The 60,948-nt window shown below is 39.8% G+C and overlaps 1 pseudogene; it reads right to left on the bottom strand.

Moving 5' to 3' along the window:
- Positions 1 to 249: 249 nt before the first annotated feature.
- LOC103016386 (ferritin light chain-like) lies at positions 250 to 49,385 on the bottom strand (annotated as a pseudogene).
- Positions 49,386 to 60,948: the final 11,563 nt, after the last annotated feature.

The raw sequence follows: 60,948 nt of genomic DNA, 5'->3' as shown, positions 1-60,948 counted from the left end.
GTGGCCCCCACTTGCCGCAACTAGAGAAAGCCCTCGCACAGAAACGAAGACCCAACACAGCCATAAATAATAAATAAATAATTTTTTTTTAAAAAAAGGAAATTTTATAAAACATTTATAAAGGAAATCTACTTTTTTCTTTACTAGGTACCTTTCTGAAATTGATAAATGACTTTTTAATATTTTATTATGGAAAAGTTTAAACAGGTAGACTATACGCATCCTCTAGTTTCAAACACGTGAATTTTTTTTAAGGATTTTTTTTTTCCTGTAAAAAGCTTTATTGTTTCCATTTGGGCCAAGGGTTGGGAGAGGCTCCAGCGTGTTAAAAAGGTGCCTACTTGCTGCCGAGAGCTGCTTCAGGCAGCAGCCCTGACACTAGAGGGGCTCCTCAAAGGCCCCTGGACTTTGGAGGCTCCTCGTCGTGCTTGAGGATGAGCCTTTCGAAGAGATACTGGCCCAGCCCAGCCTGGGGGCCAGCCAGCCTGCAGAGCTCAGTCAGGTGGTCGCCCATCTTCTGGATGAGTTTCACCTGCTCATCTAGGACGCGGCCCTCCCGGAAGTCACAGAGGCGGGGCTGTGCGCGGGCAGAACCCAGGGCACGCAGGTCCATGAGGGCCTGATTCAGGTTCTTCTCCATGAACACAGCGGCTTCAGCAGCGTCCTGGGTTTTATGCCACTCCTCTTGGGACGGCTTCTGCACGTCCTGGAAGAGGGCCAGGTGGCTGCACTGGTTTTGCATTTTCAAGGGTCGCTCGGCGCCCTCACGCTGCTCCTCGGCCGATTCGCGGGAAAAGTGGCCCACGCGCTCCAGAGGCACAACGCTTCGTTGGAAATAGAAGCCCAGAGAGAGGTAGGTGTAGGAGGCCTGCGGGTGCATGTTGACCAGGCGGTGGAGGACAGCCTCCACCTGGGTGGAGTCATTCTGAGGAGTCCTGGAGCTCCCGGTTGATGGGTTAATAAGGAGTTAAGCTCAAAAAATGGTGTTGGCCGGGCCTGGTGGCCGAGGGTAGCTGAGTGGCTGATTCCAAAAGTTAAGACTGGAAAAAAGGTTGGAGGGTGGTCAGAGGCTGGGACGAGGGGCGTCCCTGGGTCTATTCCGTCCAAACACGGTTGAAGCAAGAGACAGATCCTCGGGACCACCGAGCACACTGCCTAAGGATTGTTTTTAGGCTTACTACACTGTGGTATTTTTAACTAATGTGGGGAAGACCTGGTGGGAAGTTGAGTAGTAAAATTAATGAAATATTTTTCATACATAATTTCAGTTGAAGGTCATAAAGAATTTGTAGTTTTTCATTTGTGGGTAAATCTACTTCACTTTGGAAACGATAGTGATTATGGAGTGTTTTCAAAGCCATGATACAGTTTAACAATGATTTCATAAGGATTATTTTAAGCTCATCTTGAGCCCATACATTTATTTCAACTTAATTTATATACCCTCTTTTGTAGAGTCTTAAATTTTGTAAAGCAATACAAGGAGTATTGTAGTAGGTAGTATGCAGTAATCAAGGACGGTGTGATACTGGCGTAAGGATCAACAAATAACTCAGTGGGATAGAAGAGAGCCTAGAAACAAATCTACATTTATATGGTCACTTGATTTTTGACAGAGGTAGCAAAGCAATCCAACAGAGAAGGGAAATCTTTTCAACAAATGGAGCCGGAACAGCTAAATATCTCCATGGAAAAAAATGAACCATGATCCCCTACTTCACTAAAATGAATTTGAGATGGATCACAGACCTAAATGTTATAGCTAAAATACAAAGGTTTTTAGAGGAAACAGAGGTGAATATCTTAGGTGACAGAAAACAACCATAAAAGATCAAAATTAGTGTTCATGAAAATTAAAAACTTGTCATTGAAAGATGCTTTTAATAAAAATAGCTAGTATCAAGTGACATTTAAAAATTAACTTTATTCTGGAAAAGGCAAGGCAAGGGGTTTTCCCCTAGAGCCTCTGGAAAGAAACATAGCCCTGCTGACATCTTAGTTTTGGCTCAGTGAGACTCATTTTGGACTCTGACCTCCAAAACTGTAAGAGAATAAATTTATGTTGTTTTAGGCCAAAAAGTAAATAAATAAATATTAGCTTTATAAAATCACTGAGTTAATAGATATAAGGATATTTTCTTATTAATCTAATTCTTATAAAATTCCTTGATAGGTGTTTCCATAGCTTAAGAATGGTTTATTTTATCTGCTTCCTTGATTGCAAATGCATTGTGACCCTTCATGATAATTTCTGCCAGTGAATAAAGAAGTATGACTTATCCTTTTCTGCGTCCTAAGTCATGAAGCTAGTGGGTAGAGAAAATGGAGGAATAAAGAGCAATTCAGAAATACATAAATGTTAGTTATGTGGGAAAAAAATTTTTTTAAAGAAATGTTTAAAAGAAAGTCTGATTTGCTCATTTCACTTTTGCCCTTTCTTTTCTGAAATCTCATGTAATGATTGGGTAGGTGAAGGCACTTCCATTCTGTTTTATGCCTTTTAAAATAGCCAATTCTAAGGGATATACTTCTGCTGTTTTAAACAAAGAAAGCTCACCAACAGCTGCGGTACTGGCTAGTCTCAATTTCATATGTTTAGTTCCCAAGATAGCTGCCCTTTTTCTAGCAGAGAGCAGTCAGCTTGACTGTGTCACTAGAATAGACAAATATTTGTTCTGAGATCATGAACCATGAGGACTTGCTCCTCTGCTTACACTATGATACATACTCCTGTGTGTGCTACAGTGTTACATGCAGATTAATACCTTTAGTTACTAATCCTAGTTGCCTAAAACATTTCAGGATACATTCAGAAATTGCTCTTTTCCTGCAAGAGGATTCTGTTTTTGTTTCAGAAAAAAACATGGCTTTTAAGGTTTTCCCTTAAAAAAAAAAAAAGCAAACTTAAAGATAAGCAAAATAAAATTGAAATTACCCATAGTTCTACCACCAGAGATGACTACATTAACATGTTAGTGTACTTAGTGATCCTTTTTCCCCACATGTTTTTGTATGTTAGTCTCACATGCCCTCTCCACATTCTGAAATAGATTTGTGTAGTATACATTATTTTTAAAGTTGATGACACACAATTTATATTTTTTGTATCATTGACGACTTACTTGCAGGAAACAAACCACTCTAGCTATTTTAAGAGGAATGGGAATTAATATGAGGAATTTTGAAACTACTTAGTTCCTTACAAAATCATTGGAAGGTATGGAGAAATGGGCTCAAGTTTGGGTCCCCAGAAAAGACTCCAGCAAAACATACGCAACTGCTACTACTGCAGCGGCCAAGGGGTTCGCCAGTGGGGTTTCTGACGTTAGAACAGGCTGCAGACGTGGTGTTCTGGGAGTGTGGACCTGCCACACTGTCTGCAGGCACCCAGTGACCAGACACGGGAAAGCAGAAAACTGCCACCTCTCCCCGGCTGCACATGCCGTGGAGATGGCTTCTGCCTTACTTGTCACTTCCAAGTCTTACGTTAGGTTTTCTGCAAAGGAAGTCTGGGAAATTGTTTTTTTTTCTTTTTTAACATCTTTATTAGAGTATAAATGCTTTACATTGGTGTGTTAGTTTCTGCTTTATAACAAAGTGAATCAGTTATACATATACATGTATCCCCATATCCCCTCCCTCTTGCGTCTCCCTCCCATCCTCCCTATCCCAGCCCTCTAGGTGGTCACAAAGCACAGAGCTGATCTCCCTGTGCTATGCGGCTGCTTCCCACTAGCGATCCATTTTACGTTTGGTAGCGTATGGAAATTGGTTTTTAACTCTTCAGTCTGCAGAGTAGGAAGGCACTCCAAGGATGGAGGATGAGGTCGATGTGGGTGCTGTGTGCAAACCCACTTCACACACTACTACGTTCTTCCACCGCAAAACAATTTCTCCTTTTCACATAAGTAATACGTGTTTATTTTAGAGAAATGAGAAAATACAGAGAAGAAAAAATATATAAAAATCAAATCTAATCCCGTTACCGAGAGATAATCAGTGTTGGTATTCTGATGTAGATCTCTCCAGAGAATGTGTTTACACTCACACATGTAATAGATATTTTCTTTTTCTGAAGATGGGATTATGTTGCATGCTATTTCGCCCTAAACTTCTTTTCATATTAATAATTATGCTTATATCACATCTTTTTTAAATGGCTGCTTAGAATTCCGTTATATAAATATGCTTTAATGTATTTAACAAGCCTCCTATTGGGGCTTGTAAGGAATAAAGCATAGAAACGGGCAAACTGGATAGTTCAGTTTTTAGGGGGGAATTTTATTTTTTAAGGTAAAGTGAATTCCTAGATCAGGCAAGCATACATGTTCTTTAATTTGTTATTTTCCTTAGCGCATAGTTACTGGCACTAAATCCAGTGACTGACCCAACTAAAGAGTCACCACTTTAAGCATACCTAGTCCTTTTGTTTTTGACTTGATATGTTAACATCTTGACATACCTTTCAAGATATGGTAATATCTTTGGTTAATTTATTCTTTGGTAATTTATTCAACATACCTGAGTTGTTCTAGATGCTGGAGGTATAGTGGTGAATGAGATAAAGCCCCACCCTCACGGTGAGACAAGTAATAGACAAGCCTGTCTAATGTAATTTTTCAAGTAGCAGTGAGAACTGTAAAAAGAAACTGGGACAGAAGGATGGAGGGAGCTGAGGTTTGATAGGATGGCAATGGAAAGTCCCTTTAAGGAGATGATATTTAAGCAGAGACCTGAATGAAGAGAATTTTCTTTCTGAAGTACTGACTCAGCAATATGAAAGTGAATCACATACTGGCAGAACCAACATGTAATAATTCAGAATATTAATTTGCAGTAATGTTTGATGACAGTTGACTTGGGGTGTCAATATGAAAATAGATTGAATAAAAGTTACATTTAGAAAATGTAGGTCCTAGAAAAGGCTAGGACCACTGGCCTATCCTTTTTAGGCTATCTAGATATTTTACATGATAAACTTCTCTAACCCTTTCTTGTAGCAATAATAATATAGTATTGACTAAACCATAATTCCAGTGGTAAAAGCCTCATGCAAGTGTATTTTTAAAAACAATTTGATATACATATGATTAAAGATGTAAACATTAAAACTAAAACAAATGAAATTACTACAAAAAAATGGGAGAATATTTTATTATTTGGGGGAAGGGAAAAGCCTCTAAGCAAGAAATAAAACATTAAAAAAAATAGAAAAAGAGAATCCAGAGTGAAATGCTTGATTCTATAAAAATTTCTGTACAATAACATACCTTATTAAAGACAGCAAGCCAACAAAATCTTAACCATAAAAAATGTAATATGTATATTAGAAGTATAATATCTAATATACAGAGAGCTCTTATAAAAAAAAAAAAGGAAAAAGGAAAAGGTTACCCAGGAGAAAAATTGGCTAGTGATAAGAACAAGCAATTCACAGAAGAAATTGAAATGGTTAGTGACATTATAAAAGATAGTAAATCTCACTAGTGATTAAGAAAATGAAAGTTAAAATAATAAAGGGATGACCTTTTCCTGTCAGATTATGAAGAAGTTAAAGTGATTGCAAATGGCCGTTTTACAATGTGCACGGAAGTAGGGCAGGTTCCTGGAACAGTGGTAGAAGCCTTTTTGAAAAGCAATTTGGCAATTGTCAATATTCAATGGTCTGTATCCTTCACAACAATTTCACTCCAAAAACCACATTACAGATGTATTCAGACACCTATACAGAGACATGTATAAGAAAATTCTTTGTAGCATTATTTGTCATAGCAAGTAATTGGAGACATCCTAGAAACACAGCAATAGGGAACGGGTAAATGAGTTATAGTATGTTGGAATACTGTGCAATCACTGAAAAGAAGGAGGTGAATTTCTATGTATTAACATGGAAAGATGTTTGATATATCTTTGAGGAAAAAGTAAGTTGCATTATAGTGGTGTAGATTTTCTGAAAAAAAAATCTTACATGGATATATAAGAATAAAAAATATTTTAAAGTATCACACCAAACTCTTAATAGTTACTAGTCTAGGAGCTTAGAACTTTAAGGGTGAAGTGGGGAATTTTCCATTTTAAATGTATAGGTTTCTGAAATAATTGAATTTTTCCTATGAGAATATATTAATTTTATATTCTAAATAATATGTAAATAAACTGTATCAGTAAATTAGCTAATTATTCTCATAACAAAAGTATTGGCAGGATTTTTTTTTCAATAAGATGCTCCCTAAGTGCAGTTAAGCACGAACAAAACATAAACAAATGCAGTTTCTATACATATATACACACATATACATATATAAAACACATATATTTGAAATAAATGTATTCATTGTGCAATCTAAGGCATGCCTAGAATGCCTTCTGAGCAATAATAATACAGCTGATTATGGAGTACTCCCCACTGGTGGCCATTCCCCTAGCATTTTAACTATATTATTCTATTTTACTTTCTTCCTCCTAACTATTATTTTTTTTCCTTTGAATCAAACCATCTACAGTCTGGCTACTCCAAGTGTGGCCCACAGACCAGCAGCACCAGCAGCACCTGGGAACTTGTAAGAAATGCAGACTCTCCTTGCCTCAGACCAATGGAATCAGAATCTGCATTTTAACAAGGTGCCCAGTTGATTCCTATGCACACTAAAATTTAACAAGCACAGCCTCACCTGTTATTTTTATATTTACAGAAATAAGTATTGTTTTCCTAATCAGCGGGCATTGGGCTTTATTTGCTGCACTTGAGAAATTGGTTTTAGGATTTTTACAGTTTCTGTAGCAAAATGCGAAAGTGCAGTCGATTAGAAAATTTATTAGGAATAAAATGCGAAACCGTTCACAATGTGCCAGGCACTGTCCTAAGTATTTTTACGTAGTAACTCTAATCCCCACATGATAGGAAGTAAATCCTATTATCTCCATTATTCAGATGAGGACACTAAATCGCTAAGATAGTTACTTGGTCAAGTTCACACAGCTAGTAAGGAGTAGACCTAGGATTCAAACTTGAGCTGAGGCTCCTGAATTCATATTCCTTTCCTTTCCTTCTTTCCTTCTCTCCCCCACTCCCTCTCCCCTTCCTCCCTCTCTCTCTTCCTTTTTACCTCTCTTCATTTCTCCCTTCCCTCTCTTTCCCCTTCTGCCTCCCTTCCTCCTTTCCTCCCACCCACTCTTCCTCCCAACCACCCTTCCTTCTCCTCTCCCTCCTTCCCTCTTCCTTCCTCCCCGTCCCCCATTCTTAGAGGTGAAAGTTGCATTATCACAAAATCATACAGTGGAAGCACGCACATGAGAAAACTCTCTCTGGATTGATGAGAAGCTTTGCAGGAGACACTGTTGACCTTGGCTGAGTTATTAAGAAATGCACACAGCAAGTGGTAAACATGAGCTCTGGGCCTGGTAATTATAATGATTCTGATTAGAGACTAACTACCTATCCAGGCTGGGCCCCCTGGGCTGTGTCTCCTAGTGAGGTTACCAAAGTTCAAGATCTGCCCATTAAGCTTATGATTTGAGGCGTTGCGAGTATACTCACTGAAGGTGATAAGGACATTGGATATTTGAGACAATTTAATAAAACTTGCAGGAGACTAATGTGCGCCTAAAAGACAGTTTATTAATTTACTTTATAATTATAACTGCCAAGTGGGCCAAATATTCCTAATGGCCTATCAATACATTTTCTCCCTGGTAAATGAACTTACCAGGGAAACCGAATTAAGGCCAGAAGGTTGGTTGACTATAGAAGTGATCAGAAAGAAAATTATTTGTTTTTTTAGAGATACTGGCTGTCATAACCTGGGACATGTTTTGTCATACTTGACATCAACCAAATCTGCCTGGTTTACTACACACCTCCTTGGTCAAAATGTTACTATATCCTTTTCCTATACATTGCTAGGGACACAATGACAAAATTGTAAACTCCATAATTATCACTGGTTGATATTTTCCTACTTCCCTTCTCATATCATACGTTTTCAAATATGTTGTAATTTAAGTTTATTTCATTTCAATTTTATTCTAATCTGGCTTCTTAATGACATCTAGAGGGGCTCCTTAATTTAATTTTTTAAACTGTCTCCAAATAAAGGGACTGTTTCCTAAAACCTATGTAACGCCTATGTACGAGGAATCAGTGTTTATATTCTAATATTGCCAACATGACCTTTCATTTTGTGTGTCTGTTCGCCCCTTTTTTGTCTTTTTTATTGAAGTAGAACATACATATAATGAAGTAATTAAAGTATACAAATCTTAAGTGTACAGCTCAATGAGCTGTTTTTTTAAATACTTATTTTTTGGCTGTGTCGGGTCTTAGTTGTGGCATGCGGGATCTTTCGTTGCAGCATGCAGGCTTCTCTCTAGTTGTAACGTGTGGGCTCAGTAGTTGCGGCACTTGGGTTTAGTTGCCCCGCGGTACGTGGGATCTTAGTTCCCCTGGCCTGCATTGCAAGACAGATTCTTAACCCTCGGACCACCAGGGAAGTCCCCAACATGACCTTTCTTAATATCACATTCGTGAAATAGTCTATATCTAATTTACACATTTGGAATGCTCTGCACACTTATTATGAGGTGGAAAGTTTTTCTCTCAGAGCACACAGGACTGTTATTGGAGAAGTTGTTTTGTTAATACCGTGAACATCTTGGGTGATGCAGCTACTTTTTCAAATTTTAGGGCAAAATTTACTTGAATTAGTATTTGCAGTCAAAAACAGTGGTGTGTCCATTTAGTAACCTCTTTATATCTTCTGTGAGTCATTTGTTCACTCCAGCCTCTACTGCCATTCTAAGAACTGTGCATACTTGCTGCCTTTCTTAAAGCTGGTAAACACAACTTCACAGTTAAAACACTGACCTTTCTGCATACAATTTTATTCTCAGATTCTAACCCCCTGGTGCAAATTGTTACAGGCTACTGGATTTGGACTTGGACTTGGGACACCTAGGATTCTAGTCCTGCTATACTACTAACTATTGTGTGATCTTGACCTATATTCTGTTGTCTGCTGAAATGTACTTTGTCCTTTGTTATAAATTTTAAGTAGCACTTACGGGGCAAACAGATGGCTTTCATATCTGTTTATACAACTAACCCTTAAAACAAATATTGCTCTATTAAAGCTTCATTATATTAGACACACACACTTCTGGCCCTCTTTCGCTCTCTCTCATGGTTGAGTCTAAACGTAAGAAATCAAGCCTATGAGTATAAGCTATATAAACCATGTATTCTGACACAGCATCTCCAATTTGACATCTAGTCGTTTGTATACACCATCTTTATAGCTTCTTTCCAAATGTATTCACCGAAAGGAAAATCAACTGCTTTCTGGATATGTCTTTAAATAAATGCAGACAATTCTGGGGCCCTGGATAGAAATACCATTTAAAAAATGTTGAAGTCTGTATTTCAGCATCAGTAAATGTCAGGACAGAAGCCCTATTATAACTATCACATGATGGTATTATAATAGAAGAATCAAGACTGGAAACAGGTTTTACCATCTGCTTGTCCATTCATTGGCTCATTCAATCTGAGGTTCACTGCTTTATTGGGAAAACATGGATGAAGAGACATGGTCTTGCTTTGTAGGCTTGGGCTGGGTTTTACTATTGTGAGATTATAATAGTCACTGGTGATAACTTCCCCAAAGAGCAGGGACAACATTATGATAAGTAACTATTACCCGTCCATTAGACAAAAAAGTCTAAAATAAGTCTAGTTACTGCCTCACATGCCATAATAATATTTATGTATTTTGAACAAATGTTTATGAGAATCAACTCCCACTTGAGATACCAACTTACTATTATATATTGTGGTCACGGTGTAAACATTCCTGTCAACATTTTTCTTTTTTCAGATTCGGTAACAACTTATTTTGGGGTGAGGGGGAGGAAACAAGGGGAGAAGAGTGAACAGAGGTGTTAGCTGCTTTTCAGTCTAAGTTCAAGATAAATGATAAGTAACGATGGTGACTTGTAAATTCTATCAGCATTTGGGGGCTGGAGAGGTGCATCTCAGGAACTAGGGAATTAGGGAAATAAGACTGCGTTCTGAAAGCTAAATTGTAAAGTCAACACATAACAGAATATAAAAGTAGACAGTCCCTAGAATGAGGCAGACTGCTTCCATGCCATTTGGACGTGACTGTAACCCAAAGGTCACAGACTTATGCCTGCAGATCCAGGCAGGGCATATAAAGGAGTGAAGCTGACCAGGTTTAACATACTGAACACGAAGTGATAGTCTTCACTTTCACAAAAATATGTGCTTTCCTTTACTTTTCTTTGACATATAGGCCCCTCTTTGTCCAGTTTCCTTTTTTCTCTCATCGGCAAGATAGAACAACACATATTTTATTTTTCTCTCAAGTTTACTCTGAGAGGGAGAAAAAAAGAACACATACAGATTAATGGCAAGTGACACGTGGCCAGACTGGCAGAGTTCTCAGTGAACAGGAGAATACACACCTTATCTAACAGGAGCAGCTATTCCTCAGCTGTAGCTGATTGTTTCCAGGTAAACATAGGGGCCATTATTGCCAGATATTCCTGTTTTTTGAAAGAAGTCCCCAAACCAGGATTTATTGAAATTTCTCAATTTGTAAATGTCGGCTTCACTTTCTTTAAAACACCACAGGCCAAACAAAAACCAACTGTGGGCTGAATTTGACCCAAAGTCTCCACTTTACAACCTCTGCTATAACATAATTGAATATATTGATATTTTATGAACATAGCTAAAGCCAGAAGGAGTTAGTAAAAAAGGGATGGCCAACTGTAGACCTGCAAATGTAATAGAGTCATAGTATCTATTGAAGTGCATCCAGAGGAAGAGTCTTACCCATTAAATGCCTGGGTATTTCTGATCTCAATGCTCAGATATTTCCAATGTTAAACCCACCTTGCATTTCTTGGATAAACCTAATTTGATGCTGCTATAGTATGTGGGTTTATGTACGACTAGATTCTGTTTGCAAATATTTTGTCTCGGATTTTTGCCTCTATGTCTGAGTAATATTGGACTTCATTTTACCTTTCTCATACTACTTTGCTTGGATTTGGATGATAAGGTTTTGCTGCCACATAATAAGTCTGATTATTCCAATTTCTGAAGTCTTAGTGGATCTGTTTTTCATTTTGTGGTTTCTGTTAGTTCTTGCTCAAGTTGTGTGTGTGCATATGTGTGTGTGTGTGTGTTTGCATGCACACACATGTGTGTTCCTTAGCTCATTGTTTTTGAAAAGTTAGTTCTGGAGTATGAGACTGTGCAAGGACTGATTTTAAGTATGTGTAATCCTTTGGAGTCCAAATGTTTTTTGTGGGAAGCATTTCCAAATGAATTCTTATTTTCTGGAAGACAGGGCTTTGATTTCTATTCCTGTTGACCTGGGAGGCTGTAAAAATGAAAGTTAACATTTTCAGAGTCTGACAGATGTCTAAAGAGCAAAAGCATCTTTCAGGGGCTCTTTTGTCTCTTGAGTTGTTCTTTTCTCTTTTCTTCGGTGTAGTAATTCCTTACTACCTTGTTGGTACTTTGATCATTTCATCTGTTGTTTTTTGTTTAAAGTTGTTGTAAGCAGGAGATTTAGTCACTACCAGGACGGCATTACTAGACAATGGAGTTCCTTCTCTGTTCATTTCTACATGTAAAAACTGTCAAGAGTTACTTGTAGAGTTCTTATTTATTTATTTATTTATTTACTTACTTATTTATGGCGTGTTGGGTCTTCGTTTCTGTGCGAGGGCTTTCTCTAGTTGCGGCAAGCGGGGGCCACTCTTCATCGTGGTGCGCGGGCCTCTCACTATTGCAGCCTCTCTTGTTGCGGAGCACAGGCTCCAGATGCACAGGCTCAGTAGTTGTGGCTCACTGGCCCAGTTGCTCTGCGGCATGTGGGATCTTCCCAGACCAGGGCTCGAACCCGTGTGCCCTACATTGGCAGGCAGATTCTCAACCACTGCGCCACCAGGGAAGCCCTAGAGTTCTTTTTTTAAAATTTAAATATAATTGACATACAACATTATATTAGTTTCAAGTGTACAACATAGTGATTCGACATTTACATACATTACGAGATGATCACCATGCTAAGACTAGTTATCTGTCACCCTTTAGTATTATTGACGATATTACCTATTTTGTATATTGCATCCCTGTGACTTTATTATAATTGGAAGTTTGTGCCTCTTAATCCCCTTCACCTGTTTTGTCCACCCCTAATGCCCTCCCCTATCATGAGCAACAGTTTGTTCTCTGTCTCCATGAGTCTTTTTCTGTTTGGTTTTGTTTGTTTGTTTTGTTTTTTAGGTTCTGACTAGTAGTTCTTAATTATTAAAAGAAATTGAATAAATATATAAGAATATATGTAGTTCTTATCTTTCCCATGTTCTTTGATTACTAGTGGAGTATATGCTTGTGTATGTTTAATGACCGTTTGTATTTCTTAGCCAGTGAAATATGCACCTGTCATGTATTTAGTCCATTTTTTCTATTGATGTGTTAATATTTTTAAAGTTAATGTTATTAATTTGTGGGACTTCCCTGGCGGTCCAATCGTTGGGACTTAGTGCTTCCATTGCAGGGCGCACGGGTTCAACCCCTGGTCAGGGAACTAAGATCCCGCATGCCGCAGGGCATGGCCCCCCACCAAAAAAAAGTTAATGTTATTAATTTGTAATAGCTTTTTAGATATTAAGAAATGTTAGTTTCTAAAGAAAGCTGAAATCTTATTTCTAGAGCTTCGCCACCATCAGGCTATTCCATCAATAAAAAGGAGGAATATTGGTATGGATGGCTTAAGGCTAATGATATTTGTCTCATTATAGTGCTGGAGACAGTGTCTTCTGGATCAAGTAGTTTAATAAATATTTATTGACCATACTAAGTGTGAGGTACTTAATGAGGTTCTGGCTATGTAATGGGAAAAACAACAGACATCACCTTTGTCTTCATGAAGTTTACTCTCTAGTGAGGTTGAGAAACATGAACCAGATAGCCACAAATATATGATTATGAACCAGTATAAGTGCTATGAAAGTAAAGGTTCCTGTGAGATTATAATAGATCATAGGAGACCTGACCTATGGTGGGGGGAGAGGGGGAGTTTGAGCTGAAATTTGAAGAGGAGGGAGTTAAGCAGACAAACCTGGGGGTTGTGTGCGGCGGGACGTATCCCAGGCAGGAGGAAGTATGACGGCTGTGAGATGGGACCGAGTTGAGGAAGGTTTAGAAATGTGGAAGTATGCCTGGAGCCACAGAGCAAATGCATGTGTTGAGTTTGGTGAGCTAGCAGTAGTAGTAACTGTGCAGATTTTTGTGAGTTACACCAAGGAGTTTGGTCTTCAAACTAAGATGAATAGAAGCCATTAAAGGGATTTAAGCAGGAGAATGATGTGGTCATCATGTTGGGTTCTTCCCCAACTGGAGGTGACTCTGGTCCACTTACGTCTCCATCTGTTTCTCTTTGGTGACATCTCCCTGCCATGGTTGAGTTACGAATAAGGTGTCTTCCGACTCATGGCTTTCAGCTTCCCTATTCTTCCCACAGTTATCACATTCTGCCCCCACAGAAGGGTGGGCTCTCTTCGGAAACAGGTTACCCTATTTCCTGTGGAGTCTGGGAGCACACTTCCTATCAGCCACAGGAGCCCGTAATGGTATCCAGGAAAAATCCAGGTTCCTGCATGAGCCACTGGGCAAACGATGGATGCAGTGTTCTGGTACCCTTCCTCTGCCTCCCCACCTGCTACTCACACATCCTCACTGCATCAGCGTCTACATCCAGTTCCCTCCCACACACATAATAAGCAGGTAGCAAGGCTTTCACTCTGTTAGGATGAGATGGGAAAAGAAGATTCTACGACTCTTAAGGAAAATAACATTGCTTCTCCTCGCATGCTCTTCTATTTTCTTTGTTAGACCCCTCCATTCTCACAGGGTCAGTGCAGAGATCTGTGTATAGATGACTCCCAAGGTCTAGGTTCTCTCCCAGGTGCCTGTTCAACCACCTGCTGAACTTCTCCATCTAGACATTCTTCTGTAATCCTGAAGCCATCATGGCTGAAAATACACTCGCATCTTCCTTCCTGACTTACCTGTTCCCTTACTGGTAACTAGACACCCCAAATGAAATGTAGTAGTCATCTCTGAGTTCCCTTTACCTTCTCCTCCTACATGCTGTGGCGGTCTTGTGAAGCTAGCTCACCTCTGTAATGACACATCAGCACTGCTTTGCATTTCCATGCTACCACCCTGACACTGGCAGGGTCATTTTTAAAGCTTTAAGATTCCCTCCTTCCCTGGACCTTACTCAAATTAAAAGCTACTCCAAACCCTAACACATAAGGCTTAACTTGCATGTCGAAATTTTAAAAATAATTTACTAGAGTGGATGAATGCAAAATTCGGTAAGTATTCACTGAGGGTGAACTTTTTCTTTTCTTGCTACCTCGCCTTTACTGTTGCCCTAAGTTTATTGTTAGTGAAAAGAGTTCAGCATACCCAGAGTAACACAAATATTTTGTTAGTGAAAAGAGGTCCGCCTTACCCAGACAAATACGAATATTTTGCTTTTTGATTCTATTAATGCATATATTTCCCTTTGATTTACTTCTTCTCTTCTTGAAATTCATCTTCCCCAGTCATAACTCTTTTCTCCTCAGGAAAATTGAAATGCTCTCTCCCACGTACCAAAGAAATAAACTATCCAGACTGTTCATGTGGTGTGTGGCAGCTTAACAGTTTGGGCAGAGTCTACCTTTTAAACCGTTTCCCCCTCTACTTCGTGTGCCTCACGTTCCAGTCAAGTTGGACCTACTAGTTCCCAAATGCACCCCTTTTTATTCTTCCTTTAAGCTTTGCTCACGCTGATTCCCTCTGACTAGAATCCCTTCTCTGACTAGAATCCCTTCTCCCCCCGTATTTCTTAGAGAAATTCTAGTTATTTTTCAGAGTGCATGTCAAATATTTTCTTCTTCATCAATTCCTTGCCTTCAAGAACGAGCAAACAGAATCAGCGAAGCTAATGCTCTCCTCAGATCCCATATAATACTTGAGGTCTCTCTGTTGGCAGTGGGTACATTGTACATTGTATCAGAGTTTATATATGACTTTTTTCAAAAGCGTAGGCCAGATTCTCAACACATGTTATTGCTGTACTGATAGGCACACATAGTATTTTCTTAGATGCATTGCTGTTTATATAAAGACAGTCCCTAGCGTTCCTCTGTATAGTCAGTCTTCCTAATTATTTCTGGTCAGTCATTTGGAACTCAGAATGCAGCTTCCTTTTGAAGGAATCTTCTAAATAGAAGTTATGCTCTCAAAAGCCTATTTGATCCTTAAAATGATAAAGACATACAAAGCTAAACCACGGTGCATAATAATGTTTCGATAGGGAAATGAATTCAGATTTCCAATATGGGACTTTTCTCATCTCCCAGCCTTGATACAGGAGAAGTGGAGACACCCCCTGTTCCAATAAACTAGTGTTGATACCTCTGCCCTGGGGCAGAACTCCAGAGTGAAGGGGCAGAAAGGGTCCTAGGGTGGGAGGAACCCTGAGGTTATGGTATGAATGGTATTTGAAGGGAAGGAGGAGGTGAAGCCACATGTAGGGCCTCTTCTTTTTCCTTCCCTCTCCCTCTTGTTCTCATTCCATGAACCCTGTAGATTCATGACTATTTATAACTAACTGGAAGAGATCCCAGTGATCACCCACCAATGATCACTCCACCCCCAATTTGAAAAGGGAACCCAAAGTGAACGAGTTCAGTAGCCTTGGGAGTGACTGGTACAGACATGGTAGCCCAGATCTTTAATTCGTCTTTGATGTCTACTCAGACTTTCCACTTTTGCTGGGACTAGATAGTATTCTATTTCCTTGGGCTCAAAAGGCCCTGCTCTCTGACTGTGGGCAAACGACCGAGTCTTACCAATACTAGAGAATCCATTAGGCAACCTAAGTCTTGCCAAAAAGGGCATCATAAAATGAGAAAAACATTAAGAAATAACGTTGTGTGGAAAATCAGAGCATTGTGGGCTTTCTTTACATGTGTCTTATGATAGGGTATTGCTGGGGTGTGGGGAAGGCACCGTAAACGTTCCATTGTTCCAGGATCTAAAGATCTGGCCTGGTCCCTGTCAAGCCAGTGATCCACTGTGGGCTCCGGTATACACTGACGCAAGTGAGTCTACACCTGCTTTCTTATCCTTCAGTCCAATCAGAGAGGTTCATGTTCCTCATTTTCTCTAAAGCCGGCCTTTTCCCTTGTATGTCTGTTTGTAATTGATATTTGATTAGACGTCTGCCTCTCTATGTTTTAAAATTATAAACAGGACATGTCTTCTTTCCACCCTTTATTTTTTATGGTGATTATTAACAAAGTGAGTTCCCAGTTTACAAGATACTAACTCCAATGTTGAATTACTGGGCTGGTCTCTGTCTGCATACAGGTGCTAATGAATGACAACCACAGATGAGGATAAGACATTTTCCCGTCCAAGGTCTGCTCTCCCATCCAAGATGCTGTACGATGCAGGCCCCTCATACTACTTACAAACTGAGGTGGATGAGAACTGTAGTCTTTGGATCAAACAAGCAAAAGAAACTCTTAAAAAACTCCATGCCCTGCTAGCAACAAGTGGTAAATGGTTGGATGGTGATAAAAAGAACAAAGGAAGTTTATAAGTTTACCAAGACTCAAAACCAAAGGTGTCCCAGATAGTTGTTGGAATGCAAATGAAGCTGGGTTCTAACTTTTTCTAAACTTGAACTCTGATTTAGGCTTTCCATTTCTTCCCACTTATTTTAAATTCTGCTAACCAGACTCTTCTCTTTCCACATGCTGTCCAATTTCAGATTAAGGGGCTGCTGCTTCTATGTTTATAAAAATATTGAATTCCTTCCTTAGGAGAGGCTTGCCAGTACCCAGCAGATTAGGGGCTGTGAGTGAGATTAATTTCCATTTTATCAAGCAACCCAGAATCGATCCTTGGGTTCCCCTTATCACTTTCCTTCTATTCCTTTTTTTTTTTAAACCAAAAATGATAAGTGGAGAGTATTTTTTCATCTGTCCTATAATACATTTTTCTCTTCTTTTTCTCTCTGTTTCTGCTTAACACTCGAATCTCTTTGCCAACAATTACAGAGCTGCCCCAACTCTCAAACCACCCCTCCTCCCACCACCCAGGGCTGGGTGAGAATCTGTGAACCTGGGACCTGTCCGGGGTGGAGCAATTTCCAGAGCCCGTCTGTTTTAGGGAGAATGAGAGTCCCTCTCCTTGCTGGAGAGAAGAAAGTGGGTTTTGAGGAGACTGGGAGTGTTTCCGTAGCAAACCAGCTGCTAAGTGTTAACTAAAGTCTCCTGGTAATTAGCAACATTGTTTATAGCATGTACATATATAGATGTACTGTGCTCATCTCTGAGGAATTCAGTAGGTTTTCCAAAATCATCCCATTTTTATCATTTTAAATATTTTTGAAGTCTCTCTTTGACTTGTGAGATGGGAGAATAATCATTTTTTCAGCACACTTTATGAATGGACAAAACAGAGAAAGGCACGTTTACATCACTTTCTCAAGGTTATGCAAAGACGTGTAAAGCAGAGTCCATTCTATTTCTTAAACACTTTTGGATTTTAGGTTATTTCAGTGGAGTCAATAACTTCCACTTACTACGGCAGAAAATAAAACAGTTAACACTTCCCCTCTCAACTCACCCGAATCAAAGAGGACTTTAATACTTTTTGTGTAACACCATTGGGGTCATTTTAAAAACTTAAATTGCGTAAACAAATTATAACATCATAGCAAAAATAAAAGTATATTTTAGCTGCTCCCATATTACAAATGTGAATACCACAAGTGTCTGACCCTGAGAACGACTAAGGAAACTAGAAAGTAGTACTTTTGTCAGTCAGTCAGCAAGTATTTACTGAACACAAACTACGTTACTGGCACAAGGCAGTGACCCAGCATGGCAAACCTGTGGCATGTAGCACGCAAACCTGCTGTTCTACACAGTCCAGGAAGATGGGGAAGTCTTGGCTGCAAATTCCTTGTTCAACCTAAGCATCCTTTCCGACGGTGTTCCAGCAACCACTGCTGGAGAAGTAGTTGGGGAAGGTAACTGGGTTTTCTGTCTCTCTGAATTAATCACTATTAATCACTGTTGAAAATAAAACTGAATGGTGTAGTACTAAGATCATAGGCTTTGGAGAGAGATAAATCTGGATTTGAATCATGCCTCTTTAATTGTTGTGTGTCCTTGAGCAAGTCACTTAATCCCTCTGAGCCTCAGTTTCCCCATCTGTAGACCAGATAAAAATAACCTTCCAGTACAGGCATTGTGAGGACTAGAGGTCACGGCACGTAGAAAGTGCTCAGTGAATGTAGGCAATTGAAACTTGTTCTTTGGAAATATTTGAATGATCGAATGAGTTGATTAGTTTTTGTCTATGTTTGGCATCATATATAGATATAACCCAAACTTGCTCTTCTAGCTGTTTTCTGATAGGAAGTTAACTTTTCATTCGAAGAGTTATGTAGGAGGAACTTACATTTACTGAGTACTTCTGTTCCAGGCCCTGTGTAGAAATTCTACAGATTTGTCTGATTTCATTCCTTCCAACAGTATATGAGGTCAGTATTATAATTTTCCTTTTACACATGAGGACATGAAGTGAATTGGGTTAAGTGGATTATTTTAACTCATATACCTAGAAAGTGGTAAAATTAGAATTTTACCTAGGCCAATCTAGCTCCAAAACTTCTATCATTTTTAGTACTTGTGTAAGATCAATGAATTGTTTATATGTAAGACAATGAGTTTGTGAAACTCTACAATCATATGCATGAGTATTAGGGCAGTGAGGTGTTAACGGTCTATGTCCACTGAAGGCTTTTGTCCCAACAAAGAGGCTTTCAAATTTGACAAAGGATCCTAATGGTCAAATAAACCTCCGGTATATTTATATAAAATATCCAGACCAGCACCAAGTATTTTGGTTTTCTTACAGTTTTTCAAAAAGTGTAAATAATTTGGAATCTTTGATACTTTGGAAAAATAATCAATAATGTTAAGGTGCATCCTTGGAATGGGGGAAATTTTCTGACTTTAGAATCACTACTATGGGATGTAAATAAAGGCAGATTGCCCCTGTTATAAAAGTAATTTTTGCCTAGTAGAAAAAGTTTAGAAATGTAGAAAACATAAGAAAGTGTTTTGCCATTGTCCCAGCTCCTAAAGACTACTGTTAATATTTTGGTTATTCTGTATATTTAAAAATTAAAGAGTTTTTGAAATTAACTAGATAATTTCTAAGATTAGAAAGCTAAGGGTTGAGAAAGCTTACACACACCTTACCTAGGGATGCTGATTACTAAAAACAGGTATTCATTTTGATCAAAAGTAAATAATTATGTGCTAATTAACATGACTTCACTGCAAAGACTGGGATGTACTTTATTACTATTAATAAATGTCTTGCCCTATTTTAATCTTCAGACGAGGTATGGAACTTATAGAGACCACTCCCAAGTCTTTTCCTTTTTTAAGTAACAAAAGCAGATAACATTTAGGGCCTTCCAGGAACACTCAAAAGTGATAAATTCCAAGTGAAATATGAAATCACAAAAACAATGACATTAGGGGCTAATTTAATGGCCCATGTGGTTGTTCTCCACTCCTACCCTCAACGTTTGAAAAGGCACTTTTGTTCCAGAATGAAAATAAGAAGCAATATGTTAGATGTAATAGGATCTTTCTGCACGTTGATTCAGGGAAACAAACTACTCTAAGAAACTCTTCTGGGAACTACAAAATTCTGTTCTAATAAACTTGTAAAATAATTTATTTCTTAAAAGTATGGTAACCTGAGGTTAAAAAAAGGCCCCATTGAATCTAGAGTGAGTCAGAACATTTTTTATTTTTATTTTTTTTTTTGAATTTTATTTTATTTTTTAATACAGTAGGTTCTTATTAGTCATCCATTTTATACACATCAGTGTATACATGTCAATCCCAGTCTCCCAATTCATCCCACCACCACCCCACCCACCGCTTTCCCCCCTTGGTGTCCATACGTTTGTTCTCTACAGCTGTGTCTCAACTTCTGCCCTGCAAACCAGTTCATCGGTACCATTTTTCTAGGTTCCACATATATGCATTAATATACGATATTTGTTTTTCTCTTTCTCACTTACTTCACTCTGTATGACAGTCTCTAGGTCCATCCACATCTCTACAAATGACCCAGTTTCATTCATTTTTATGGCTGAGTAGTATTCCATTGTATATACGTACCACATCTTCTTTATCCATTCATCTGTCGATGGGCATTTAGGTTGCTTCCATGTCCTGGCTACTGTAAATAGTGCTGCAGTGAACATTGGGGTGCATGTGTCTCTGTGAATTATGGTTTTCTCTGGGTATATGACCAGTAGTGGGATTGCTGGGTCAAATGGTAATTCTATTTTTAGTCTTTTAAGGAACCTCCATACTGTTCTCCATAGTGGCTGTATCAATTTACATTCCCACCAACAGGGCAAGAGGGTTCCCTTTCTCCACACCCTCTCCAGCATTTGTTGTTTGTAGATTTTTTGATGATGCCCATTCTGACCGGTGTGAGATGATATCTCATTGTAGTTTTCATTTGCATTTCTCTAATAATTAGTGATGTTCAGCAACTTTTCATGTGCCTCTTGTCCATCTGTATGTCTTCTTTGGAGAAATGTCTATTTAGGTCTTCCACCCAGTTTTTGATTGGGTTGTTTGTTTTTTTGATATTGAGTTGCATGAGCTGTTTATATATTTTGGAGATTAATCCTTTGACCGTTGATTTGTTTGCAAATATTTTCTCCCATTCTGAGGGTTGTCTTTTCATCTTGTTTATAGTTTCCTTTGCTGTGCAGAAGCTTTTAAGTTTCATTAGGTTCCATTTGTTTATTTTTGTTTTTGTTTCTGTTACTCTAGGAGGTGGGTCAAAAAAGATTCTGCTGTGATTTATGTCAAAGAGTGTTCTTCCTATGTTTCCCTCTAAGAGTTTTATAGTGTCTAGTCTTACATTTAGGTCTTTCATCCATTTTGAGTTTATTTTTGTATACAGTGTTAGGGAGTGTTCTAATTTCATTCTTTTACACGTAGCTGTTCAGTTTTCCCAGCACCACTTATTGAAGAGGTTGTCTTTTCTCCATTGTATATCCTTGCCTCCTTTGTCATTGATTAGTTGACCATATTGCATGGGTTTATCTCTGGGCTTTCTATCCTGTTCCATTGATCTATATTTCCGTTTTTGTGGCAGTACCATATTGTCTTGAGTACTGTAGCTTTGTAGTATAGCCTGAAGTCAGGGAGTCTGATTCCTCCAGCTCCGTTTTTTTTTTCCTCAAGATTGCTTTGACTATTCGGGGTCTTTTGTGTCTCCATACAAATTTTAAGATTTTTTGTTCTAGTTCTGTAAAAAATAGCATTGGTAATTTGACAGGAATTACATTGAATCTGTAGATTGCTTTGGGTAGTATAGTCGTTTTCACAATATTGATTCTTCTAATCCAAGAACATGGTATATCTCTCCATCTGTTTGTGTCATCTTTGATTTCTTTCATCAGTGTCTTATAGTTTTCTGAGTACAGGTCTTTTACCTCCTTAGGTAGGTTTATTCCTAGGTATTTTATTATTTTTGTTACAATGGTGAATAGGATTGTTTCATTAATTTCTCTTTCTGATCTTTTGTTGTTAGTGTATAGCAGTGCAAGAAATTTCTGTGCATTGATTTTGTGTCCTGCAACTTTACCAAATGTGTTGATTAGCTCTAGTAGTTTTCTGGTGGCTTCTCTAGGATTCTCTATGTATAGAGAATCATCTGCAAACAGTGACTGTTTTACTTCTTCTTTTCCAATTTGTATTCCTTTCATTTCTTTTTCTTCTCTGACTGCCATGGCTGGGACTTCCAAAACTATATTGAATAATAGTGGCGAGAGTGGACATCCTTGTCTTTTTCCTGATCTTAGAGGAAATGCTTTCCATTTTTCACCATTGAGAATGATGTTTGCTGTGGGTTTGTCATATATGGCCTTTATTATGTTGAGGTAGGTTCCCTCTATGCCCACTTTCTGGAGAGTTTTTATCATAAATGGGTGTTGAATTTTGTCAAAAGCTTTTTCTGCATCTATTGAGATGATCATATGGTTTTTATCCTTCAATTTGTTAATATGGTATATCACATTGATTGATTTGCATATATTGAAGAATCCTTGCATTCCTGGGATAACCCCCACTTGATCATGGTGTATAAAAAAATAAATAAAATAAAATTCATAAATTCAAAAAAAAAAGAAAAAAGAGAATGGATACTGGGGTACAGTTGGCAGTCTCTACTCCACAGGTCAGTGGCCAGAACTTAGTCATCAGCCCCTCCTACCTGTAGTAGAGGCTGGGAAATATAGTCTTTGGGTTGGGTGGCAATATATGTAAAGAACGGAGTGCTTTCATTATAAAAGGAAGGGAGAAAGAATAGGGGGAAGATATTGGCAATCTCTATCATATTATGTGATTAAACTGCTGGATTACTAACACTTTCGTTACTAGTATCTCAAAAAATTAAGGGCTGGGTTTTTCAAACAGTGAATCAGTATTCTCAGCTATTTAAATTCAAGATAGCACATGACTCATGATAAAACCCATGAGTCTTTAAGACATGTAAAGTTTATCTATGATTCCTGAAAATAAATTGATTTCCATGTTATGGTTTTGATAGAAACTAAAACTATTCTTACTAAGTTAATTGACTTTTGAATTGCCTTGTCCATGATTACTTGTCATTTCTTGTCTTACTTCATGCTCCTGGTGAATTTGTCAGTGGTATTTCCTCATCAGGAAACATCCTACTCCTTTTGTTTCTGAATCATTAGCTTTCTATTTGCTCTTCTGCAACCTCTGAGATTGCTCCTTTGTAGCAATTGCTCCTTTTAAAAGCCACCTACCTATTCTTTATTTTTTATATTTTTATTTATTTATTTTTTTGAGCTTTAACTTTTTATTTTATGTTGGAGTATAGCCGATTAACAATGTTGTGTTAGTTTCAGGTGCATGGCAAAGCGACTCAGCCATACATATACATATATCCATTCTCCCCCAAACTCCCCTCCCATCCAGGCTGCCACATAACTTTGAGCAGAGTTCCCTGTGCTCTACAATAGGTCCTTGGTTGGTTATCCATTTTAAATATAGTAGTGTGTACATACCAATCCCAAACTTCCTAACTATTCCTTCCCCCAACCCTTCCCCGCTGGTAACCATAAATTTGTTCTCTAAGTCTGTGAGTCTGTTTCTGTTTCATAAATGTTTGTGTTCCCTAAGCCTCTGTCTGGAGAGCTCACTTCCACTCCATATGTTCTCTGTGAAATCTCACACTCATGGCTCTGCTGCTGCCTTCAGAAGACAGCCCCTTCTCCAACCCAAGCTTCCCCTCTGAAGCTCTCATCTGTATATTAAATACCTATGGGACAATTCCAGGTCTTTAAAAAAATTGTTTTTAATTAAAGTATGTGAAATATAATATGCCAGGAAAGTGTACAAATCATAAATGTACAGCATAGTGAACAATTAAAAAGCAGACACCTCTGGAAACACCCCATCAAAAGATAGAACTTTCCCAGCCCTGCTGAAGACTCCTGGATATTCCTTACTAACTATACTACCCTTCCTCTCTCCTGGAAGCAACCATTATTGTGGTGTTTGTGATAATGTCTTTCTTGCTTTGTTCAACATGGTTTTACAAACTATGTATGCATCTTTAAATAATATAGTACAATGTTGCCCATTTTAACTCTATGTAAATAGAATAATACTGTATATATTCTCTTGAAGCATGTTATTAAGCACATATAAATTTAGAATTGTTAATCTTCAGTGTATTAAATCTTTTTATCATAATGAGGAAACCCTCTTTATCTTCAGTAATGTATTTATCTTGCTTTTGGTATAATTATTACAACATTATTTTAGTTATTATTTGCATTTTTCCCACCTTTAAATTTTCAATCCTCTGTACACTTATGTTTTGGAAGTCTCTTATTAGCAACACATAGCAAAAGTTAAATCTAGGGTCTCAATATTTGACTTCTACTTGGAGCATTTAATACATTTACACTTAATATAATTGCTGATATGATGGATCTTAAATCTACCATTTTACTTTGTGTTTTCTACCTGTCCCATCTGTTTGATATATTTCTTTGTCTTTCTTTTCTTGCCTCCTATTCATTTGTTGTTTTTTTATTTTTCTAGTCATTCTGTTTTTTTCTCCTTCTGTTGGTTTTTGAAGTTATAAACTCCCACCTGTATTTGCTTGGTATTGATAAATGCCTTCTCATCATTCAAAGCACAGCTCAAGTCTGTCTTCCGAGGACATCTTTCTTGAATCCTGTCCCTTCCCCACCATGAACTAAGACGAGCTGATTCTAGTTCCATTGTTACACACTGTACATGGATCACATGTACAGCACTTATCACCCTGCGAGCCAACCATTGCTTACGTGTCTTTCTCTCTTAATAGATCGTGACATATTTAATAACAGAGAAAATACCTAATTTATCATTGTCAGTCTTTTAACACAGTCCTTTTAGGATCAGATATTCTATAAATAAATTTCAGTTGGGACCAGCAACTGAAGTACTTATATCAAAACTTCAGTCCTAACTAAAATGTCCTCTCTCTAGGTGTATGTATATATGTGCAAAAATATATATATATATTGCAAACCTCTGAAATTTTTAATATTTGGCCTTAGGGCAAAAATGAGCTCTTTCGTTTTAATGATCTTTTCCCATCGTATTAGATGTAATTTATTACAGTGATATATTTGCCAAATATCTAAATGAATAGTTCTCAAACTTTAGTGTACACTAGATTTACTGGGGAAAGTTTGTTTAAAAATGTATGTTCCTGGGATCCATCTCCAATTCCCTTTCTTCCCTTCTTTACTTAACCAAAATTATCCTAATCCTCAGGGTCTCATTCACAGGCAGGTTCTCCGTAAATCCCATTTCACATGGAATCCTTTCTTCCTACCTGCACCCCCCGCTGCACTGTTAAAGTCACACCCTGGATTCCCCAGGTTGGCAGGAATTCTATCCCACACTCTCCTCCCCTTCCCACCAGGATACCTGGCCTGAGATGGCAAGTGCTGCACCTTTTGCTTGTTTCCCACAGGAGCTCTGCCAGGTGGGATTTCCAGTTAACACTTTATTCTCTGGGCCTAATTTATATTCTTCCTTCTCTCAGTCTACAAAGCTGACTCTCTCTCTCTCTCATTCTTCCTTGAAGGTAAATGTGGTGTTGTGAAGAGTAACTGAACCTGGAAAAAGGAAAACAGGTTTCAAATCTCAGCCCTACTATTCCTTTATTTTTATTATTCTTTTTTCTGAAACTGAGAAACCCTGAAGGACTCAGGGACTTCTCCATGGTAGAGTTTGCCCTCATCCCTGTAGATGTCCTTGCCCACTTCCTTTCGCACACAATGTTAATCCCTAAGTCTTCCTCCTCAAGAAAAATTCTTGCCTTTTCTGAGAACCATCCTTGCCTAACTTTCGTCTGAAGTTAACTGAACTTCACCTGATCCTAGCTTGGTAAACCTTATAAAGCCTTCCATCCTCCTTCTCAAGTCAGATTTTTCCTTGAAAGCCTTCTCATGCCCAACATTTTAAAAATTTGCCTGTACTAATGAATGGTATTCTGGTTACTTTTCTTCCGCTAAATATACTGTGTGTGTCTGTATATTGGTATATGCATGTGTGTGTGTATTTATAATAAAAGATTTGTCACAAAAAAAAAAAAAAATCTCAGCCCTACTGCTGCTACCTCTGTGCCTCTGCACAGCCATGTTCATCTCTCTGGGCTTCATTTTCCTTCCTCTGTCAAATATGTTGAAAGAATATTATGAAATTATATGGTAGTGCCTGAAAGGTACTCAAAAGGTTCTAAGTCAATGTTATTTCATTTTAAATAATATTTGACTTCCTGATTAAAACATGAGGGTGAAGCCCCTGTCTTATTCACATTTGTGACCTGTCAGGTTTTACACAGTGTTTGTAAAAATGAATTAAATGCAGCAAAGCCAACTGACTATAAGTAATTAGAAAGCATTTGGAAACCTGTATACAAATCTGAGAGGTTTTTAAGCCACAAACTTAATTTACTGCTGCTTCTCCAGTAACATGAGATAACTTAAGATATTTTGAATGGAGGATTAATTATGGCACTTGCATTTAGAGAAGTCTTGAAAATAATGTTTTATCTCAAGTTGACATTTTCTTTATAATATTTAGAAAAAAGAACTTCATTTTTCTGTTAATTTGATAAGTAGCCTTTTTTTTTTTTTTTTTTTTTTTGGACTAAGGCCAAATAATCTATCTTGGTTTTTTTCTCCCATTTATTTGATTAATGTAATATAAACAAGACTTAAGATATTTAAGTCACTGGGATTGAGCAGAGCAAATATAATATCACAGGCCAGGTTCAGATTTCTACCGACTGAAGAGCATGTCTTTAACCTTTGGTTCAACTTTGCTACCCCTAGGGAGATGCAGTTTCATGATTACATAATTTAGAAACAAATTGGGGATAATTTGTAGTATAATCTGTAACAATAAGACTCACCATTATTTTATTCAATTATTCAATTAGATTCAGAAGAATCAGTAACTGTTATCATCAGAATTTAATAATTCAGCTAGCTACTCAAGTACCAATTAACTAGTCTGAGGGTGATCTATACCCTTGATTTAATTATATATATCCTTAGAATTGTTCTGTAATTATTTAAGGACTGTGAATTTATCTGGTCTGCCTACCAGACATGCTCCTTCAGGACAGGGATTATATTGTCCAATGCAGTTTGATGGAAAGAGCCATAAAGTGAAACTTACATACCTGAGTGTCTACTCTTGACTCTGCCACCAACAGCAGTGTGGAATTGGACAACTGCCTTAATTCTCTGGGACTTGAATCCCCCACCTGTACAAAAAAATTGTTAACTAATGATCTCTAAATTCACTTATTTTTACTTTTTTCCTAGTTTAAAAAAACTGAGATATCATTGATATATAACATTGTATTGGTTTTAAGTATACTATTTAATGATTTGATATGTGTATGTATTGTGAAATGATTACCACAGGAAATTTAGTTAACATCCATCACCACACATAATTACAAGTTTTATTTTCTTGTGATGAGAACTTTTTTTTTTAAATTTATTTATTTATGGCTGTGTTGGGTCTTCGTTTCTGTGCGAGGGCTTTCTCTAGTTGTGGCAAGTGGGGACCACTCTTCATTGCGGTGTGCGGGCCTCTCACTATCGCGGACTCTCTTGTTGCGGAGCACAGGCTCCAGACGCGCAGGCTCAGTAGTTGCGGCTCACGGGCCTAGTTGCTCTGCGGCATGTGGGATCCTCCCAGACCAGGGCTTGAACCCGTGTCCCCTGCATTGGCAGGCAGATTCTCAACCACTGCGCCACCAGGGAAGCCCGTGATGAGAACTTTTAAGATCTACTCTTGTAGCAACTTTCAAATATAAAATAGAGTATTTGGGGTATTTTGTTTGTTTTTTAAAATTTATTTATTTATTTATTTATTTTTGGCTGCGTTGGGTCTTCATTGCTGTGCGCGGGCTTTCTCTAGTTGCGGCTAGCGGGGGCTACTCTTCGTTGCGGTGTGCGGACTTCTCATTGCAGTGACTTCTCTTGTTGCAGAGCATGGGCTCTAGGTGCATGGGCTTCAATAGTTGTGGCACGCAGGCTCAGTAGCTGTGGCTCACGGGCTCTAGAGCACAGGCTCAGTAGTTGTGGCACATGGGCTTAGTTGCTCCACAGCATGTGGGATCTTCCTGGACCAGGGCTCGAATCCGTGTCCTCTGCATTGGCAGGTGGATTCTTAACCACTGCGCCACCGGAGAAGTCCCTAGGAGAAGTCCCTAAAATTAAGCATTGTTAACTATGGTCACCATGCTGTACATTACAGCCTCATGATTAATTTATCTTATAATTGGAAGTTTGTACCTTTTGAACACCATCACCCATTTTGCTCATCCCCCACTCCCTGCCTCTGATAACCACCAATTTATTCTCTGTGTCTGTAAATTCAGTTTTTTTAAGATCCCACATCTAAGTGAAATCATATGGTATTCATCTTTCTCTGTTTGACTTTATTTCACTTAGCATAGTATTCACTAGGCCCATGAATATGGCAATTGGCCAGATTTTCTTTTTTATAACTGAATAATATTCCGTTGCACATATCCCACATTTTCTTTATCCATTCATTCATCTATGGACACTTAGGTTGCTTCCATGTCTTCACTATGGTAAATAGTGCTGCAATAAGCATGGAGGTGCAAGAATCTTTTCAATTTAGTGATTTCATTTCCTTTGGATAAATAGCCAGAAGTGGAATTGCTGAATCATACGGTAGTTTTATTTTTAGTTTTTTGAGGGATCTCCATACTGTTTTCCATAGTGGTCGCACCAATTTACAATCCCACCAACAGTGGCAAGGGTTCTTTTTTCTCTACATTCTCACCAAGACGTGTTATTTCTTGTCTTTTTCATAATAGCCATTCTGACAGGTGTGAGATAAATTGTCACTGTGGTTTTGATTTGCATTTCCTTGATGATTAGTGATGTTGAGTATCTTTTCACGTACCTGTTTGTCATCTGTATGTCTTTGGAAAAATGTCTCTTTAGTTCCTCGGCCCATTTTTAAATCAGATTTTTTTTTTTTTTACTGTTGAGTTGTGTGAGTTCTTGAATATTTTGGATATTAACCCTTATCAGACATATCATATGAAAATATTTTCTCCCATTGAGTAGGTGGCCTTTTCATCTTGTTGATGGTTTCCTTTTCTGTGGAGAAGATTTTTAGTTTAAGGTAGTCCCACTTGTTTATTTTTGTGTTTGTTGCCTTTGCTTTTGGGGTCAAATCCAAAAAATCATCACCAAGACTGTGGTCAAAGAGCTTACTGCTTATTTTTTCTTCTAGGAGCTTTATGGTTTCAGATCTTACATTCAAGTCTTTAATCCATTTTGTGTTCATTTTTGTGTATGAACCCAAAGGTAGTGCTCTAGTTTCCTTCTTTTGCATGTGGGTGTCCAGTTTTTCCCAACGACATTTATTGAAGAGACTGCCCTTGCACCATTGTATATTCTTGGTTCCTTTGTCATAAATTAATTGACTATATATATGTGGGTGTATTTCTGGGCTCTGTAATCTGTTCCGCTAATCTATGTGTCTGTTTTTATGCTAATAACATACTATTTTGATTACTGTAGCTTCATAAATATAGTTTGAAATCAGAGAGTTTGATGCCTCCAGCTTTGCTCTTCTTTCTCAAAATTGCTTTGGCTATTTGGGATCTTTTGTGTTTCCAAACAAATTTTAGGATTGTGGAAAATGCCATTGGAATTTTGATAGGGATTGTATTGAATCTGTAGATGGCTTTGGGTAGTATGGACATTTTAACAATATTAATTCTTCTGATCCATGAGCATGGAATATCTTTCCATTTATTTGTGTCTTCTTCAGTTTCTTTCATGAATGTCTCATAGTATTCAGTGTACAGGTCTTTCATCTCCTTGGTTAACTTTACTCCTAGGTATTTTATTATTTTAGATGCAATTGTAAATGGGATTATTTTCTTAATTTCTCTCTATGATAGTTCATTGTTAGTGTATATAAATGCAAGAGATTTCTGTATATTGATTTTGAATCCTGCAACTTTACTAAATTTTTTCATTAGTTCTAACAGTTTTGTCTTTTTTTTTTTTTTGGTGGAGTCATTAGGGTTTTCTACATATAATGTGTCATCTGAAAATAATGACAGTTTTACTTCTTCCTTTCCAATTTGGATGCCTTTTTTTTTTCTTTTTCTTGCTTTAATGCTCTGCTAGGACTCCCAGTACTATGTTGAATAAAAATGATGAGAGTGGGCATCTTTCTCTGGTTCCTGTTTTTAGAGGAAAAGCTTTTAGCTTTTCACTGTTAAGTATGATGTTAGCTCTGGGCTTGTCATATATGGCCTATTATGTTGAGATACATTCCCTCTATACCCACTTTGTTGAGTTTTTTCAAAATCATAAATGGTTGCTGATTTTATTGAATGCTTCTTCTGCATCTATTGAGATGATCATATGATTTTTATTCTTCACTTTTTTTATAGTGGTGTATCACATTGATTGATTTGTGGCTGTTGAACCATCCTTACATCCCTGGAATAAATTCCACTTGATCATGGAGTATGATCCTTTTAATGTATTGTTGAATTCAGTTTGCTAATATATGATTGAGGATTTTTGCATCTATGTTCATCAGGAATATTGGCCTGTAATTTTCTTTCCTTGTAGTGTCCTTGTCTTGTTTTGGTAATGTTTGCCTCATAAAATGAGTTCGGAAGTGTTCCCTCCTCTTCTATATTTTGGAAGAGTTTGACAAGGATTGATATTAATTCCTCTTTGAATGTTTGATAGAATTCACCAGTGAAGTCATCTGGTTCTGGACTTTTGTTTTTTGGGAGGTTTCTGATTACTGATTCAATCTCCTTACTAATAATCTGTCTGTTCAGATTTTTTATTTCTTCATGGTTCAGTCTTCATGGAAAGTTTCTAGGAATTTATCCATTTCTTCCAGTTGCCCAATTTGTTGGCATATAATTGTTCATAGTATTCTATTACGATCCTTTGTATTTCTGGGATAGCACACATTATGAGACTTACAACGATCTGCCCTATCTCCTTTGACAGCACTGTAGTCCCATAAGACCCTCTGTTATTTACATTCCAGCAATACTGAACCAATTATATTTCCCCATATAATGCCATGCTGATTGATGCCTATTTGTTTTCCTTGGTATCAACGTTCCTGTTTTCTCTTACCTTTATTTTCTCTTCCTCAGTTTCTTTCACGGTGTCTTCTTTTTCTTGTGTGCGTGTATGTTCCTTTCTCCACAGTTCTGTCCTGGTCTTCACTATACCCACTTTTCATGAGTGATCTATCTCATTCACTCCTAAGGGTTTGATTGCCATCTATATATTCATCTCTTCAGACTCTTGATCTCCAAATGGATGTTGCACAGACATTCCAATCTCAGTGTGTCAGAGACTGCAGTTTGTCCATTTAACACTCATTCCTGTTTCTTCTATATTGATTGTAAGAGATTTAAAACTCAGTTTTCAAGCCTCCTTTACAATTAAGGTTGGCCATCTTAAAAGTTCTACAAATGTCGCATATTTGGGAGTCTCCTGGTTCCACTTCTCCTCCTTACTTCTTTCCCCTGCCTAGAACTCTGAAGGCACAGAAGTCATTTGGGATCACAGGGAATGAAAACCATGCAGGAAGGTGGAGAACAGGAAGACAGAAGGAAGTGGGTCCCTGATGGCATTGTTTAGACACAGACTACATACTACATGTAGTATGTAGACTACATACTACACAGCCTGTACTCTCTGCCCCCAGGTTTTTATTGTGTGAGTAAATAAGAATTAGCCACTACAGTAGAGCTTCTTGTACTTGGTTGAATGCAGTCCTAATTGTGACACTCAGTGTATCTTGAACTTAGGTCATCTCATCTTTCTCATCCTTCACCTTACTGCTCACCTTTTCTCATATCAGTGAGTGGTACTACCATTTACCCAGGATCCCAAATCAGAATTAGGGAGTGAAACTCAATTCTTCCATTTCCCTTATGACCCCGTCCTTCTGAAAAATATGTCTTTTTTAACATCACATCAGTCCATCTACTTCTCTTTATCGCCACTGCCATAGGTTCTGGGGGGGCATGAGTTTTGCGGGGACATTATTCAACCCACCACAGGAGTTTCTAGTCAAAGCCCTATAGAATACAGTGTATATTTTTGCAGTGTATCCATTCGGCAAATGTCTCCCACAAATTTACTGTGTCAGGAAGTGCTGGGTCTAGAACTCAGAAATTCTTTTTTTTCTTGCTACCCTTATGGTAATGAATACATCTAACTTTGATGATCACTCCTTAAATTTCTTAGGTGCAGCCTAATTTATTTTACATATCTAGTGGGCCATTTAAATATTTTCAACTGACCAGAGTGAATGATTACCTAGCAAAATACCATCCAAACAAAAGATTGGAGCAGGCTTATTGGGATCTCATTAAATATCGGTGCTGATAAGTATTGCGTCAAGAGAATCAGCCAGATAATGAAAGAGGAGGCCTAGTGCTTTATTCTGAAAACTCAAAACTCACATTTCTCCTCTTTGGCATGTAGATATTTCATTACCCCAACCCAAACTCTTTTTTTCTTTAGACCATCATCAAAGAAATATCAAACACTTAGAGGGGTTTTCTTTTTCAAGTAGTGATTTAAAAGCTCAGGAAATCAGAATTGCTGGTTTTGTGATAGGATTTCTTGAAGGGAGCCGGATAAGTACGGTGTTGTAACCAGAGTTCTTTCAGGAGGCATAACTGTAAGCTGCATCACAGGTGTCGTCTGCAGTGATTTGAAACCATAGAAACAAATCAAAGCTATTGCTGGTGTTTGCATTGAGCTGAGATTGCATGCACATGACTGTTCAGTCCGCCAAAAATGGTGAGTGTTCACCAGCCAAAAATAGATTCAGGTACATTTGCCCTGTCTCCATGCATTTATGGACGCTGAATTATTTTGACATTTATGCAGTCATCTCTCTGGTCTGCTGACATGGCTGAGAAAGTGACTTCATTTGTCTTTTACGGTAATTCAAGTTGGGGTGAGAAGAAACAAGATTGCAAAGCCGAACTGCAGGATGACCGTTAGCACCGTGGCTGTAAAACAAAACACTCCATAAAGCGGCATAGGAAATCACTCACACCTCTTTGTTTGAATGTGGTTGGCACACAGAGTTCAGAGCACTTGAAGGAGCAATAGAAAGCAGCCATTTTTGATACATTGGATAGAAAAAAAAAATCATATTAAATTTCTGCTAGCTCCAATACCACTCGAGTAGAAATAAACAATATGATTGAATTTCCTGGGCATGCAAGAATCTTACCATTGAGGAACATGAGCTGTTTTATTTATATTGAGAATCAGTCTTGAAAACATAAAACTTTGGGGGATAATAGTTTAGGGAAGCTTTTTATATTTGATATTATATGTGGAATGATCCATACAAATGAGATAGAACCAAATAGAATTCATTTTAAATATATGGAAAATTTTATTATATTTCCTTTTTTAAGGTAAAAAATCTTTAGAAAAAAATGATTAAACTTTATATTTAAAAAAATTTTTATTGGAGTATAGTTGCTTTGCAATGTTGTGTTAGTTTCAGGTGTACAGCAAAGTGAATCAGCTATACGTATACATATATCCCCTCTTTTTTGGATTTCCTTCCCATTTAGGTCACCACAGAGCGCTGAGTAGAGTTCCCTGTGCTTTACAGTAGGTTCTCATTAGTTATCTATTTTATACTTAGTATCAATAGTGTATATGTGTCAATCCCCATCTCCCAATTCATCCCACCACTCTTTCCCCCTTGGTATCCACACGTTTGTTCTCTATGTCTGTGTCTCTATTTCTACTTTGCAGATAAGATCATCTATAACATTTTTCTAGATTCCACATATATGTGTTAATATATGATCATTGTTTTTCTCTTTCTCACTTACTTCACTCTGTATGACAGTCTCTAGGTCCATCCACGTCTCTACAAATGACCCAGTGTTGTTCCTTTTTATGGCTAAGTAATAGTCCATTGTATATATGTACCACATCTTCTTTATCCATTCATCTGTCTATGGACATTTAGGTTGTTTCCATGTCCTGGCTACAGTAACTAGTGCTGCAATGAGGGTTAAACTTTGGCAAATGTCTCTCCATTTGACTAGAAATGAGATAGCCTCCAGTGACTCTCCTCAGCTACTCTGTTAATAGTCACAGATTGCAGCCCACGGGCCAAATCTGGCTCTCAAGTGTGTTTCTTTAAACTTGTTTAAACTTGTTTTGAACGTGAATGTATTTCATTCTCCGGTTGGACTGTCCTGCCACCCTTGCTCTTTGCCCATTTTTTGCTTGACCTTCCTCCTGTGTTCAGCCCCGTTTCCTATGTCCTTTGGGGTCCATCTGACACCAGTTTCTCTCTCTCTCAGGTAATTATTCTCCTCAATCTTCCAAACTGATGCTTCCTTTCCTTCTAGATTCCTGAAATCGGTTTTCTCCATTCAATTTGTCCTAACTATGTATAACTTGCCCTTCTGTTTCCCAGCTTGGCTTCTCATTGGAATAGCACAACAGAAGATAACAAAGAAACAGAATGCTGACAGAACTCCAACAGCTTTAATTTGCAGGTACTCCCCACTGCTCTAGAATTGACAAGCTGGAGGCTGAACTGGTATCGATAAACAGCTTCCTCTTCACCTCCCCCAGGGCCATCACTTCTATTGGTCGCTGCTCCTGGGAGGCAAGACTAGTGACAAAGACACAGAACAGTGAGAAAGCTATGGCATCAGAATCCTCTGAGCCTCTCCTTCTTAATTTTCCTCAAGCTTTCACCCCTCCACCATAAAACCTAAGCATTAGATAAGTCTGGCTCCATCCCCAACTCAGGCAAATGTATCCTGATTATCTTAAACCATTCTCAGTAGTTCCATGGTATCCATTTCAGGCCAAAGAGGTATGAGGAGAGGGCTGCCGGGAATCTTCTGGCAAGATTTCTTCAGTTTTAAGTAGGAGACACTGAAGATGCAGAGGTTCTTAACCTCTGAGCTTTACGCTGTCGGCCTGTGATGCCTGGAAAGGCTGCAGCTATACTGGCTAAAGAAGCCAATATATGGAGGAGGGTGGAACCAAGGGAACTGCAGAGAAGCTGAGCTGGGACTCATACACACCACAGCTGGGGTTGCCCCACTTCCATCGTTTCTGTGAGTCAGGCCTTCTTGGTCGTCAAGGTTCAAGGCCTCCTAAATAACACAGTCTCCCAAATTTACCACATCTTTGTTTAATAGGCAAAATACTCTGACTTAACGACGTAACCTCCAGAAATCTATTTGTTCTTTTGTTGTCCTTTGGAATGTCAACCACTTCTAGATATGTATTCTCTCTCTAGGAGGAAACCCTGGAGAAAAATGAGCTCAGTGCCCCGCTGAGAAAGGTACTGAATAGTTACCGATGATCACTATTATCTGTGTTTTTCTTTTAACCAGTCTTACAATGTGGTTATAATCATTATACTTTGCACCTGCAAACTGATTTATAATTTGCCAAGTGCTTTATGTGTCACTTATTTAGTTCTGATAACAGCCCCGTGAGATAGACGAAAAGATGAGGATGCAAAAGATGGAGCCCAGCAAAGTTACGTGATTTGACCAAGATAACAAATCTTGAAAGTGTCAAGGCCAGGACTTAAATCTGGGTCCTGTAACCCTAAATCTAGTGCTTTTGCCACCAAGCCACAGCTAGAGGTTGGAGCACGCCTGTGGGTTATGGGGAGGGAACAGTTTACAGGAGGGAAGTAAGGAGGTGGCGCCAGACTGATCGCAAGGAATCTGGATTCTGCTCCCGGCTGTGTCAACCGCTAGCTGCGAAACCTTAGGTGAATCGTTTTATCTCCTGGGAGCCTCAATTTCAAGGAATTACACTAGATGATCTATTATGTGCTTCCTGATTCTAACATCCTGTGATTCTGAGACCGAGAATTGCTTATGCAAATAGGGTACAAATCATGCTTTATATAAGCGGTAAAGCTTCCCTAGTGACCAAAGAGGCACCGACTGTGTGTGTTCAGCTTGGGTTCTATTTTAGCCTCTATGTTCACGCCTCTTGAGCACCTGTGAAAATGTCAGCGATTGACAAATGGGTTGAACATCAACTTATAACCCAAGTCATGGGCTTTTCGTGTGCAGAACAGTTTTACTCTAGAGCTGCAAAAATCATTTGTTGATGAGCTAATCTCGTCACTGTGATTCTTGGAACGTATTTAAGGCGGCATAAAAAGCCAGCCCTGTGGAGTCTTTGGGATGCTTCTTTATTAGGCATTTGAGTGGCAGGTTTCCACAATTAATTGTCCCATGACTGGCTTCACTATTTTAACGAAGCATGTGATATTTGCTGCCTCAACAGATTTAGGTTTGCAAATTTAGCACTACAGGGGCTATTTTCTCCTAAGCAATATGTCAGCAGTTTGAGAAAATTGCCATCAGGGAAACCGTGGTGCTTTGGTTGCAGCTTCACGATCCTCAAACTCATCTTCACACAGACAAATTATTGTCAAAGAAAATGTAGCACACCAGGACTTAGGTCCCTTAAATAGAAACTGTTCCATTTCAGAAAGTGGGAAATATTTGCTGCAAAATTATAAAGTAGTGCTTTATGAATAAATATAAGCACTGGCTGACTAAAAATATCAGGTGCTATGGCCACATAAGGAAAACAGCTAGAAGAGGATGGGAAAATGATTGCATAAAGTCTAATTGCATGTGGAATACAGTAGCCTTTGAAAAAAGATGCTGGAAATTGAGTCTCTAGAGGGATGATTTAATTTTTAATTAGAAAAAAATCTTCTCTTCCAGCTTTATTGAGATATAATTGACATAGAGCACTGGATAAGTTTAAGGTGCGCAGCATAATGATTTGATTTGCACACATCATGAAATGATTATCGTAAGTTTAATGAACATCCATCATCATCTCGTGCATATACATGCAAAATTAAAGAAATAGAAAAAAGATTTTTCCACGTAATGAGAACTCTTAGACTTTACTTTCCTAGCAACTCTAATATATAACATACAGCTGTGTTCATTACATTTATCATGCTGTACATTACATCCCCAGTACTTACTTATCTTGTAACTGGAAGTTTGTACCTTTTGACCACCTTCATCCAGTTCCCCTCCCCTCCCCTCCCTCCTCTGGTAACCACAGATCTGATCTCTTTTTTTTATGAGTTTGTTTTGTTTGTTTTTTGAAGTGAAATTGACCCACAACTAACTGTGTTAGTTCCTGGTACACAACATAGTGATTCGATATTTTTATACATTTCAAACTGATCACCACGGTAAGTCTAGTTACCATCTGTCACAAAGATATTACATAATTATTCACTATATTCCCCACACTGTACATTTCATACCAGTGACTCATTTATTTTGCATCTGGAAGTTTTGTACCTCTTAATCTCCTCAGAGGGATGATTTTGAGTGTAAGATGGTGACGTAAAACTTTGTGTTAGGTGTCTTTTTGAGTGACAGAAACCCGACTCACACTAGTCATGTAAATGAGAATTTATTGGCTTATATACGTGGGAAGTCCAAAAGGCAGGCTGGACCCCCTGACTGCAACCAGAGACTCAACTTATATCATTTTTCAGCTTTGCTTCCTTCTTAGTGTTGGCTTCATTCTGTTCATAAGATCTTGGCACACAGAAGAAAAATGGCTAGAGGAAGCTGCAAGAAGCTCCAAGGCTATATTCTTTTTTCCCCCAGCACGTGTATATAAATCCCAGGGAAGAATCTTGTTATCCTTATTTGGGCCATAAACTTACCTCTGGCCCAATCACTGTGCCAAGGGGATGGAGTGCTCTTTTTTTTAAATTTATTTTATTCAAGTATAATTGATTTACAATGTTGTGTTAGTTTCTGGTGTACAGCACAGTGATTTATATATATATATATATATATATATATATATATATATATATATATATTCTTTTTCATATTCTTTTCCATTATGATTTATCACAAGATATTGAATATAGTTCCCTGTGCTATATAGTAGGACCTTGGTGTTTGTCCATCCTATATATAATAGTTTGCATCTGCTAACCCCAACCTCCAAATCCATCCCTCTCCCACCCACCCTCCCGCTTGACAACCACAAGTCTATTCTTTTTTTTTAAATTTTATTTACTTTATTTATTTATTTTTGGATGCATTGGGTCTTTGTTGCGGTGCACGGGCTTCTCACTGCAGTGGCTTCTCTTGTTGCAGAACGTGCATGGGCTCTAGGTATGCGGGCTTCAGTAGTTGTGGCATGTGGGCTCAGTAGCTGTGGCTCATGGACTCTAGAGCACAGGCTCAGTAGTTGTGGTGCATGGGCTTAGTTGGTCCACAGCATGTGGGATCTTCCCGGACCAGGGCTCGAACCCATGTCCCCTGCATTGGCAGGCAGATTCTTAACCACTGCACTACCAGGGAAGCCCCGACAAGTCTGTTCTTTCTGTCTGTGAGTCTGTTTCATAGATAAGTTCATTTGTGTCATATTTTAGATTCCACATATAAGTGATATTATATGGTATTTGTCTTTCTCTTTCTGACTTAATTTCACTTAGTATGATAATCTCTAGGTTCATCCATGTTGCTGCAAATGGCATAATTTCATTCTTTTTTATGGCTGAGTGGTATTCCATTGTGTATATGTACCATGTCTGCTTTATCCATTCATCTGTCAATGGACATTTAGGTTGCTTCCATGTCTTGGCTATTGTGAATAGTGCTGCTATGAACATAGGGGTGCACGTATCTTTTTGATTATAGTTTTGTCTGGGGATATGGAGTATGCTTATTACCCAGTCTGGATCACTGCTCATGTCTGGGGATAGGACAGCATCATGACTGACAGCCCACTGAGACCACAAGCTATAGGGATGGGGAGTATCCCCAAAGGAAGGAATGCTGGATAGACAAAACCATAGGTGTACTTGAAACTTTTCTTGAGAGTTTTTAAAAAGTCTTCATATTTAACACTGAACCTAAAGTTTTGAAACTAAAAACAAACATGAGTTACAGACAGCGTTTTTCAAATTATCTAGAAATGCTTTGTCCTAAAATTAGAACAAATGAAATAATCAGAACTGAATAAAACTTCAATCAGGTAGTGTACTTTTTTCCATCTAACTCCTAGTCTCCCTATAAACTCATTATTAAAAGAGCTATGCATCAGTAAATACAAATTACTAAATGTAAAATGGCCAGTACGTTGGAGGAAGATTTAAATAATTGTGAATTAGACGATTGTCTCTTCATGGCAGAATCAATGATTCATTTCTATTTCCACACTTGAACAGATCTAATGTAACCCATAAGATACTGGAAATGAAGTGATTATTAAACCTTAATGATGTTAGTCATTAGTTTGGGTTCCCTGGAACAGACTCAGATGGATGGCTAGTTGCAGAAGGTCTGTAAGAAGGGGAGGGAGGAAGGCAGCTTTAGGCAGAGGGAGAAGCTGATCCATCACGTGACTGCCACTGACATCTCAGCCCGTCCTACAGGGGTTCTGGAGCTGGGGTGGCCTTCAAAGTCTCCCACATGAAGGCAAGGGGGTCAGACCCATGCATGCCTACGTTGACAGTCATTGGATGCAGGCTGATTGGGTGGGGACGGGGGGCAAGAACTTCGTCAAGGCAGCTGCCTCAGCCGAGGGCGGGTCCTGGGAAGGCTCTCAGCTGTGAAGCATGAGCAGACCTCACTGCCTGGAGCCATGGAAACCAGTGCCTTGGTCCTGCGGGACCCCAGCACCTAAGCCATGCTCTACAGCATCCATGACTGGAGGACATCTAATAGCACCACACAAGGGTCAGATATGTTTGCATTTTGGATGCCAGGCAGAAGCAGTCTCTTTTGGCCAGAGAAGCTTTAAAACATTTCCCGCGGTCATAACAAACAAGAGAACACAGTGGTCAGACCGAAGAATGCTAATTGTGCCTCGAGAACGCAATTACTCAAGAGAGCACAGGTCATGAACAAGATCATTCCAGTTACACGGGGCGTTACACGGTCACTCCCAGGGTTGAGAAGCAAAGACCCACCTGGGTAGGGCCTGGAAGAAAGATTACAATAAGTCACACAAAATCTTGACAGAACAGCTTGATGCAAACAAAGGAAGATCTCAGAGCCCAGAATCAGTTCCCTCATCCAGACTGCTTCATGGTAATCACTGGTACCTTGGTAAGTAACAGCGGGGACAACGTTACTTTGTACATATTTCAGTACAACTGCATCTTTTTAGAAGTCCTCCTATGCTGGTACATTAGGGTCAGAAAGGAGGGTGTTTTATATCCATTCTCAGGTTTCCATCCAGCAACCGTTCCTCAAATCCTCTTCCCCTTCCATCTCCAGCTCCACTTATATTCAAATATAAGCCGTGAGGGATCACTACGTATCCGAGGTAACACTCCAACACCAGTGGAAAATAAAATGTCCCCGAAGGAATGCATATAGTGCAAGGAACAAAAGAGAAACAAAAATACCTTCTAATAAGTATCCTCACAGGAAGGATTAAGGATGCTATGGGAAAAAGGAAATTCTAGAACAAAAGAGAGCTTTTGAAAATTAAAAATGTTTATTAAAATTTTAGAAAATGCTATAAAAGAAATGGAATATACAGTTGAGGTATCTCCCAGAGAGTAGAACAAATGGCTAAGCACAGGGTAGAGATTTCATGCAGAGGAATAAAGATTTAGAATTGCTGACGTACAGAGGGGTAGAAAGAGCTGCCTAGAGAGAGCCAAGATTGGTGGGCAGTGTGGAGGTTCTGGAAAAGGTAGAGGAACTAAATAAACTCTGTAATTTCTCATCAGCCATATGAAGACAATAAGCTCATTAAAAAGGCTAAAATTATGTCAAACCAGAAGCAGCACCTGCCTTATAGTAAGTGTTCTCCAAATGTTAACAATTAATGTGACCAGAGTCCTTTTCTCTTCGGAAAACCAAGCTCTTGGAATGAAAAATACTAAAAAACATAGAATTCTATGTCAAAAAGCCCACACTTGTAGATGAGCCCGCCCTTAGCCTTCAAACCATTGCTTATGCTATGAGTTAAAAAAAAAAAAATCTATTTAGAAGCTCATTTAAGTTCTTTGTTCTCTGTATTGTTTTGCCCTCTTCTCCTAAGGCACTGAGGAACTCTGCGGAAAAAATAAAATAAAAAGACCTTGGTGTGTAACTCCCAAGCTAATTCCATCACACAAACAGATGTGAAATTTCAACTGTTACACGGTGATTTTAGGCTTATCTGTTCTCAAAGTTTAAAACAGTGATAACGCAGACTCAGGTTGAAACAAAGAGCGGCGCCTGTAGTCACACTTCTCGCGAGGAAGCCAGGCCTGAGCGGAGGGAATTCTCTTTAGCGCAGGTGGTGTTTCTGCAGGAGCCTCACCTGTAACACCAGGGCAGGGGGACAGGAGCTGCTCCGGACAGGGTGAGTTTCTTCCTTTCTGCTTCCTTCCTCAGGGATAGTTCACTTTCCCCGCCTTTGGTTGGCCTGGTATGATTTTATGATTAGGGTAAGATTTTCTGTTTTTATACACTGTGTGTAAGCTCACTGTAAGCCTGAGACAAACCAATCACCTTTAAGTCATCTGTAGGTCTTGAAACGGGTCTCTTCAAGGACTTGTGCTCTCAAGTACTAGAAATGTTAGCTGGTTGGGAAGATGGATGAATCAGGGGACATGGCTGCAAGTAACGGAAAGCTCTTCTCAAGTCAACTTTATCAAAAAGAAATATTTGCTCACATACCTGGGAAATCTGAGGTACAGCTGACTCTGGGTAGAGTTGGGTACAAGGGCTTACGTGATACTAGAGGTTTCTCTCGGTTTCTTATCTCTGTTTGTTTCTGTTCATGTTAGCACATTGGCCTCTTTCTGTTGTCATGTAGAGAGGTTTCCTCCATGTGACTTGGAGAGATAGCCAGTAAGCAGCCTTAAATTTAAATTTTCCCGAAACTGTGACTCCAAAGGCAAAGAAGAATTGCACCTTATTTGAACTAACATAGCAGTCACGTGGAGGACTTTGGCCCACTGGGGTCTTGGGCTCACCTCTGAATAAATCACTGCTGCTAGAGGTGTTGAGACCCTGACTGGCCTGACATGGTCCTTTGCTCACACCGTGCCAGCGCCCTGTGATGGGGGGAGATCTTTCTCAAAGAAGAGGGGGTATGCTTTTACCACAAGTTTAGTTGATGAAACTGTAATTACCATATTTCACATAGAGAGGAAGAAAAGAGGAGGTAGATCTGCCTTTGTTTTCATTACATCCTTGACTCGATAACCGTATTTTTTACTGAGTCCGAGCTCATACTGCTTGCTGCACCACAGGCCAGTAAATCGAGAGACGAGTTGTTAGGGCCAGGAATAGCGACTTTATTCGGAAAGCCAAGCAGATCGAGAAGATGGTGGACTAGTGTCCCAAAGAACCATCTTGCCTGGGTTTGGATGCTAGTTTCTTTTCTAGAGCAAAAGGGAGAGGGGGTGAGGAGGTAAAGTAAAAAAAGGTGATTAAGTTGCTGCAAATATTTCCTGGTTCTGGCCAGACTCCTGAGGGGATGTATTAATTTCTTCTTTCCTGCAACCATTCACAGGGGGGCCTGGTCTGGCTGTTTCCTGTGAGCTAAACAAAGGTATTGGGTTGGCCAAAAAGTTTGTAACATCTTATGGAAAACCCCGAATGAACTTTCTGGCCAACCAATATTTTAGCTTAATGCTCAGGCATGGAGGCAGGGTCCCAGGGAATGGGCCATTATGTACACTTTCAGTCATAAGCAACACCCCTTTAGTGATTAACTTGTAGCAAAAGCAATAGAATACAAAGTTTAAAGTAAAAGAAACAGCCAGTATGGAGTCAGGTTTGTTCTTCCCTATTACATATTCCATCTTAGCTCCTCAAAACTATGGTGGATATTCTTTCAATGTGTATTGGCTTTTAAGTTAGTGCTTGGATGATATATTTGGCAATTTTCAATCATTCACATGCACATACAATATTATGAGCATTCATTATGAATAATGCTTTTGAGTGAGTTGTTCATTCATTCATTCATTCTTACATTCAGCAACCTTTATCTAGTACCTAGTACAGACCATGTATAGGAAAAAAAGAGTCATGGTCTCTGATCTCCTGAAATTTATAGGGTAATGAAAGAGAAAGACAATCAGATCTACACACACTGGCAAGCACAATTGGAAATTGTTTTAAATGTTATTGGATTTTATAACAAGAGTAGACTTCTGGGTTGTATTGGCATATCAGAGAAACTGTCTCACAAGAAGCTGTATTTAGGTAGAGTCTTAAATGATGAATAGGAATTAACCAGTTAAGAGTATAGGGATGCCCTTCCAGAGAGAAGAAACAGCATGTGTGAAGGGCCTGAATTGGAAAAAAACAAAAAACAAAACCACCGAACCAAATCCGTTGTCTCAGACCACACAGAGTGAGAGGCATAAAATATGAGGCGAAAGATGAAGTCGGAGATCCTGCCAGACCTTACAGGCTGGGCTGAGAAGTTAACATGTTTATCCTACATACAGTGGGGAATCCCTAAGGGTTTAAATCAAGGCAGTGATACAACTTGATTTATGTCGATAAAAATCATTCTGGTTCATTCATTCATCTGTTTATTTAAACTACAGATTATGGAACTATGGAACATGAATGCCTGGGCTTGAAGTCTACTTCTGCCTCTTACTACTTGTGTGACCCAGGACAGTTTTCCTAACCTCTTTGGTGCCTCAGTTTCCTCATCTGTAAAATGGGATAACCATAGTAACTACCTGAGAGATTTGTTGTGTGAATTAAAGGAGTTAAATATATATAAAGGTTAGAAAAGTAATTGGAGCATGGTATCTAAGTACTCACTATTATTATTGTTGTTATTAAACATATATTTATTGAGTGGCTCCTAGGTGCCAGGCCTTGAGGAGGTATGCAATGGACTTTATAAAGAGTGGGAGTGGTTTCTCACTAGAGCATTTGTAGTAAGGTTGTCAGACAGTGTTGGGTGTCATTTTGAGCTGAATGATCATGATTTATATGGCCACCCGTCTGCTTACATGTTTTACAATTATCTAGGCTATTTTCAATGGATTTCAGAGTTAGACAGACCTCGATTTCGTCTCTGGCTTTGCCTCTTACTGACCAAGTGTCTCCATTCAATAAGTCTCAGTTTCCTTATCTGTAAAATGGGGACATTAAAGGCACCTACCTCATAGAATAAACAAAATTACATGTCTGTTTTTATGTATGTATGTATATGTATATGTATGTGTGTGTGTGAAGTTTTCAGCTACCTACTAAGTACTCTTTAAATGATACTTTTTTTTTAAGTCTTTTTTTTTAATTTTTATTTATTTATTTATGGCTGTGTTGGGTCTTCGTTTCTGTGCGAGGGCTTTCTCTAGTTGCGGCAAGCGGGGGCCACTCTTCATCGCGGTGCGCGGGCCTCTCACTATCGTGGCCTCTCGTTGCAGAGCACAGGCTCCAGACGTGCAGGCTCAGTAATTGTGGCTCACACGCCCAGATGCTCCGCGGCATGTGGGATCCTCCCAGACCAGGGCTCGAACCCGTGCCCCCTGCATTGGCAGGCAGACTCTCAACCACTGCGCCACCAGGGAAGCCCAATGCTACTTATTATTAATCCTAACTTAAGAAGTGGTGATAGTGGTATATTTTTTTCAGTGCAAGCCGCTATGCTTAATCTATATATCTTTCTGATACATGCTCTGAGTTACTGAGAAATTGTATTCATTGTTAGCTGCGTAAAATATACCCCAAATAGGAAGAATACACACAACTCTTTTTTTTTCCTATTTAATAATTACAATTAGTTATTTCAAACAAATATCATAGAAAGAGAAACTCCTCGTAAGGGACAAATACAAAGACACTCAAAAATGCCATTTTCTGTTGAAGGCATATCAGTGTGGTTAAATTTGATTCTATTCAATAAGCACATATTGAGGAACTAAATCGGGAGCTTTAAGGGTATAAATATGGACACATAACTCATCTACTTTTTTAGTTTTATTTTATTTTTTTTTATACAGCAGGTTCTTATTAGTTATCCATTTTATAAATTTATTTATTTATTTATTTTTGCTGTGTTCGGTCTTCGTTTCTGTGCGAGGGCTTTCTCTAATTGCGGCGAGCGGGGGCCACTCTTCATCGCGGTGCGCGGGCCTCTCACCATCGCGGCCTCTCTTGTTGCGGAGCACAGGCTCCAGACGCGCAGGCTCAGTAATTGTGGCTCACGGGCCCAGTTGCTCCGTGGCATGTGGGATCTTCCCAGACCAGGGCTCGAACCCGTGTCCCCTGCATTGGCAGGCAGATTCTCAACCACTGCGCCACCAGGGAAGCCCCAGTTATCCATTTTATACATATTAGTGTATATACGTCAATCCCAATCTCCCAAATTCTTATTTTAGTTATTTTTAGGTAGGAGAGTAGAAAAAGCAGAATAAGATTAAGGAAAGATTTATATATTTTACTAAAAACACGAAAAATTTAAACCATTGATGGTAAAAACATGCTTATAAGTTATTTGTATGTTAGAAATAATTATGGAGAGGAAGAAAATAAAATAGTGACATACACTCAGAATATTTTCTTACCTGGCAAAAAATTAGCATTTCTAAAACTTGTATGTGTGACTTTAAATTTTACCTTCCTCTTTTGTTACTTATAAGGAAACATACATTTGGTGGATTTTACAAAACACAAATGTTTGCTCTTTAAAAGGCAAACTCTGGTTTGAATATCTGTATCTGTCATTTTCAAACCTGTTTTCAAATCTGCCCTTCTAATTTCTATTCTTCTTGTCTGTAACTAAACATACTATGCATTTGCTAGAGACAGATGGATTTAATTTTTATTATGATCTAACACAAATGGAAAGTGAAATGTGAAAAGGATATTTCCATAGCAATAAGTTAACATTAAATCTAGTTTTACGATGTTTAACTTTGAGATATCCTGCCAAAACACAGTTGACTGATAGGATTGAAATTAAAACCACTAATGGGATGTCTCAGTCTATAAATCAGGGTTGAGGATTATGGAGCTAAATTCATTTTCTTTATTGCTCTTTGTAGGAAGGAAAAGTAGGTAAACAAACTTAAGTGAGTCTGTGGGCCTGGGTGCCCTGCAGGGATACAGACAGAAGACAGGGTAACAACTCAAGGAGTCTGCAAGCCTGGAAGTGGTAGCTAGAATACAACCACTCAAGAAGACAGACTAGGAACAAGTGTCTGCAAGTGAACTAACTATAGGACAGAGAAAAGAACAACACTGGAAAAAGAAGATCATGCAAAGGAAAAGTGAATTATAAGGTGAAACTCCCAGCAAACATCCTGCAATTTCTCTGCATTCCACAAGCCAGAACATGATCTTAATTCCTTCCTTGCTAAAATTGTCAACATGATCTGCTGAGGGGTTTTTTTTCACAGTGTTAAAAAAATGGGAGGATAAAGATTCACTCGGTAAAAAATTTCCTGATAGCCAGCTCTGCGAAGACATGTATCTCTCTTGCATTTCAGGCTCCAAATGATTCTCCTAAAAATACAAACGTGTAAACTAGATATTTGGCATGAAACATTTGAAAGAAGGATATACTGTGTTTCTCCTAAAATAAAATAAAAGATTGATTCCAATCTGGCAGAGAACAAATGCTTTATTATTAAATTTAGTTCCTTTTTCACCTCCACACTTGCTCCTAGACCATTGGAATTTCCTCTAACTCTCTGATTTCTCTTTTGTTTTTTCTGTGTTTTTGCTTTGCTTATTTTCCTTTTTCTGTCTTTCAGTGCCTAGTGAAACTAGACGACTATAATCTAGTGGTTCCCTGAATTTAAACTTTGTTTCATGAATGAGAAACTAAAAAAAAAAAAAAAAAAAAAAAAAAAAAATTTAGGGGCCACCAACATAAAATCATTTTTTGTTTTGCTAATGACAGACATAAACAAATTAAAAAATTGAAAATTTTTAATTAGATGTAGTTTTATACAAAATTCACTACATCGTACTTATTTCTCTTATTGCTTCTTAGACCAGTGAAATATTTATTACTGACTGACCCCAATCCGGGGACTTACTTTGGAGATACTGCTCTAATCTGAAGGAGTTAGTCCAAAGGACTTAAAGCTTCAGTGTTTATGAACAGACTTAGTTCTCTGTTTCTTTCGTTCTCCAATTACAAACAATTAACATTAAAAAAACTCTTAAGGTTGTGTTTACTTTTTTGTTAAAGGCAAATGTAGTCTTCAGTGACTCTTCATCATGTTTAGGATGACGTCTCCATTTCTGAAGATGACTTGTATTTTTATTATCTGGTTCCCATCTACTGTTACAACCTCTTCTTCCTACCACTTCATGCTCCCCCCTCTGTGTGGGTCTCCATATACACCATCCAAGATCCAGTCCTACTGGATTGTCAGGCTCCTTCATGCACTAATGTATGGTATTCTCTCTGAGAGACTTTGGTTTAAAAGGCCCAATTCAAAGGCCAAATCCTAGGGGAAACCTTTCTAGGTTCCTCCAGGTAGAGCTGGTGGCTTCTTCCTCTTTCCTCTCATGAATATATACCATATATATATGTGTATATATATATACACACACTCCTATAATATCCCCTATAATACTGTATGACAATGTTTTATTTTTATATTCTCTTCTACAAGAGCTCCTTAAAGATAGGAACTATATCCTTTCAACTTTTTATTATGCAAATAATATACATTGCAGGAAAGCTAAAATATATACGGCAAAAGTAATCTCCTCTAGGTTATAAAATCATAATCTTTGTTTTAACATGATTAAAATCTTAAGCAAGACCAGTTTGCCTTGGTTTGTGTAGGCAGAAGGAAGCAGCATAGAGATTTATTCTCTCACTGGCATGAATTCTGCTCTTCTGATCACCAACTACACCATTCCCACCCCTACCAGCCCTTAGAAGACAAATGACTACAATCAAGTGTTTTTGTTTGTTTAAAATAGCACTCTCCACCCCAAAATGTAGCTATTTATATGTTTGAACAACAAATAAAAAATATCTGGATAAATACATACACACCAAGCTAAACAATGCTTATAGATATATATTTTCACTTATTGTGGACATCTTTCCATGTCAATTTATTGACTTTTATTTTATCATTTTTAATAAATGCCTCATTAGACCTCATGGCTGTATCTTACTTGGATTTTTTAATTCTCTGGCACAGTGTCTGGAATACATGTTTGTTGAATGAAGGGCAGAACATCTCCTCAGCACGTTGATCTAAGCCTGATTCGAGAATCTAATGAGCCCAGCAGTGACCTTACATGCAGCCTCCAATGAGAAAACGAAAGGAAGGTGGTGGTGATGGAGTGATGACTCATTCTGTCTTTGTGTCTAATTCCCTCTTATCATAAAGTAAAAAACAGTGTCTGAAAAAACAAAAAAAAAAGATGTGGTTTCACAAAGCATCGTCACATTACTAAAATGACCGCGTAGCAACATATGATTATGGAAATCGATTTGGGTCCCAGATGATAGGGCTTTGACGCAGCGTGCAACAGTTACCTTCACCAAAACATTACCTTCCCTGAGGCAGTAGGAATTCTGACATCATGTTATGAAACAAAGTCATTGAGAAAATAATACATTGATTCAAGACATTCTCTAAATATATGTATTGAGCATTATGTGGCCAGTAAGAGGCATGCAATTGGGAAAAGACCTACCCTCCTAGAGCCCAAGATTGGTTAATGAGATGATGGGGCTCCTGCCAACACAAGGAAGGCAGAGGAAAACCCACTTTATCTCCAATCATCTTCTCTAAAGGATTTTCAGCCTCTGCCTGCACCTTGAACTGCCTACTCATTCTGCCCCCTCTCCCCCTCATGCGCCTGATGGCCTGGTGGTTTGAGTAGGATGTGAGGGGACCAAGGTCCCAGTCCCAAAGCTTTGTCTACCAAACCAGGCCCGGTGCTGCCTAGAGGGGCCCCAGTCTTCATCCTCTTCAGCCTTTGTGGATGAGCCATTGTTCCAAAGAGGGAGAAGGGGCCTTGGCTTTACCATCTCCTAGAACATGATTTGGGGAACAGCTCTGATCACTTAGCAGTATGCGCTGGCTTCCCAGAAGCCAGTCTCCTTTTTTCCTTGCTCGAAAGCCCCAACTTTGTTTGGATGTTCACTTCTCCGTCCGTGACTCAACGGTAAAATCCTGATTAGTTTTGTTAATCCTACTGCCTTGTCGGAGATTGATTTGGGGATAAGGGTATAATCTAGTTCTAGCTAATGTGAAGTCAGCTGGAGAGCATCTGGGAAGGATCACTTCATTCTTAAGAGGAAACCCAGGGAATAAACAGTCTCTCTTCTGACTTGGATCCTGTGGTACATGGAGTGGCACCAAGAACGGCGGAAGCTACGTTGTGACATGAAGGGAGATTCAACCCAATGCAGTGAGGACAACAGAATAGAGAAAAATGGGAAAAAAGCTTCCCTGATGAATTTGATAAGCCACTGAATTAACATATCCTGGAAGTACCTATCTCTGGGTGTCTTTTTTGCATGAGCTAGTAAGTTGACTTACCTGTTGAAGTTGAGGTTGTCTACTTGCATTTAGGACCATCCTTACTGTGAAACTCTCAATATTAGGAGGCCCTCATCCCGAATCAATTTTGGACTCGATGCTTTCATGTACATAATCTCTATTCTCTTTGCTTGTTCCAATCAAAAATTCCACTTAATACAAAATGCCATAAAAAATAGTAAAAAAAAAAAAAAAAAATTAATGAGATTTCTCCACCTGGTCTGATTCTATGCCTTTCCAACCTCAGACACTTCTTCCATTGCTTCTAACAAATCAAGCTTCAGAGCTCCTGAAGCACACTTATTTTTTTATTCTTTATGAACCTTTACTAACACTATTCTATCTATGGAAAATAACTTACATCCAGTGAAAATACATCTGTGCTTCAAATCTACTCCAAATCCTTGCAACATGCCACCGGTTAAAATAACTTCCTTCATCTGTGCATTTGCACTTGGTTTGAATCAGTCTTTTTACAGTTACCCTTCTCTGCTTTATTCTTATGTATATGTTGTCAGTCTCCTCAACTAAATGTAAAGCTTCTTTAAGGCAGAAATGAAATTATTTTTGTTAGATGACTCATGGAATCACAGTTTTTGTGTTAGAATTTCTCCTCCAGCCCTGGTCCATTGCCTCTTAGGTAGCAGATGCTCCATATAATTTGCCAAATTGGTTACATGTGAAATGAAAGGGTTGGGTGAAATGATTCTTCAGATCCTTCCTGACTCTAGGGGACAGTGCTGAAGACTAAAGTGAAGTGACACCACGGTTCTTAGAGGTATACAGACCTTTGAGCATTGAAAAGGAAAGAAAGGGAAACCATAAGTGTGGGTGGTAATGAAATACGACTGTCTTGAACTTTTGTTTTTAGATTAGCACTTTTAAAACTATACTTCTATTTTTGTATATCTTTATTCATGATATTTACTTTTTGATGACTATCCAGGGTAGCTCTTTGCAAATGCAGAAAGTCCCCTTGTTTGGGAAGCATGTGCTGAAAATAGAACCTCCTAATACGTGGCCAACCATAAATCTTCACAGGCTGCCAATGTTTGGGGTTTTATTGTAGCGTTATCCGCCCTTGTTTTAAACTTTGCACGCTCCTGACGTGTTGGACTTGTAGGGGGATTTGCTTTGCCTGAGGTAAACACTCCAGTGGGCTATTTTTGAACTTGATTTGACATTTAGACTTGGAAATCCTGTCTTTCCAAGATACTTATCCCTGGAGAAGCTTGAAACACAGATGTAAAAGTACATCAAATCAAAATTTTGATCATCCGCTCACATGATCTTTCCTAGAGGATTTCCCTACTGGGGACTTCTCTTTGTGGAGATTAAGTGATGGGTACAAAATAAATACAAGATGGGGGGAAAGTATACAAGGTTCAAGGACTCAAACTTACCCCTTAATTATTTACCTCATATTCTTATCTCTAAGGTGTATGAACATGGGAAAGACACACATACAAAACTCCCAGAGACTCAGTTTTGTTTTAGCTCAATGATGCATCAAATCTCTGCTTGTTTTTCCACCCGGACCTCAGTTAGTTCTATTGGATCATGTGAAAGATGGCAGCTAGGTACGCATTAGCTACTTGGAGGCTTCCACCGAAGAGAGAACACGGAGGTGGGATGAGGAGGAGACAGTTGGAGGGAGATAATGGAGGCTGCTGCGGAGGGTGACAAGGCAGGAGTGGGGAAGCTTCATCTGTTGCTTGATGAGCAGAGAGGTTGGAGACTCGGCCCAGGCGTGGTGCTGGAGCTGCTGAAACAGAGATCCTGCCGAGAGCTTGTCCAGAAACAGGCGCAACCCTGGGAGTCTGCGGAGGGTCCTGCAGCTGAGGCCATGCCAGTGCCCACGGCGGAGGAGGAAGGCACCGATCCACGCTCTTCGTGTTGAGTCGAATTACGTTTTTGACGGATGGCCGTTTCTTCACAGTGAAAAGTAGCCACTGAACCAACCTGTTTTCACTTGTTGTAAACCACAGTGGTTCAGCAGCTCTGCACCTCTGCTCGTGTCATTCCTTCTATCTGGAAACATCTCTCTTTGTTCACCTGCCTTCTACCCTCTCCTCCAAAATTGGGAGCACCTACCCGGTCCTTAAAAGCTTCCTTTCCCTGAAGCCTCTCCTGGTCCCACTTCTCTCATTCGGTAGAATTTACGGTTCTGTTTTTGAGCTGTACATGGCAAATGTGCACAGTTCCTGTAATAGTTTAGTGCGCTTATTTCATATATCTTTCTCCTGTTACTGTTTCTGTCCCCTTGAGGGCAGGGACTGATTCCTAGTCATCTTTATATCCCTAGAATTCAGAACACAGCTTGCCTGTTTGTAGGGATCCGTGTATGTTAGCTGGATGCGTACACGAATGGACAAAGAGTGGTCAGGGAGAGGCTCAGAGAATCGTTTGGTAAGGGTTAAAGATTTGAAAGCTTTACCTGGTAGATATGTGCATTGGTGGTCGCTGCCCTACAACTAATTCTTTAAAAACTGTCACCCCCGTCGGGGCATGGAGCCCTGAAATGACGAGCATCTCTTCCCTGCTTCGCCGAGGAATCCTGCTATTAGTACACTACCTGGGGTTATCTGCTCTTCCCCCAACTAAATCCTGTGTGATCTCATAGAAGAAATGAACAATATCTCATCCTCTGAAAAGGTTGCCAGTTTGCATCTGAATTTGTTCACTAACTTTCACCAAATATTTACCGGGTATTTATAATGTTCTGGGAGCTATGCTAGCCTACATGAGGGGTAGAGGATTCTGTCGTTTGCAAAATCCGCACAAGCCACTGTCTTGCCTTTGAAGCTGCCCAAGAAAAAATTCCAGGAAGCAATTTACTAGTGCACTACATTTCAGTTTTTTCCCCTCTAGTTAATGGTCGTGAGTAGAGAGTTCAGCAGGAAATCTCTCCTTTGCTCTGGAAGGTATATGGGTTAATAGGAGAGAGTATGGGTTTTGGAGGCAGGCAGATCAGTCTTTGCATCCTTTGCCTTCACTTAGAGCTCTATGGTAATTCACTTAATGTGCATAAATATCCATTTCCTTAACAAAAATGATAATACCCATTATTTGTTGTCGTAGTAAGAATTAAGTGAGGTAATGAACATGTGAATGTATCTAGGGAATAAGCACATTTGGAAAATGGTAGGTATTATCCGTATTATTATCCTTTCACATAGTTTAGAGTCCTAATTCCCTTCATTAACCTTGTGATATATTTATCGGTGAGTAGCATTTGTACATCTAGAGCAGACTCTACGCATTAAACTCTTCTGGAGAGAGAGGGATTGCTTGTAACATATTGTAAAAATACCTTGATGGGGAAGAACACCTGATAAGAGAACACCACGGCTGCCATCATCGGTACAATACTAAGATTTCTTCCTTGGAGTCTTGGGACGACTTCAGGCCCAGAATCCTCCTATGTGGCTTTGCGAAGACTGGGTAGCTGGGGGTGTATGTTGGCTTAAACGGCAGCACAAACCATAGAATTTTCACCATGGAGTCAACAAGTTTATTTTTGTTTATTTTTTATTTATTTATTTGATTTTTATTGGGCTATAGTTGCTTTATAATGTTGTGTTAGTTGCTACTGTACAGCAAAATGAATCAGCTATACGTGTACCTATATCCCCTCTTTTTTTGGATTTCCTTCCCATTTAGGTCACCAGAGAGCACTGAGTAGAGTTCCCTGAGCTATACAGTAGGTTCTCATTAGTTGTCTATTTTATACATAGTATCAATGGTGTATGTATGTCAGTCCCCCAGTTTAAACCCCATCTTTGCCACTTACTCGCTAATTGATCTTGAGAAAGTGAAGCATCCTGTGGTGGACAGAATAAACCTCCCCTATGCCAATGTCCTAATCCCTGGAATGTGTATTACAGACGTGATTAAGTTAGGGACCCTGAGGCAGACAATATTCTAAATTATCCAGGTGGGCTCAATGTCATCACCAAGGTCCTATAAGAGGGACATAGGAGGAATAAGTCAGAAAAAGGAGATGTGTCAATAGAACCAGACTGGGGAATGATGTGCTTTGAAAATGGAGGAAGGGGCCATGAGCCAAAGAAGGCAGGCAGCTCTGGAAAGTGGAAAAGTCCAGGCAGTGGGTTCTCCCTAAGGCCTCCCTCCAGAAAGAACACAGCCCTGCCAACAAACATTGCTGTGTTAAGCCACTAAATTAAGGATAATTTGAAACAGCAGCAGCAGAAAACTAATACCATCTCAAGCTTTAGTTTCTTATCTCTAATCAGGCTATACAGTAAGTCCCCTATATACGAATGAGTTCCGTTCCGAGAGCACGTGCGTAAGTCCAATTTGTTCGTAAGTCCAACAAAGTTAGCCTGGGTACCCAACTAACACAATCAGCTATATAGTACTGTACTGTAATATATATATAATACTTTTCACAGAAATAATACATTAAAAACAAACACAAAAAATAAACATTTTAAATCTTACAGTGCAGTACCTTGAAAAGTACAGTAGTACAGTACAACAGCTGGCATACGGGGGCTGGGATTGAGTGAACAGGCAAGAAGAGTTATTGACTGGAGGAGGGAGAGGAGGTGGGAGATGGTAGAGCTGAAGGATCGTCAGCAATAGGAGATGGAGGGCAAGCTGCAGTTTCACTCATGCCTGACGTCAGTGGAACGCATGTTCGCATCTTTGAAAGCTCACAAGTTGAAGGTTCGTATGTAGGGGACTTACCGTACAACAGACGTTTTTAGTGTCAGGTCATATTTTAGGCCTGGAAGGTGTAGCCCTGAGTAAGACTGTCCCTGGAAGCAGCCGCATAGCACAGGGAGATCAGCTTGGTGCTTTGTGACCACCTAGAGGGGTGGGATAGGGAGGGTGGGAGGGAGGCGCCAGAGGGAGGGGATATGGGGATATAAGTATATGTATAGCTTATTCACTTTGTTATAAAGCAGAAACTAACACACCAGTGTAAAGCGATTATACTCCAATAAAGATGTTTAAAAAAATTAAAAAAAAAAAAAAAAAAGGCTGTCCCTGCCATCTGGGAGCTTCCGTGATAATGGAGAGGCAGAAAACAAGGACAAAAAGTATTTGTAAGTAGTGCAAAGTTCTGTGAAGAAATAAAGTAGATCCACAGGGTAGAGTGTGAGTGGCTGTGACAGGGAGGGACTTTTCTAGAAGGGATGCTCAGGGCCTCTTTGCAGAAGTGAGATCTGAGCAGAGACTGGAATGGAGAAGGACCTGGCCCAGGAGATACTTCCCAGGGGAGGAAAGGACACAGGTGTGGTGCTTCCTCAGACAGCACGGGAAGTGGCCAGAAAGGTCACAGAGTGTAGGCGGAAAGCCTGGGGTGTGGGAGAGAAGGAGGGGCTGGCAGAGGAGACTGAGAAGGAACGGCCAGGGGGCTGGGGGAAAACCTCAGAGGGGGTGTCCTGGAACCCAAGTGAAGAAGCGCTTCAAGGACAAGGCTGGCATGAAAAAGAAGGAAATGTTGCCACTTGCAGCCCCACGGATGGATTTGGAGGGCATTATGCTAAGTTAGATAAGTCAGACAGAGAAAGACGAATACTGTATGATCTCACTTATATGTGGAATCTAAAACATTCAACACACTAGTGAATAAAACAAAAACGAAGCAGACTCGCAGATACAGAGATCAAACGAGTGGTTACCAGCGGGGAGAGGGGAGGAGGGAGGGGCAATATAGGGGGAGGGGAGAAAAAGAGGTTATTATGGGATTATATGAAATCATGTGTGTGAAACATTTGAAGATCGTAAAGCACTGTAGAATTTAAAGACTCGTTCAATTTAAAAAAAAAAGAAAAACAATGAGGCTGGGATCACCTTTGACAAAAAGTCTTCCCTCTAAGTCTGGTTTCACTGTTCAGAGGTAACATCCAGAGACAAAGGTTAGAGCACATAGAAAACCCTCCAAAAAGATAGTTGTACTTAACATCAGTATTGATGAGTTAATTCAGAGCTCTCTTGGTGGCGCAGAAGCAATAGCTTAGAGCAGACCAATCTTGCAGCTGCCTGGTTACTTGTTTTCTCACTCCGGGTATCTTTCCTGTGTTGTTCTTGCTGGTTCCCTTGTAATCACAGGTTCACTAGATAGGGAAGATGAGTCACAGGCAGACAAGCACTGAATGGACTTTCTTCTGTACTTGTGTGACGACTAGCTCTGGAAAGAAAAAGCAAGAGTTTAACAAAAGGTAACACTCCACTACAGCTAAGGAAAATGCTGTTCACTAAAGGACCCTGCCGGCTTTGGGTCATTTCCATTCTAAGAAATGCCGATAAAATCCCACATAACAGCACACGAACAATTTCACGTTGGGGAGGTAGGAAACTTCAGTATGCATTTATTAACTAAAGGTTTGTGCAAATGATTTGCAACATTTTTGGTGTTAGGACAGCCTCTGATTTTAAAAATTTTTTTTATTTTTTAATTTTTATTTATTTATATTTATTTTTGGCTGTGTTGGGTCTTCGTTTCTGTGCGAGGGCTTTCTCCAGTTGCGGCAAACGGGGGCCACTCTTCATCGCGGTGTGCAGGCCTCTCACCGTCGCGGAGCACAAGCTCCAGACGTGCAGGCTCAGTAGTTGTGGCTCACGGGCCTAGTTGCTCCACGGCATGTGGGATCTTCCCAGACCAGGGCTCGAACCCGTGTCCCCTGCATTAGCAGGCAGATTCTCAACCACTGCGCCACCAGGGAAGCCCCAGCCTCTGATTTTTATTTTATTTTATTTTTGTCTGTTCCTTTCTACTCTGTCTCCTGAGGGTTGTTATGAGATAGTTTTACTATTTGGATTATATATAATTTTGTTTTGAAAATTCTGACACCCGTTTTAAGATGGTGGGAGACGGTTGCAGGGTTGTCAAACTGCACGTGGGAAGCTGGGCCCAAAGAAAAAACAAGTGCACAATGGAGCTGGTGATTCATTTCAACCTGAGAGCATTCCTTAGGATTTGGTGTCATTTAAAATCACTTTGACGCCTCATCTCTTTCCTTTTCTTTTTTTTTTTTTTAAACTTTGGATTTATTTATTTATTTATTTATTTATTTATTTATGGCTGTGTTGGGTCCTCGTTTCTGTGCGAGGGCTTTCTCTAGCTGCGGCAAGTGGGGGCCACTCTTCATCGCGGTGCGCGGGCCTCTCACTATCGCGGCCTCTCTTGTTGCGGAGCACAGGCTCCAGACGCGCAGGCTCAGTAATTGTGGCTCACGGGCCCAGTTGCTCCACGGCATGTGGGATCTTCCCAGACCAGGGCTCAAACCCGTGTCCCCTGCATTAGCAGGCAGATTCTCAACCACTGCGCCACCGGGGAAGCCCCCTCATCTCTTAATTAAGGGTTTCAGGCACTCTTCTCACCCTGTCATAGCCTATGACGTAGGGAAGCCTGCTTTGCTCTCTCCAAATCTATAGATTCTCTTTCTAGCTCTGTCTGATGCTTTTCTTTCCCTGGGTCTCTGCATCCCAACCCTCCGCTCTTCTTCCTCGGGGCCTTTGGAGGGATGCTTCTTTCTCCTGGAGCTTATCCAAACCCGTCCTCAGGTAGGGGCATCAACTCAAGTAGCTGTGCTCTCCTGTGGCTCTGGGACCTGAGTGGAGGGCCCTTCAGGAGGCCCAGCAAACCTGCTAACATCCTGGCCAGTTCCAGGGTGCAGGACCTTCGTCCCTGGGGAAACCACCTCAACCCTATCTTCTGCGGCTCCAAACCACGCAGGGTTGCAACACACCTCCACAGCCACGTGGGGCCCCCCAGTCAAGACAATAAGAGCTGCCACCATAGCCCGCTTAACTAGCTCTTCGTCTTCCAAGTAGAGCCCACTGCCTCCCTGGAGCCCCCTCCTGGAGTGGTACTCAGCACACCTTAGACACCAAGTGATATTCAGAGGTAAATGCGTGGATACACCACTCTCTCACTGCGCCTTACCCACCTCACCTTCCCACCTCCCTCCTCAGCTCATTCCCCTCATCCTTCATTACAGTAAGTCCCCTACATACGAACCTTCAAGTTGAGAACTTTCGAAGATGCGAACGTGCGTTCGCATGTCCAATCACGTAAGTTAGTTCACGTGTCTGGCGTACATTGTCACCTGCGTGCATCCTCTACAAGTGGTTGTGCTTTTGTTTACTTTACTGTACAGTACTGTAGAGAGTACAGCAGTACAGTATCTTTATTGCAAGCCCAGGTTGTCTGGAAGCAAGAAGGAAGATAGAATTGAATCCAGCAGGGAACCAGAACCTGTGCCATCAACGTCAGGCGTGAGTGAAATTGCAGCTTGCCCTCCGTCTCCCATTGCTGACGATTCTTCAGCTCTACCATCTCCCACCTCCTCTCCCTCCTCCAGTCAGTAACTCTCTTGCCTGTTCACTCGATGCCAGCCCCTGGATGCCAGCTGTTGTACGGTACTTCTGTACTTTTCAAGGCACTGTACTGTAAGATTAAAAATGTTTTCTTTATTTTTTGTTTGTTTTTATGTATTACTTGTGCAAAAAGTATTATAAACCTATTACAGTACAGTACTACATAGCCGATTGTGTTAGTTGGGTACCTAGGCTAACTTTGCTGGACTTATGAACAATTTGGACTTACGAATGTGCTCTCTGAATGGAACTCGTTCGTATGTAGGGGACTCACTGTATAATCAGTCTTTGTCTACACCTCTTGCTCCGTGACCTCTTTCCCCCTCTGTATTAGCTTTCTTTTCCTTTTTTTTTTTTTTTTAATTTTTACTGGAGTATAGTTAATTTACAATGTTGTGTTAGTTTTAGGTGTATAGCAAAGTGAATCAGTTATACATATACATATATAGTTTTCTATGCTGCAATAACAAATTCTCACAGACTTAGGGGCTCAGAACAGCACCTATTTGGTATCACACAGTTTCCAAGTGTCAGGAGTCCAATGACCCCTTAGCCAAGTCCTTTCTTGGGGTCTCACAACCCTGCAACCAGCCAAGAATCGACCGGGGGCTGCCTTCTGAATCCTCTTCCAAACCCACACAGAGTTCATCTCTGGCGGCTGCAGGACTCATGGTGCTTCGCTTCCCAAAAGCCAGCGGGAGAGCCCTTCTGAGTTCACCGAAGGCCTAACCCTCCTCGGGAGGCTTGCTGGGGGAGCTTGGCTCATCTGGGATAATCTCCTTTGACGAACTCTAAGTATCTGATTAGGGATCTGCAAAATCTCTTCGTCTTTGCTGCATAACATAATGTAACCATCACATCATCACATCCACTGGCCCTGCCCACACCAGGGACCGGGAATCTCAGCGGCTGTCTTATTCTGTCCATCACACTGTCTGTTGTACACATCCTCCAAAACACCAAGCCCAGTTACAGCTAACACTTCACCTGAATGTATATATTGACGTGGGTGAGAAAAACACACAAACATCCTGACTGACCTCACTTTACATTCTTTTTGTTTTTGGAAGTATAATTGATTTACAGTGTTGTGTTGTTGTGTTAATCTCTGCTGTACAGCAAAGTGATTCAGTTATACATATATATACCTTCCTTCTCATATTCTTTTCCATGATGGTTTATCACAGGATATTGAATATACTTCCCTGTGCTATACAGTAGGACCTTGTTGTTTATCCATCCTATATATAATAGTTTGCATCTGCTAATCCCAAACTCCCAGTCTACCACTTTACGTTCTCAACCACAAACTTAACACTCAGTTCGCTTGGGCCCTTTGGGGTTTCCAGCTCGCCCATCTGTTTGTTCTTTTCCGCCTCTGGATGAAGACTCTCCTCTAAGACGCTCCTACCCTCCTGACTGCTTTTGAAAGTGAACCTTTGGAAGCTAGTGCCAGATGACGTTCCCACACTCCCATCACCCATCTCCCACCTCCCCTGCGTCTGCGCCCACACCCCTGCTTTCCTGTCCATTGTGTTGGGTGAGCCGTCTACACACGATCACAAGCCAACCCTCCCTGACGTGCCCTGAACCCCCTCCCCTTGCCTGCTTAGGGACAGAGTTCCTGTAATTGTCTCCTTCTTACTCTCCATCCTTCACTCTTCCTACTGTAAGGGTCATTCCTCGTTTCTTCCATCTTAAAAACATCCCTCTCATGACCCCAGCTACAGCCTTGATTCTCTTCCCCTTCTCAGAAACACTCCTTAAGAGTTGTCTGTGGTGAATCTGTCTCACAGAGCTGTCTACACCCGCTTTTCTCCGTTCTGTCTGGAATCCACTTCAATCAGGTATCGCCTCCACCATTCCCTAGTCACAGCTCTTGCCAAAGTCATAAATGGCCTCCTTTTTGCCCAAGCCAGTGGTCAGTTCTCACTGAAGCATTTCACGCTGCTGAGCACACGCTCCTGCTTGAAACTCTTTCCCTGGTTTCTGGGATACCACCCTCCATTGCTTTTCCTGTGTCATGATGTAGTATGATATCCAATAGTTAAATGTAGGAAGGCAAGGTGCAAGAGAGTGTGTACACAGTGCTAGTATTTGTGTAAAAATGATGTATGTGCTTGTATAGGCAGAAAATATATCTTGTGAGGAAACACAAGAACATTGGTTGCTTCTAAGACAGGGAATCTCAGTGGCTGGGGACAAGATTTAGGTCCTTTTGTATCTTTTGTCTTTTTTGCCGTGTGAAGATATTACCTATTCAAAGTAAGTGAAATTAAAAGCACACAAACCGAATCATAGGAATTGGTCAGTTGGGTTATGGCAGAAGTGGTGGCCAGCTTGCAGTTGCCAGGTGTCTGGGGCTGTCAGCCTCTTTGCTGGAGTCGCTAGGTGGCTATGGCTCTCTGATCTCTGAACAATGGCACTAAGATTTCTGGTGTGGAACACACTTCTGGCAACTGGGCCAACTAGACAAATTTTTTAGTGAAACTATGTCAAAGGGAAATAGTTCATGAATTCCTTTTTTGCCTGTGGGAAAAAGACACAGAACAAGGCAGAATTGCATGAAGCAAGAGGTGGTCATGAACTTGATGTGTTCCTCAAATCGTTGTAATACCAGAGAAATGGGAAGAGGAGGAAAAAAGAATCCACCTTAGAAGGGAAAAGAGGATAGAACAGCTTGATTAAGATACAATTGAAAGGGGCTTCCCTGGTGGCGCAGTGGTTGAGAATCTGCCTGCTAATGCAGGAGACACGGGTTCGAGCCCTGGTCTGGGAAGATCCCACATGCCGCGGAGCAGCTGGGCCCGTGAGCCACAGCTGCTGAGCCTGCGCGTCTGGAGCCTGTGCCCCGCAACGGGAGGGGCCGCGATGGTGAGAGGCCCGCGCACCGCGATGAAGAGCGGTCCCCGCACCGTGATGAAGAGTGGCCCCCACTTGCCGCAACTAGAGAAAGCCCTCGCACGAACCGAAGACCCAGCACAACCAAAAATAAATAAATAAATAAATAAATAAATAAAAATTAAAAAAAAAAAAAAAAAGATACAATTGAAAGGAACCTTGAGGGTATATTAATTTTTTAAAAAATTTAAAAATTTTTATTATTATTTTTAAAGTATTATTGCATTTGTCACAATATGGCTTCTGTTTTATGTTTTATTTTTTTGGCCTGAGGCATGTGGGATCTTAGCTCCCCAACCAGGGATTGAACCCTCACCCCCTGCAATGAAAGGCGAA

The sequence above is a fragment of the Balaenoptera acutorostrata genome, chromosome 1 (assembly GCF_949987535.1).
Source record: "Balaenoptera acutorostrata chromosome 1, mBalAcu1.1, whole genome shotgun sequence".
Lineage (NCBI taxonomy): Eukaryota > Metazoa > Chordata > Mammalia > Artiodactyla > Balaenopteridae > Balaenoptera > Balaenoptera acutorostrata.
Note: the sequence above shows the minus strand (reverse complement) of the source record. Positions and strands in the feature narration are given on the sequence as shown.